This window comes from Moschus berezovskii, chromosome 3, assembly GCF_049115385.1.
Source record: "Moschus berezovskii isolate FMDL1 chromosome 3, NW_MosBer_1.0, whole genome shotgun sequence".
Lineage (NCBI taxonomy): Eukaryota > Metazoa > Chordata > Mammalia > Artiodactyla > Moschidae > Moschus > Moschus berezovskii.
Genome location: NC_142462.1, coordinates 108,208,000 through 108,268,947, shown reverse-complemented (window position 1 = coordinate 108,268,947; position 60,948 = coordinate 108,208,000). Strand labels below are relative to the sequence as shown.

Genomic DNA, 60,948 nt, shown 5'->3' with positions numbered 1-60,948 from the left:
GTGGGGTACAGTCCACGGGGTCACAAAGAGTCAGACACAACTGAGCAACTTTACTCACTGACTCACTCACTTATAATGGGACCCTCAAGTTTGATGGGGCAGTGTAATTAAACAAAAAATAGATCATAACAGAGGTCAGTCAGCAGGTGACAAGAAGAACTTGAGCTTCATATAACTGTAAACGAGCAAAGTGGCCAGACCTGAGCTATGATGGAGATGGCAGGGCTCTCCCAGGTTCATTGTCTGTAATCATTTCATGCCTATACACATGGGTAGTCTCCTCCTGCTTTGAGACATTCCCTGCCCGATGGCTCTGAAGCTGCTTCTAGTTAAGTTAGTTAATGCCAACAAGCCTCCAGAATTCTTTTTTCTTAACTGCCTTTCCAGTCCCCATTTCTAAGTGGAATCAACCCTCTTGTCTCTCTCCTTTTGGACGGCCAGATGCTCCTGCAGAAAGTTACAAAAGTCTACACATTGAATCAACACTAAATCCATGATACGTAACTTCAGGGGCAACCTCAAGGCTGCTTAAGTTTGCTTCTTTCATCATTTGAACTGCTTGGGGCATTGCTCATAGAAGCAATTGCAAACCTTGTCCACTCCCGGAAATCCTGTTCTGTGTTTCGGCTCCTCAACCACAGCAGGTGATCTCACATCCTCCCTTGTCTGGAGAACTGGGACCATCCATCCCATCCTCTTGTGCAGGCCCTCTCCACAGCAGGCTGAGCACAGGACCAACAGAGATCTCTGTGGTACATTTCTTGAGTTGAATGGGAAAGATGTCAGAAATTCCATCTTCTTCAAGGCAAAGTAAGAAAACAGACCACCTACATCTCATCCCAGAATTAACTTACTCCTCTGAATGGTATGTTACTCTCTTAGTCAGTTCAGGCCAACAGAACAACACATCTGGGTGGCTGAATCAACAGACAGTTATTCTCACAGTTTTGGAGGCTGGGAATTCCAAGATGTGGGTACATTTGCTTCTCGGGTGAGCACTTTCTTCCTGGCTTGCAGAGAGCCACCTTCTCCCTGCATCCTTATGTGGTCTTTCGTTTATTTATTTTTGGTCTTTGTTGCTGTGCTTGGGCTTTCTCTAGTTGCAGTGAGCTGGGGATACTCTTTGTCCACAGGCTTCTCATTGTGGTGGCTTCTCTTGTTGCATAGCACCGGCTCTAGAGCACAGGCTCAGTAGTTGCAATTCGTGAGCTTAGTTGCCCCGTAGCATGTAGACTTTTCCCAGACCAGGGATCGAACCTGTGTTCCCTACATTGGCAGGTGGATTCTTAACTGCTGACTATCAGTGAAGTCCCATGGTCTTTCCCTGAGTTCATACAGAGCACGAAAGGGATCTCTTTCTGCTTATAAAGCCACCAATCCCATTATTGCTTCAATGTCACAATCTAATCTGCTGGGGTTCCATCCCTGGGTCGAGAAGATCCTGTGGGATGAGATTTACAAATCTCATCTTCAAAGACAGTGTTTTTAAACTATTCATTGAAAAATTCATAAACAAACATAAAATATATTCTATTCTCTCCAATTTTAATTTACTTTGTTCTTCTTATTCAACGACTTTTGATCCCTTTATTCAATCATTCAATTAACAAGTATTGACTTAGCCAAGACTCCTATCTGCTTCATCCTGCCAAGTACAGACATGATGATAGAGCACATTTGAGGCAGATAAAGAATATTTAAAAGTAAGAGTCATCCAGCATTTGTCAGACTCTCCCTCCAGCAGTATGGAAAGAGGATCCACCCACTGGCCGGAAGGCATAGGTCAGTGTGCTCAGCTCCAGGCTCAGCTGAAAAGCGAGTGCTGGGCCAGTAGCTATGGCTCATGGGCTTAGCTGCCATGCATCACGTGGGATCTTCCTGGAGCAGGGATGGAACCCATGTTCCCTGCATTGGCAAGTGGATTCTTAACCACTGGACCACCAGGGAAGCCCCTTACCCAGGTTTGGATACTAGTTTCTTTTATAGATTATAGAGGGGGAGGCGAAGAAAGTAAAGTAAAAAATAAGGCAAAAACTATTTACAAATATTTCCTGGTTCTGGCCAGACTGCAAAAGGATTGCATTAATTTCTTCTTTCCTGTAGCCATTCATAAGTGGGCCTGGTCAGGATGTTTCCCATGAGCTAAACAACGGTATTTTAGCTTAACGCTCAGGACTGGAAGGCAGGTGTCCCAGAGATGAGCCATTGTGTATACGTTAAGATATAGGCAACATTCCTTTGTGATTAACTTGCAGCAAAAGCCATGCAAAGGTTAAAGTAAAAGAAACAGATTCAATATGGAGTCAGATTTGTTTTTCCCTATTACAAAAGGATCAGAATGCCGTGTGATCACAGTATACCGAACTGAGACCTATAAGTAGAAGATATATACTGTTAGTGTGTCCAACTCTTTGTGACCCCACGGACTGTAGCCCACTGACCGTGGAATTCTCTAGGCAAGAATACTGGAGTGGGTAGCCATTCCCTTCTCCATGGGAGGTCTTCTCGACCCAGAGATAGAACCTGGGTCTCCTGCATTGCAGGCAGATTCTTTACCATCTGAACCACCAGGGAAGCCCTCAGAAGACATAGGAAGGCATATTATGCCTCAATATAAGAAAGACCTCTCTTAACACAAGATTGTCCTGAATACTAGTTGTCAGAAGTGAATTCCTGGCCACCAGAGGAGGCTGGGCATTAGCCAAGACGTTGAAGACTTGGAAGATGTTCAGTGCTTCTAAAACCCCACCAGCCTCGATAGCCTGTGAGTCTAGTCTGGCTGGCACCAGGTGAATCTTTTAAATCAGTCTTATCTTTTCTGCCACAGCCCAAAACACACAGATGCATGTTAGCCTTGGGGCTCCCTTGGCAGGTGGCTCTGGCCTACCTCATACAAAGAAGCAGGGCATAATTCCAGGGAGACAACCCTATTTGTTCAGCAGAACTTGTAGAGCGTACAGCTGTGAATCAACTGCTTATCGCCTGGTAGATTTGCAAACAGAGGAAGAGCAAAGAGCATTTGGGTCACCAGGTCACCAGCCAGTTCTACAAAGATTAACCCACTGCAGTGGCTGACCAACAGTGCATCCTATACTTCAGACAGAAGAGATCAAGACGATAACAGCAGGACATACTCTGTGCTCCAGACGGAGGAAACAAAGATGATTATAGGATGTCCTGTGCCTCCAACAAATGGGCCCCTTAGAGAGTTAGATGTATATCTCAGGAAGAACTTTGATGAATCCGGCTTCTTGCATGTTCCCGTACATAGTAAAGCACTAAAATCACTGACTTGAGATATCTGTTGTTTGGATTAGTGTTGCTGCCAAAATCTTGGCTTTCTCTGCCCACTGGAGCAGAATAAGAAAATATGGAGACAGAGTCTGAAGGAAGTAGGAGATAGCCTCAATCCTCAAGCCAGCAGAGGAGAGAACACAGTAGCCTTCTGCCTCAAGAATTGTGTCTCCCCTCCTTGGGGAATCAAGGGGATCATATAGTTGGGTCTCACAGTCAGGGGTTGGCAATAAAGAGCCAAGGTGTAAGGATCCTGTGTTCTTAATTATTTTTGAATTGTATCAAAACAGTCAATAGGCTGGCATCAGATAGCCTGGTAATTTGGGTCTGGCAGTTGGTCCGTTGTCCTTTATGGCTTACACTGCAACTTTCTTTCTGTAACACCAAAAGAGGGGAAAAAAAACTACGGGATGGTGTGGGGGTGGCGGTTTGCAGAGAAAGCGCTGTAAAGTTGAGCATCAGGATGTGACTAGCATAAAGTTAGAAGATAATAGATGCAGAGTGTGGCTCATGCAGAGTTAGAGGGTGATGGGTGCATAAGTGCAGGATGTAGTTTACACAACAGGTTAGTCTTCTGGAAAGAAGGAAGCTTTGGTATCAATGCAGATAGTAGATCAGGAACAGTTAAAGTAGAGAAGGACTCAAAAGGCAAAAGAGAAAAAGAAAATTGTTTCCTTATTTCACTGCAACACTAGCTGCAGTCTTTTACCAAGATGCATACTTGAGGGCACGGATTCCCCAGTCAAAAAAAAAAAAAAACAAAACAGAAAACATATATGAACTATCATCCCTCCTACTTCTTAGAAGTAGTTTCTCAGAGCTATGAAGAGGCCACAGTCTCCTGGGCTATAGTCCTCAGTAAGATGCTGAATATAACTTAACCCACAACCCTCATGTTGCGCAGTTATCTTTCAGCTGACAGATTTGCAAGGTTGATAATTAGAATGAAGCAAAGGTGGTTCAGTGGTAAAAGAATTTGCCTGCCAATGCAGGAGTCCCAGGAGATACCAATTGGATCCCTGGGTTGGGAAGATCCCTTGGAGAAGGAAATGGCAACCCACTCTAGTATCTTTGCCTGGAGAATCCCATGGACAGAGAAACCTGGCTGGATACAGTCCATGATGTTGTAAAGAGCTGGACAAGAGTATGCACACAAAGCAAATATTTGGGCTTCCCAGGTGGTGCTAGCGGTAAAGAACCTGCCTACCAATGCAAGAGACATAAGAGACTTGAGTTTGATCCCTGGGTTGGGAAGATCCCCTAGAAAAGGGCATGGCAGCCTACTCCAGTATTCTTGCCTGGAGAAGCCCATGAACAGAGGAGCCTGGCAGGCTACAGTGCATAGGGTGGCAAAGAGTCAGACACTACTGAAGTGACTTGGCATACAGCACACAAAGCAAATATTTGAGTTCTTATCTGGGTGCTTAGCTTCTAGCTTATAGGTAGAAAAGAAATAAATTACAAAAAATTAGAAAACAGCAATTGCAGCAGTATTTTCCACTTTTAAATATCACCAGTTGGTTCAGAAATAAGTCAAGCAAATCTGAAAGAAGAGGCACATTTAAAGTTCTGGAATCAGAGAAGAAAGGAGTAGAGACATGTATTTTCCTGAGATAATTTTTTCCCTCTGAACTCTCAAGCAGAAATTAAGGAATTTGTTCAAGCGTTCAAGAGCCCTCAGGACTAACTGGTTTTCAAATTGTTGCCAGGAAGTGGAAAGAGTGGGTCTAGGAAAAGCCATGTCTTCTGAGAGGCAGGAGGAAGGGAAGGAGCTTTATTTTGGCACTTGTGCAATTATTAATACTTTCAGAAGAGCTGTAGGTTCTAACTTCAATCTACTAACCTGTTTCTGGACTTACAAGAATACCTGGTGTTTGATTTATTCTGCAGAATATATTTAGGTGATGTGTGTGTCACTTTATAATGAAAACTAACACCAGAAAAAAGAAAGGTTGTAAAGGGAGAGAAATGAACTGGGGTTTGTGGATATTTTTGATTTTCAGAAGCCTGCCCTCTCTGACTCCACTGCCCTTGCCTTGGTGAGAGAGAAAGAGACAGTGATATGTCTTTTGTCAACAGAAGGCCAAAGCCCAGATCCAAAGACAGGATGAGGAGGATGCATATGCAAAGTCACGGTGCAGGGAACTTGGCCAACCATGTAACAATTGATAAGATTATATTTGGACGTGGTAGTGCCAAGTGCATTGAAACAAACACATAGAAGGCAGTGGGGCTGCTCAAAGAGTAGAAACTGCTGACCTTGCTTCTGGTTGTGTCCAGAGACTGATGTTTGTTAAGTTTGTTAAGACAACTAAAAAAAAAAAAAAAAAAAAAATCCAGGGTGATTTTTTAAAAAAAAAACAGAAACCAAAATGTAGGCCCTCTGTATTTACTGCTTGCTCAATTCTAGGAGAAATATGTAAAAATAATCAGCAAATATTAATTCCTTTTAAAATTAAAAGAAAACTGTTAAAAACCCTGCTTATTGCTGTATAAAGAAGTGGCCTGGGGCCTTGACAAAGCCTTTGGTATTTCTGTGTGCTTTAAAAAACATTAATTACATTCTTGATACACTATCAAAAGGAACACTCTTTCTGTCCCTTTGAGCTTCAGCTTTACCATTTTTATACATGACCACTAATTTTGTCGAACAGCTCTTACGATGAGATTGTCTGATGTTTCCTCATACAAACAACAAATAAATAAAATATGTAATATGTTAGATAAATGCCACAGGATAAAAAGAAAACAGAGAAGAGAAAGAGGGAATACCAGAGAAGATGGACTAATTTTAAATAGTGTGGTGAAGGAAGGCCTTCAAAGAAGATGACAAATAAGCAAAGACCCAAAGAATCTGAGACAGACAATCGCTTGTACTGTCTGAGGGTAGATAAAACATCCCGGGCAATGAGAACCACCAGGACAAAGGCCCTGGCGCACATGTTCAGTGGTAATCTCAAACCACCCATCTTGTGTAATTTTTAAACAGTGGTCAAAGTCTTCTTCTTGGTCCTTTCTGCCTATGTGGGCCCTGGCTGTTTTGAACCAATAAAAGTGCTGAAAGCCAGCACTAAAAGGTGAAAGGTGAAAAACTTGCCCGGAATTGCTGGGAAAACATTTACCCTGATGACAACAAATGAGAAAATACAAACTGGATAGAATTTTAAACACTATGTAATCAAATTTATAAAGCTTTTGCATTCATTATGTCAGCAAATCTGGAAGACCCAGCAGTGGTCTCAGGACTGAAAAAGGTTAATTCTCATCCCAGTTCCCAAGAAGGGTAGTACCAAAGAATGCTAACCATTGGACAGTTGCACTCGTTTCCCCTGCTAGTAAGGTCATGCTTAAAATCTTGAATGCTAGGCTTCAGCATTATGAGAACCAAGAACTTCCAGATGTCCAAGCTGGGTTTAGAAAAGGAAGCGGAACTAGAGATCAAATTGCCAACATTTGCTGGATTACAGAGAAAGCAAGGGAATTCCAGAAAAACATCTATCTCTGTTTCATCAACTATGACTGTGTGGATCATGACAAACTGTGGAAAGCTCTTAGAGAGATGGGAATATCAGACCATCTTACCTGTCTCCCGAGAAACCTGTATGCGGGTCAAGAAGCAACACTTAGAACCCTGTATGGAACAACCGGTTGGTTCAAAGATCGAGAAAGGAGTATGACAGGGCTATTTTCTGTCACCCTGTTTAACCAATATGTTGGGCACGTCATGAGAAATGCCAGGCTGGATGAGTTACAAGCTGGAATCAAGATAGGCAGGAGAAATATCAACAACCTCAGACATAGGGATGATACCACTCTAAAAGCAGAAAATGAAGACAACTAAAGAGCCTCTTGATGAGGGTGAAGGAGTTGAGTGAAAGAGTTGGCTTAAAACTAAATATTAAAAAAAAATTAATATCATGGCATCTGGCCCAATTACTGCATGGCAAATAGAAGGGGGAAAGGTGGAAGGAGTGACAGATTTCCTCTTCTTGGGCTCCAAATCAATGCAGATGGTGACTGCAGCCATCAAATCAGATGATTGCTTTTGGCAGGAAAGTAATGACAAACCCAGACTGTCTGTTGAAAACCAGAGACATTGCTCTGTTGACAAAAGTCCATATAGTCAAGGCTGTGGTCTTCCTAGTGGTCAATATAGTTGTGAGAGCTGGACCACAAAGAAAGCAGAACACCAACGCATTGATGCCTTTGGACAGTGGTGCTGGAGAACGCTCTGAAAGTCCCTTGGACAGCAAGGATATCAAACCAGTCAATCTTAAGGGTGATCAACCCTGAATATTCACTGGAAGGACTGATGCTGAAGCTGAAGCTCCAGTATTTTGGCCATCTGATGTGCACAGATGACTCATTGGAAAAGTCCCTGATGCTTGGAAAGATTGAGGGCAGAAGGAGAAGAGGGCATCAGAGGATGAGATGGCTGGACAGCATCACCAATGCAATGAACATGAACTTGGGCAAACTCCGAGAGATGGTGAGGGACAGGGAGGCCTGGCCTGCTGCAGTCCATGGCATCACAAAGAGTACATTAAGTGTGTTTGTTTTCTAAAGTTGAAAGGCCAATTGAATGAAAATAATTAAAAGTATAAGTGTTTCTTTGATTTGACTTTCCCAATAAGTGTATGAAATAACTAATTGAGTTGGATGTTTGTTATTTTTTTAATACTTAATACATCTCTGATTATAAACATGAATTTTTTATTTTAGAAAATGTGAAAATTATGTAAGAGAATAACAAACATGAAATTCACTGGTTATCACCTAGGAAAAAATCTTATATTTATATTTTTCTAGATAGACTTTACTTTGAAAGTGAGATGAAAGTGTTAGTCTCTGAGTTGTGTTCAACTCCTCGCGACCGCACGGACTGTAGACCACCAGACTCCTGTGTCAGAACACAGGAGTGGGTTGCCGTCCCCTTCTCCAGGGGATCTTCCTGACCCACCGATCGAACCCACATCTTCTGCAGCTCCTGCATTGGCTGGCAAATTCTTGACCACTGAGCCACCTGGGAAGCCCTTACCAGACCCTACTTAAATACTAATGAGTCCAGTCTGGTTCTGAGAGTCCCTGGGACTTGTAGGACCTCAGCAGTGATTTTGCGGATCTCCACATTGGCTGGTACCCATCTTCCCAGCTCAATGTGGAAAACATGGGTGTAGAGACATACTTGGGACATGAGGACCACTTCTTGTTCACCTACTTCCTGTGACAAGCTTCCTTTCTTTTCCATATCCTGCCTCAGTATGCTCCCCTGCCATTACTCCTCATCCTCTCTCCCTGTAAGAAAAGGAAAATTCACTACATAATGACATAATTATAGAGTGGGCAGAGTTAACACACCTGTAATGTCTGCATTAGACTGGATGCAGCATGCTCAGTCATGTCTGACTCTATGCGACCCCATGGACTGTAGTCCTCCAGGCTTCTCTGTCCATGGCATTTTCCAGGCAAGAATACAGGAGTGAGTTGCCATTTCCTCCTCTGGGCAATCTTCCCGACCCAGGGATCAAACATGAGTCTCCTGCCTTGGTAGGCAGATTCTTTACCACTGAACCACCTAGTTGATGACTGTTGGTGCTGCTGCTGCTGCTGCTAAGCCGCTTCAGTCGTGTCCGACTCTGTGCGACCCCATAGACGGCAGCCAACTAGGCTCCTCTGTCCCTGGGATTCTCCAGGCAAGAGTACTGAAGTGGGTTGCCATTGCCTTCTCCAATAGTTGATGACTAGTGTGGCTTTATTCCCAGCAATCCAAAATCAGTGAAAAAATATTAAGATGGACTCTTTGTATTAGTTAGAATTGTGAAATTGAAGAATCCAAGGTCTGCGAAGTTCTCATTATTTGAGATATAAATATGAAAAATAAAATCAGAGAAAACTAGGAAGTTGCTTTTTAAAATATTTCTCCATATCCACATTTTAATTCACCTCTGGTTAAACTCAGGCTGCAGTCCGTGGGGTCGCTAAGGGTTGGACACGACTGAGCGACTTCACTTTCACTTTTCACTTTCCACTTTCACACATTGGAGAAGGAAATGGCAACCCACTGCAGTGTTCTTGCCTGGAGAATCCCAGGGACAGGGGAGCCTGGTGGGCTTCTGTCTATGGGGTCACACAGAGTCGGACACGACTGAAGTGACTTAGCAGCAGCAGCAGCAGCAAACTCAAGTGAAACAAAAAATGTCATATAACTTGCTAATAAGAATCTAATCTTTTTATCTCTTGAGAGTCCCTTGGACTGCAAGGATATCCAACCAGTCCATTCTAAAGGAGATCAGTCCTGGGTGTTCATTGGAAGGACTGATGCTAAAGCTGAAACTCCAATACTTTGGCCACCTCATGCGAAGAGTTGACTCACTGGAAAAGACTCTGATGCTGGGAGGGATTGGGGGCAGGAGGAGAAGGGGACGACAGAGAATGAGATGGCTGGATGGCATCACCGACTCAATGGACATGAGTTTGAGTGAACTCCGGGAGTTGGTGATGGACAGGGAGGCCTGGCGTGCTGTGATTCATGGGGTCGCAAAGAGTCAGACACGACTGAGCGACTGAATTGAACTGAACTGAACTGAAGATTTTAAATTAAGGAAATCATAATCACATGAAGGAAAAAAAATTTTTTTTATTTTTAAAAGCACTCAAAACAATCTCATAGATTATGAATGTATAATAGCAAGAATGTAAAAATATGGATGGGAAGTGTGATACCATACTTTTTAACTTACAAGCCTCGTGAGGTAAAAACAAGACCCCCAATCTCTCTAGCAGAGTGCCAGGGAAACCACAGATACAGAAACAGTAGGCTCATTCCTCCTTCCACAGATGCCCCAGATTGTGGGCAAGAATGATAGGGCCTAGGGGGCTCCCCTGGGAACCACTGGCTCCCCTGATATTTCACCTGGAGCCCTGGGTAAAAATGACTGGGGAAAACAGGCTTGTTGATTTTTTGATTGATACCAGAACTAACTTCTCTGTGCTAAAGTCTAAACTGGACACACCTCCTCAGTGTTAATGACTGTCTCCTTCAGTTCAGTTCAGTCGCTCAGTTGTGTCTGACTCTGTGACCCCATGAACCACAGCACGCCAGGCCTCCCTGTCCATCACCAACTCCCGGAGTCCACCCAAACCCATGTCCATTGAGTCAGTGATGCCATCCAACCATCTCATCCTCTGTCGTCCCCTTCTCCTCCTGCCCCCAATCCCTCCCAGCATCAGGGTCTTTTCAAATGAGTAAGCTCTTCACATCAGGTGGCCAAAGTATTGGAGTTTCCACTTTAGCATCAGTCCTTCCAATGAACACCCGGGACTGATCTCCTTTCGGATGGACTGGTTAGATCTCCTTGCAGTTCAAGGGACTCTCAAGAGTCTTCTCCAACACCACAGTTCAAAAGCATCAGTTCTTCCGCACTCAGCTTTCTTTACAGTCCAACTCTCACATTCATACATGACCGCTGGAAAACCATAGCCTTGACTAGACGGACCTTTGTTGACAAAGTAATGTCCCTGCTTTTTAATATGCTGTCTAGGTTGGTCATAACTTTCCTTCCAAGGAGTAAGTGTCTTTTAATTTCATGGCTGCAATCACCATCTGCAGTGATTTTGGAGCCCAAAAAAATAAAGTCAGTCATTGTTTCCACTGTTTCCCCAACTGTTTGCCAGGAAGTGATGGGACCAGATGCAGTGGCTGCGATGGCACAGGAGCGCAGCACCGCCTGAGAGGAGCTACCCCATGTCCAAGGTAATGAGCAGCGGCTGTGCTTTGCTGCAGCAGCCGTGAAGAGATGCCCCACATCCAAGGTAAGAGAAACCCAAGTAAGATTCTTCTAAACCTCTCCAAAAGCCCTTTTGGAAACCGCAGGAATGTCAGATGAGAAAGACTTATCAGAAGCAGTTTCCTGTACATGCCTGAGTGTCCAATACATCTGCTGGGATAAGAGACCTCTTGAGTAAACTAAATGCAAGAGGAACTTTTTCCCAAGAAAAGATGGACATGAAGGTGCTGCCAGGACAATCTTACTTGCTTCAAGCAGCATTACTATAGGTAGGAAAGGCTGAGTGCCTGAAATTACCTGAAGAGATCCTGCAGAAGGTAAGATGGGATGTTTGGGCAGATGGGAACCCACGAAGAGCAAAGTTAGCAGTACCCTGCACAGGCAGAACTCCATCCAAGGTCTAACATTCTGAACTTAAAACAATAGACCTTAAGGGAACATGCCAAAGAGGGAATCTAGCCAGTAATATGTGCCTTCATGGATATAACCTCATCTGTCCTTGCCAGTCACCACACAGCACTCCTATCCTACCAGTTCAAGAGCTGGAGACCCAAGAATATCACTTTATACAGGACCTGAGAGCAATAAATCAGGTAGTTGAGGACATTCATTTGGTGGCACCCAACGCCTATACCTTACTTTCTCTGGAGATTTCTGCTGGCTTACAGTTTTGGGCCTGGTGGTTCAGATGGTAGAATCCACCGGCAAGGGAGGAGACCTGGGTTCCATCCCTGGGTCAGGAAGATCCCCTGGAAAAGAGAATGGCTATGCACTCAAGTATTCTTGCCTGGAGAATCCCATGGAAGAAGAGACTGGCGGGCTACAATCCACGGGGTCACAAAGAGACCTTTTATTGCACATCCTGAAGTCCTGAATCACAGGCATTTTTTGCTTTTGAATAGGCTGACCCAGAGGCCAAATTGAAACAGCAGTTCTGCTGGATTGTGCCTCCCCAGAGATTCAAGAATGCTTCTCCCAGTTTTAGGGAAGCCCTAGCCAAAGATCTAAAGGACCTACAGTTATATGAGGGAGCCTTTCTTCAGTTTGTAGATTACATTTTGATTGCCAGTGAAACCAAAGATCTCCCAGAGCCTTTGAAACCTGGTTCATCCACTTATAACCTGAGTGGCCCTGACCAAGTGCCTTGGCCTCCCCATTCCTGCGTTTCATCTTCTGAGAAATGTAAGCTTATCTCCCTCTAAGGGGTGGTTGCAGGATTCAGTGAATCACACATACAAAAAGCACCCAAATAGTGCTGGCATATAGTAAACTCTCATTACATGTTGGTTATTATTATTCTTTATTATTTTCAGTCATTATATCCTCAAGTTTAGCGGAGTTCCTGTGATCAAATCCAAGAAGCGAGGGGAAAAAAAAATGTAATTGGCTTATCTAAGTCGAATCTCCCAGTTGTAATTTGTTCCTTTGGTTGAACAAACCAGTCCAGATACAGCAACTGCCTAACCCCTGGACTTCAGCAGGGCAGGCTCGGTGTGATTTCAGACAAGCTTGGCTGCAATAGGACACTGGTGGAGAGAATTTCACTTCAGTAAGATGAAGAAGGAGAATGTGCATCAAGAGATTCAGCTTCAATATTCTGCATAGAAATACTCCTCCAGACTTTTCAGCCTGCAGAGAAAACAGTCGTGAAGAATATGCCAATGTTAAACTCGGTTAAACAGCATTCTTCTTCATGGATCCTATGAGCTTTGTGCCCTCTCAGACTCTCCCCTTCCCGCAAGATTTTACAAGAACCCAAGTCTTCCTCCACCTTCCATCAAACAGATCTGAAGGGTGTGCTAGGAAGGAGAGTGGGGGGACGGTGACCAGGACACCAGAAAGCTTCATAATGGTAGCTAGTAATAACCCTGGAAGGGACAATAGAATAACTTGGGCTTGTTATGATCATTGAATGTGTGCATGCACTGGGCTTAGGGTGCCTGACACATTCTAAGCTAACACTCAAGAGATGTTAGTTGTATTTAATCCTATCATTACAATTTTGTAAATAAAGAAAGCAGCCTGGGAAATTTGCCCAAGGTCACAAGTCTAATACATTAAGTGTTAGAGCTGGGATTTGAACTGGGTGGATTCATTCCTGAGTCCCACCCCTCTAACGCCTCTGGAGGAGAAGCAGTTTCCTCTCCAGCAAGGTATTACTTTACTTTTAAATTTTTATTTTATTTAATTGTTCTGGTCTTAGTTGCGACACATAGGATCTTCAAACTTCATTTTGGGATGCAGAATCTTTCATTGTGGCACATGGGATTTATTAATAGTTGCCGGACCATGGATAGAACCCAGGCTTCCTGCATTGGGAACATGGAGTCTTAGCCACTGAACTAACAGGGAAGTCCCTCACTTTACTTTTTTTTTTTTTTTTTTTACTGTTTTTACTTTTTTTTTTTAATTGGAGGATGATTGCTTTACAATGTTGTGTTGGTTGCATACCAACACAAGGTGGTTTCATACAACAAGGTGAATCAGTCATAAGTATACATATATCCCCTTCCTCTTGAGCCTCCCTCCCACCTCCCTCATTTTACTTTTGACACTCCTTTTCATTCTAAGTAGCTGCTGCTTGTTTTTCTCCAACAAAAGTAAGGGCTTCCCAGGTGGCACAGTGGTAAAAAATCCACCTGCCAATGCAGGAGACTGGAGAGACTCGGGTCCAATCCTTGGGTCAAGAAGATCCCCTGGAGTAGAAAATGGCGACCCACTCCAGTATTCTTGCCCAGAGAATTCCATGGACAAAGGAGCCTGGCGGGCTACAGTCCATGGGGTTTCAAAGAGTCAGACACGACTGAGTGACTGACACTTTCACTTTTTACACACTCAGAACTTTACTGGGTATTGTAAACATTTCCCAAGGCAAACTCCTGATTTCTTTCCCCCAAATGGCGATTCCATCTTTTGTGTAATTCAACTAACACCAGAACCAAGAATTTGAAGCCTCCTTCCCTGGTGGCTCAGCGGTTAAAGTGTCTGCCTAATGCGGGAGATATGGGTTCTATCCCTGGGTCAGGAATGATGCCCCGGAGGAGGAAATGGCAACCCACTCCAGTATTCTTGCCTGGAGAATCCCATGGATGGAGGAGCGTGGTGGGCTAAAGAGTCAGAGATGACTGAGCGACTTCTCAATTTCTTCTTTCTTTCTTTCTTTCTATTGAATCCTAATGGCTCAGATCCGATTGGTTCTGCTTTCCCAATGTATTTAGAATAAGATGACTCTCTCTACTTACCAATACCCGGGTCCAGCCACTGTCGTCTTTTCCCCGGGTTATCCCAGCAGTCTCCCTGTATGTAGTCTCTCAATTCAGAAGTCAGAGTGGGGCTTTTAAAGCACAAGCCCCATCATGCCACTCCTCAGCTCAGAATCCTCAACTGGCTTCTCAGCACCCTCAGAGCCCGAAGCAAAGGCCCTCCTCACAGTGTCTACCTGGCTCTGCTTGCTCTGAGCCCCTGACACTTCTGACCTCCCCTCTTCTCCCTCTGCTGCTGACTCTCTTTGCTCCAGCCCCACTCACCCTCTTCCTCAAGTGCTCTAAACCCAATTCCACCTCAGGGCCTTTGCACTTGCTGTCCTCACTGCCTAGAATGCTCTTCCCCAGGTATCCACATGGCTCATCCCTCGCTTCCTTCAGGTTTCTGCTCAACTGTCACCAATCAGCAAAGCTTCCTCTGACTCCCCCTATTGTAAGGGATCACTCCCCCACCACCCTCCACTCCCTTTTCCCTTACTACCCTACTTGATTTTTCTGCAGAGCCTTTACTGCAGTCTGACATATATATATATATATATATATATATAGAGAGAGAGAGAGAGAGAGAGAGGTTATTTCTGTATTCTCTCAATAGAAAATAGAGAAGTTAGAATAGAATAGGGAATGGATTGGAGTAGAGAAGGTAGACAATGCCTTCCTACAATTCACGTTCTTTGTCAGTTGTAGGATTCACACTTACTCAACGTATTTATTTGTGAGTTTGTTTCTGTACTCCCTTACTAGAATGTAAGACTGTGAAGGCAGGAACTTTGTCTGGATGATATCCCAAGCACCTAGAGAGTGTCTGGCACATAGTAGATGCTCAGTAAATACTTAGTGGATGAATGACTGCCTCTGCCTTCTACCTACTGACAACATGTTCTCTCTTAAGATTCCAGCATTACATCCAGGAGTTCCCACAATATGCAGCAGTTAATTATATGTCTACCCTGGTGCCTCAGATAGCAAAGAATCTGCCTGCAATGCAGGAGACCCAGGTTCAATGCGTGGGTCGGAAAGATCCCCAGGAGGAGGACATGGCAACCCACTCCAGTATTCTTGCTTGGAGGATCCCCATGGGCAGAGGAGCCTGGTGGGCTGCAGCCCGTGGGGTCACAAAGGGTCAGATGACTGAGCACACACGCCCGCTCTTTCCTCATAATGAGTCTAGGTATTCCAGTTTTGATTTTCAACACCACCAGAAAATGGCATTTGAAATAAAAGTAGTTCCAGTTATCTTTCAATCCTTCTAGCTAAACTTCTACCAATTTAGACAAGCTCCTGGCAATCCTCCTAATTAACTCAGCCCAGCGCCACTTACCAGTTAAAGGTGTAGTACCGCCAGTTTCTGTTGAGGCTGAGTAGGGTCGCCATCTCCACATCGCTCAATTTAAAGTCAAAGACCTGGAAAAGTGAGAATTCCAGAACATCATCAGCAAGCCAGTTCCTGGTGCAATTTGAGATCTCCAGCCACACTAGGAGGGAGCAAGCTCACATCCACAGCAGTAACTAGCCAAGGGGGGTTCTCCCATTATGTCCGCCAGACACGAACGGCTCTAAATTGGGTGCTACACAGAGACTGCCGTGTTTCTGAGGTTTTGTGTTCCAAAGCCTATAAGCCTCCTTGCCTTACAGGCTCTGAGCTGCACAGTGTGCATGCCCCCTGATGGACACAGGGGCAGGTCTTCTAGTACGGTCTATCCCTCTCCTGCTGCCGGGAGGCAGAAGCTTAGGCAGCACAGTCTGCCGCTGTGTGTGGCCCACGACATAACTGCTTAGGGACAGCCAAGACCTCCTCACTCAGTGGTGAGAGGGACAGCTGTGCTCAGACCTGACAGGACATCACCGGCTGCTCCCCCAGCCCACCCTTGGTCGTGGGTCATTCATCGCAGCCCTGAGGTCAGCTCCCTGGCCTGAGAGATGGCAAGGTGGTGGGAAGGTGGCGGAAGCCCATAGAAAACACAGGGACAGCATGAGAGATCTGCTGAAGTTGTCTCTCCCATCCCCTCCTCCACGGAGAAAACCAGTTTGCTCCTTGGAAGAAAAACTATGACCAACATAGAGAGCATATTAAAAAGCAGAGACATTACTTTGCTGACAAAGATCCGTCTAGTCAAAGCTATGGTTTTTCCAGTAGTCATGTATGGATGTGAGAGTTGGACTATAAACAAAGCTGAGCACCGAAAAACTGATGCTTTTGAATGTGGTGTCAGAGAAGACTCTTGAGAGTCCCTTGAACTGCAAGGAAATCAAACCAGTCAATACTAAAGGAAATCAGTCCTGAATATTCACTGGAAGGACTGATGCTGAAGCTGAATACAATACTTTGGCCACCTGATGCGAAGAACTGACTCATTAGAAAAGACCCTGATGCTGGGAAAGATTGAAGGCAGGAAGAGAAGGGGACGACAGAGGATGAGATGGTTGGATGGCATCCACTGACTCGATGGACAGGAATCTGAGCAAGCCCCGGGAGTTGGTGAAGGACAGGGAAGCCTGGTGTGCTGCAGTCCATGGGGTTGCAAAGAGTCGGACACGACTGAACCACTGAACTGAACCAGCCAGAATCTTACCTGAAAGTTCTCGGCGATGCGTGCGAGCATCACAGACTTGGGAATTAACAATCATGTGCCTCTGGATATGGAACCGGATAAGAACCTGTGCAGAAGCGAACTTCTCATTACACTCATCTGCAACGACCACTCCCTCTACTTTTTCAGAAAATGAAATATCTCTGCCATTCACTGTCTTTATTAAGTTACAATAGCTAATATGCCCTGAGCACTTTATAGCTATCAGATAACTTCTCAGTCCTCTGCTCAATTCTCTCCCTTAATCCTCACAGCTACCCTATATTCTTCCTTTTTTAAAAATAAAGTGACCTGGGATAGTGTTTGGGATTGTGAGGTTGATAAGTAGTGGAGCTGGGATCTGAACCCAAGTGTTTTGGCTGCAAAGCCATGTTCTTGTTCTTGGTCTTCCAGTCTCAACAGAAGTTGTTAGAGGCCATCCTTCTTTCAGTGATAACCATGCTATTTCCTGGAGGTCCGAACAAACAGACTTTCAAGGAAAGGCCTTAGAGGGCTACCTCTCTTGTTCCCTTTCCCTTCAAGGAGTAAAATGGGTGCTTTCCCAATGGTCCAGTGGTTAAGAATCTTCCTTGCCATGCCAGGAATACTGGTTCGATCCCTGGTCCGGGAAGATCCCACATGCCTCAGAGCAACTAAGCCCATGCACGACAACTACCGAAGCCTGCAACAAGAGAATCCACAGCAATGAGAAGCCCATGCATCGCAACAAAGAGTAGACCCTAACTAGAGAACTCACCCTAACTAGAGAACTCCCTCTCACAGTAATGAAGACCCAGCATAGCCAAAAAATAAAATAAATACAGGAGTTAAATGAAGACAATGTTAAGAATTCAGTTCAGTTCAGTTCAGTCGCTCAGTCGTGTCCGACTCTCTGCAACCCCATGAATCACAGCACGCCAGGCCTCCCTGTCCATCACCAACTCCCGGGGTTCACTCAAACTCATGTCCATCGAGTCGGTGATGCCATCCAGACATCTCATTCTCTGTCATCCCCTTCTTCTCCCACACCCAACCTTTCCCAGCATCAGAGTCTTTTCCAGTGAGTCAACTCGTCGCATGAGATGGCCAAAGTATTGGAGTTTCAGCTTTAGCATCAGTCCTTCCAATGAACACCCAGGACTGATCTCCTTTAGAATGGACTGAATGGATCTCCTTGCAGTACAAGGGACTCTCAAGAGTCTTCTCCAGCACCACAGTTCAAAAGCATCAAAACTAATTTTTGGCAGGTAAAGAAACTATACACATTATACCTGGGCTGTGGATTTTTTGTGCTTTGCAGCAATCTCATTAATCTTGGGATCCTCCAGTAGAGAAGGGTCCTCTGGTTTGGCCCTAGGGGGAGAAAGATGGTTGGTGTGCATAATCACCATGGCTACCATATATAGATGAATATTACTCCAGTGATGCGCCCAAGGCAGATCGTCAGTCTTCCTCATGTGGCAGATAAGGCAAAAGGATTTGAAAGCTTCATGTCTTACCCATGGGTCCAGCCATGGGTTCTGAAGCCTCAGGAGTTTTTGCAAAGGCTGGTCCAGTGCCGGGTGGCTAAACTGGAGTATTCCCAAAGGGTTGCTGTTTTTTTTTTTTTTAAGTTTCCATATTTTGCCCACTGTTTGAGTATGCCAGGCACATTGCCTTACACACATTTTTCTTTCTGATGGCTTTCTTAAAAGAATGTCGAGAGAAAGATCAGATGCCTCACCCAGACCTATCTAGATAGCCTAGCGGGCTGTAAGCCGTGACACTGATGCCCTTGGACTGACAGTACTGGATCAATTTCTCCTGTGTGAGGTATGGGTGACACTCAATCTGTAAAAGCAAGCAATTCTCATCACTGGGAATATCCACCTGCTTTTTTGAGCTGCTCATAGGGAGTTCTACACACAGAAAAAGGCCTATCAGCAAAGGCCAAATCCTGCCCCCTGCTAGGCTGGCTAAACCAGATCCCAAGACTCGTTTCCCATGACCCACAAAGTACGTGATGCCTGACCTTCAAGATGACACTTGGTCCAAAGCACTGAACTTGCCTGCAGACATCTAAGAAATAATAGAGCAGAACACTTACCCTTTACTAAACAGTTTACCTGGTTAATCACTGGTTTGTATTTCAGTCCAGGTTTGTTCAAGAGTCTCTCGATCTGAAAGTGGTTGAAGTTGGAGATCCCAATGTTTTTCACCAGCCCCTCATCCACCAGCTCCTCCATGGCCTGTCATAGAAAGAGGCGACTTTGGCCACTGCTAGAGGAATCTCAAGTACCCTAGTTTGGTTTAGTCCTCTCTGGGACAGGAGTATGTGTGGATTAGCAGAATTAATAAAAAGAATTTGACTTCTAACATAAACCCACAGTGATAAGAGAACAGACTCTGAATGATTTCAATACATTTAGACCTTGAAATTTTTGTTCCTAGTTTTATGTCCCTGGATAAACCAGTGTCTCCTGGTTTATAGTCCATGGGAACTTGAATAGAATCTGTATCCTGCTGTTGTGTGAAAATTGTATAAATCTTAACTACAGTGAATTGGTTGATAGTGCTTTTCAGGTCTACTAGAGCCTTCTACCGACGAAGGCAATGGCAAGCCACTCCAGTACTCTTGCCTAGAAAATCCCATGGGTGGAGGAGCCTCTTAGGCTGCAGTCCGTGGGGTCGCTAAGGGTCAGACATGACTGAGCGACTTCACTTTCACTTTTCACTTTCACACATTGGAGAAGGAAATGGCAACCCACTCCAGTGTTCGTGCCTGGAGAATCCCAGGGATGGGGGAGCCTGGTGGGCTTCCGTCTATGGGGTCACACAGAGTCAGACACGACTAAAGTGAAAAAAGAAGAAGAAGAAGAGCCTTCTACTTTTCTGTCTATTCATTCTATTAATTTTTGAGAGCTTGATATTGAAATTCCAACTAAAAATCTTAATTTATCCACTAAAAAGATAATTGTAATATGTAGTGGCACTGTATGTAACATTGTTGTGTATTTTCCACGTCTCCCGTAAATGTGTTATCATACTTCCACAATTTAAAAAATAAGAAAGAAGGGGGGGAAAGGAATTTTCCACCCAGCCCATGAGTAGAGAGGAAAGCAGGAGCAAAGGCTTTGAGGTGAGGACAAGCATGCGGTGTTCGGGGGACAGTTGAGCCAGTGGTTCTCAAATGTGGCTGCAATTTGGAATCACCTGACAGCTTTAAAACATACTGATGCCTAGAGACTTCTCTGGTGGTCTAATGGTTGAGAATCCGCCTCCCAGTGCAGTGAGCACGGGTTGGATCCCTGGTCCAGGAAGATCCCACATGCTGCATGTGGAGAAACTAAGCCCGTGCGCCACAACTACTGAGCCGGTGCACCTGGAGCCTGTGTTCCACGAGAGAAGCCACCGCAGCGGGAAGCTGGTACAGTGCCACTGGAGAGGAACCTGTGCTCCCCGCAACAAGGGGGAGCCCGAGGGCGACTGTGAAGACCCAGGGTGGCCAAAACTAAACAGTCAAAAACACACACACATATATATACTGATGCCCAGATTCTACCCTCAGAGCTTCTTACCAAATTTGTGTAGCATGTGGTCTCAGCCCTCGGGGCGTTAAAACTCCCCAGGTGATTTTAATGCATAGAGAGAACCACTAGGGTAGATGACGATGTCGTCTTTAAACTGGGTGAAAAAAGTTTAGAACTGATGAGATTGCAAAGTCCCCAAACCACCTGAGTTGGGCCATGAGCCAATGTAACTGTTTCTGTGTACCATGGAGCAGGTACAGGTACATCTTGACATCGTTTCCCTCTTTTTCTCCCATCTGCTTCAGGGTGTTCAAGAAGGTTTCTGTTGAACTGCTTATTCAGTTCAGTCGCTCAGTCGTGTCCGACTCTTTGCAACCCCATGAATCACAGCACGCCAGGCCTCCCTGTTCATCACCAACTCCCGGGGTTCACTCAAACTCATGTCCATCGAGTCGGTGATGCCATCCAGACATCTCATTCTCTGTCGTCCCCTTCTCCTCCCACCCCCAATCCTTCCCAGCATCAGAGTCTTTTCAAGTGAGTCAACTCATCGCCTGAGGTGGCCAAAGTATTGGAGTTTCAGCTTTAGCATCAGTCCTTCCAATGAACACCCAGGATTGTTCTCCTCTAGAATGAACTGGTTGGATTTCCTTGCAGTCCAAGAGACTCTCAAGAGTCTTCTCCAACACCACAGTTCAAAAGCATCAATTCTTTAGCGATCAGCCTTCTTCACAGTCCAACTCACATCCATACATGACCACTGGAAAAACCATAGCCTTGACTAGACTGACCTTGGTTGGCAAAGTAATGTCTCTGCTTTTTAATATACTGTCTGTTGCTGCTGCTGCGTCATTTCAGTCGTGTCCGACTCTGTGTGACCCCATAGACAGCAGCCCACCAGGCTCCCCCATCCCTGGGATTCTCCAGGCAAGAACAATGGAGTGGGTTGCCATTTCCTTCTCCAATGTGTGAAAGTGAAAAGTGGAAGTGAAGTCGCTCAGTCGTGTCCGACAATTAGCGACCCCACAGACTGCAGCCTACCAGGCTCCTCCATTCATGGGATTTTCTAGGCAAGAGTACTGGAGTGGCTTGCCATTGCCTTCTCCGAATATACTGTCTAGGTTGGTCATAACTTTCCTTCCAAGGAGTAAGCGTCTTTTAATTTCATGGCTGCAGTCAACATCCGCAGTGATTTTGGAGCCCCAAAAAATAAAGTCTGACACTGTTTCCACTGTTTCCCCATCTATTTGCCATGAAGTGATGTGACCAGATGCCATGATCTTTGTTATCTGAACGTTGAGCTTCAAGCCAACCTTTTCACTCTCCTCTTTCACTTTCATCAAGAGGCTTTTGAGTTCCTTTTCACTTTCTGCCATAAGGGTGGTGTCATCTGCATATCTGAGATTATTGATATTTCTCCCAGCAATCTTGATTCCAGCTTGTGCTTCTTCCAGCCCAGCATTCCTCATGATGTACTCTGCATATAAGTTAAATAAGCAGGGTGACAATATACAACCTTGACGTACTCCTTTTCCTATGTGGAACCAGTCTGTTGTTCCATGTACAGTTCTGTCTGTTGCTTCCTGACCTGCATACAAGTTCCTCAAGAGGCAGGTCAGATGGTCTGGTATTCCCATCTCTTTCAGAATTTTCCACAGTTTATTGTGATCCACACAGTCAAAGGCTTTGGCATAGTCAATGAAGCAGAAATAGATGTTTTTCTGAAACTCTCTTGCTTTCTCCATGATCCAGTGGATGTTGGCAATTTGATCTCTGGTGCCTCTGCCTTTTCTAAAACCTGCTTGAACATCTGGGAGTTCACGGTTCCCATATTGCTGAAGCCTGGCTTGGAGAATTTTGAGCATGACTTTACTAGCATGTGAGATGAGTGCAATTGTGCGGTAGTTTGAGCATTCTTTGGCATTGCCTTTCTTTGGGATTGGAATGAAGACTGACCTTTTCCAGTCCTGTGGCCACTGCTGAGTTTTCCAAATTTGCTGGCATATTGAGTGCAGCACTTTCACAGCATCATCTTTCAAGATTTGAAATAGCTCAACTGGAATTCCATCACCTCCACTAGCTTTGTTCATAGTGATGCTTCCTAAGGCCCATTTGACTTCACATTCCAGGATTACTGGCTCTAGGTGAATGATCATTCCATCATGGTTATCTGGGTCATGAAGATCTTTTTTGTACAGTTCTTCTGTATATTCTTGCCACCTCTTCTTAATATCTTCTGCTTCTGTTAGGTCCATACCATTTCTGTCCTTTATTGAGCCCATCTTTGCATGAAATGTTCCCTCAGAATCTCTAATTTTCTTGAAGAGATCTCTTGTTTTTCCTATTCTGTTGTTTTCCTCTATTTCTTTGCATTGATCACTGAGGAAGGCTTTCTTATCTCTCCTTGCTATTCTTTGGAACTCTGCATTCAGATGCTTATATCTTTCCTTTTCTCCTTTGCTTTTCGCTTCTCTTCTTTTCACGGCTATTTGTAAGGCCTCCTCAGACAGCCATTTCGCTTTTTTGCATTTCTTTTCCATGGGGATGGTCTTGGTCCCTGTCTCCTGTACAATGTCACGAACCTCCGTCCAGAGTTCATCAGGCACTCTATCTATCAGATCTAGTCCCTTAAACCTATTTCTCACTTCCACTGTATAATCATAAGGGATTTGATTGAGGTCATATCTGAACGGTCTAGTGGTTTTCCCTACTTTCTTCAATTTAAGTCTGAATTTGATACCCCTCATCCAAGGTAAGGTGCAGCAGCTGCGTTTTGCTGGAGCAGCTGTGAAGAGATATCCCACAATCAAGGTAACAGAAACCCAAATAAGACAGTAGGTATTGCTAGGGGGCATCAGAGGGCAGATACACTGAAATCATAATCACAGAAAACTAGTCGATCTGATCACATGGACCACAGCCAAATGTGGTCCACTGGAGAAGGGAATGGCAAACCACTTCAGTGTACTTGCCTTGAGAACCCCATGAACAGTATCAAACAGAAAAATGATAGGATACTGAATGAGGAATTCCCCAGGTCGGTAGGTGCCCAGTATGCTACTGGAGATCAGTGGAGAAATAACTCCAGAACGAATGAAGGGATGGAGCCAAAGCGAAACAAATACCCAGTTGTGGTTGTGACTGGTGATAGAAGCAAGGTCCGATGCTGTAAAGAGCAATATTGCATAGGAACCTGGAATGTTAGGTCCATGAATCAAGGCAAATTGGAAGTGGTCAAACAGGAGATGGCAAGAGTGAACGTCGACATTCTAGGAATCAGTGAACTAAAATGGACTGGAATGGGTGAATTCAACTCAGATGACCATTGTATCTACTACTATGGGCAGGAATCCCTTAGAAGAAATGGAGTAGCCATCATGGTCAACAAAAGAGTCCGAAATGCAGTACTTGGATGCAATCTTAAAAATGACAGAACGATTTCTGTTCGTTTCCAAGGCAAACCATTCAATATTACAGTAATCCAGGCCTATGCCCCAACCAGTAACACTGAAGAAGCCGAAGTTGAATGGTTCTATAAAGACCTACAAGACATTTTAGAACTAACACCCAAAAAAGATGTTCTTTTCATTCTAGGGGACTGGAATGCAAAAGTAGGAAGTCAAGAAACACCTGGAGTAACAGGCAAATTTGGCCTTGGAGCACAGAATGAAGCAGGGCAAAGGCTAGTAGAGTTTTGTCAAGAGAACGCACTGGTCATAGCAAACACCCTCTTCCAACAACACAAGAGAAGACTCTACACATGGACATCACCAGATGGTCAACACCGAAATCAGACTGATTATATTCTTTGCAGCCAAAGATGGAGAAGCTGTATACAGTTAGCAAAAACAAGACCAGGAGCTGACTGTGGCTCAGATCATGAACTCCTTATTGCCAAATTGAACTGCTTATGGGTCCACATAAACGTTGATTGCTTCAGTCCTGCCTTTTCTTCCTAGATTCTTTGAACTTGCTCATCCAAATCTTTCATTTAGGAATCATTCTCAAATCCATTCTAAGGATACAGCAATGTGAAAATCGGGGTACTTTTTACAGAGAACAATGATATAGTTTTCACAATGAATACTATTAAGTATTTGTTAAGAATGAGGGCAACATCATTTAAAAGTGGACATTTAATTTCCAAATACATGGAGTTTTTAAAGTATCTTTGACATTAATTTCTCATTTAAATGCTTTCTTCCCTGCAACCCCCCTCTGTGTTCTTTCAGTCTTCTAACCTTATTGAGGCTTTCAATGGATAAGTCAAAGATCTCTCTTGGTAAACGTCACACTGCACTTGAAAATATGTGGGTTATTTTCATATATCTTGATTTCTAACATAAATCCACAGTGATAAAGAGAACAGACTCTGTATGATTTCAATACATTTAGACCATAAAACTTTCCCAACTTGTTTTATATCCCTGAATATGTTCCAGTGTCTCCCAGTTTATAGTCTATGAGAACTTGAATTTGTATCCTACTGTTGTGTGAAATAAATCTTAATTATGTTGAATTAAGATAGTAGACTTTTCAGGTCTACTATTTCCTTCTGCTTTTCTGTCTATTCATTCTATTAATTTTTGAGAGTTTGATGTTGAAACTCCAACTAAAAATCTCAATTTATCTACTTAAAAACATCATAACATACAGTGGAACTATATGTAACTTTGTCTTGTATTTTCCAAGTCTCATGTAAATGTGTTATCATAATTTCATAACTTAAAAAAAATAAAAAAGAAAGAGAAAATAAGAATAAGGTCAAAACTCTTGTGGAAACAACACTAGAGGTGTCTCAGTCTCTGCATAGCTCACAAAGGATAATCCCTAAGATATTTCAGAGGTCTTGTTTTACCAAGGTAATGTATATGACAGAGCCTTCTTGTCAAATTTAATGCAAACCTTAGTCTATTGAAATCTTAGGCTCTGTTGTAGGTCTTATCATAACTTTCATTCTCAGGAATAAAACATTCACTGAGTTGAGTCCATGCACATAAAACATTCAATTCAGTTCAGTCGCTCAGTCATGTCCGACTCTTTGCAGCCCCGTGGACTGCAGCACACCATGCTTCCCTGTCCATCACCAACTCCTGGAGCTTGCTCAAACTCATGTACATCGAGTTGGTGATGCCATCCAACCATCTCATCCTCTGTCATCCCCTTCTCCTCCTGCCTTCAATCTTTCCCAGCATCAGGGTCTTTTCTAATGAGTCAGTTCTTTGCAATAGGTGGCCAAAGTATTGGAGCATCAGCTTCAGCATCAGTCCTTCCAATGAATATTCAGGATTGATTTCCCACCGTTAGATGGTTCATTAAATCATCATCCTGAAATATTTTTCTCACAGGAGGTTGTTTGTGGTAGGAAAATAAATATGTTGACTTTTTAAAAAAACTAGTTAAGTACCAGAATTCATGTTTCTCTTTATGGCTACTCTTTTGGCACTAGCAGAAAGAAAGTAGTATATTTTCTTGAAAATTCACGTTTCATAAATTTGTTTTAGTGAATATATCAAATAAGTGTTTAAGATTATGTAGTTGGATAAAGACTTGTGTGGTCATTAGGTTAAAAAGGATATGTAAATCTAAGAAAAACAGCATTTTAAAACGAAGTTTGAACCCACCTTCATGTATGTGGGCTCAACCAGCTTTTGGCTTGTACAGCAGGGATGTTCTGTCACATTTACCATGGATTTATATTTAATTATATGCTCAAGATAGTAGAATGTTTGACAGAATGATGCCTTCATAAGATTTTCCCAAGAGAACTTGATTTACTGGCGTGCTGTGATTCATGGGGTCACAAAGAGTCGGACACGACTGAGCGACTAAACTGAACTGAACTGAACTGAATATATATATATATATATATATATGTATACATACACACACATATATCCCTGGAGGAAGGCATGGCAACCCACTCCAGTATCCTTGCCTGGAGAATCTCATGGACAGAGAAGCCTGGTGGGCTGCAGACCATAGGATCAAAAAGAGTCAGACACAACTGAAGTGATTGTGTATATGTGTGTGTGTGTATACGCTCTTGCTCATGAGATATTGCCAATGGCTTATTATTTAGAATGGCTCTTAATCACATAATCATCGCTCTTTTATTATTGCTAACTTTAAATGTCTTTCTGTTGCTTTTTGATGAATTTATTTTTCTCTTTGGTCGCACCGGGCTTCATTGCTGCACGGGGGTTTTCTCCAGTTGCGGTGAGCAGGGGCTGTTCTTTTTTGCAGAGCACCGGCTCCAGCGCACATGGGCTTCGGTAGCTGCTGCTCCCGGCTCTAGAGTACAGTCTTAGCAGTTGTGGAGCACCGGCTTAGTTCCTCCCAGGCATGAGGGATCTTCCTAGAGTAGGGATGAAGTCCGTGTCCCCTGCATTGGCAGGCAGATTCTTTACCACTGAGTCACCCGGGAAGCTTTATATTTTATTATCTATTGGAAGATTTTTTTTTTTTTAAGAAGCAGAAGAAACTGAGGTTTGGAGGAGTTAAATAACCTGCACTAAGTTACTTTAATCAATACCTGCAATCCCAGGGCAACACTGTTTCAAATCCCTCCCCCTGGTTTAAGAATAAACCAGGTATCCTCTGAAGTCAGGCATGTTGTATTCCCAGTCTCCTTTGAGGATTTGGTCTTAGTTTTAAAAAATATAAGAAGTATCAGGTGAACCCCGAAAGTCAAAGGTGATTAGGAAGGAGTTCAAAGAATTAGAAAATGATGATGAGATAAAACCTCATTGAGCACCTGGGCGCCTTCACACTGATGTAGACCCTTGTAGATGACTGAAGGCAAGTTTTAACTCCCAGCTCACTGTGAACAAGACGGAACCTACCTCCCAGGTGTCCAAGAATGTCGCTTTACCGATGATGGTATTGCCTTTATCATCTTTGGGAATAAAGTCCTCCCCAGGCTGTAAATGCGAAACAAGAAGCTTAGCGCAGTGTGCATCTGAACACTTGATTCTGTCAAGTGAGGTTTCAGGATCCTGACTCATCCTAAACACCCACATCTGCATACCATTTTTTTTTTCAAGCTCCACAGTATAAATTTCAAGAAGCTGAGTTGAAATAAAATCTCTAGATCAATCTGCTAGAGTATAAAACAAAAATTCTTGTATTTTAGAAATTACTGGACTTTTTTTTCTTTTGGCCATGCCATACAGCTTCTGAGATCTTCGTTTCCTACCCAGAGATTGAACCCATGCCCTTGGTAGTGAAAGCATGGAGTCCTGACCATTGGGCCTTCAGGGAATTCCCAGAAACTGCTGGACTGATTTTAAAATCTATCATAAGCACATCCCAAAAGCCACCGTTAGCCCTGTGGACATGGACTTCTCACAAGCACTTGGGGACAAAGTTCAATTTCATGAGGTAAGAGAGCTGGGAGTTCATGTCTTTCTGGCAAAGGCAGGAGCAGAGTCCTATTTTCTCACTGAGCACTGGCTACTTTTCAGCATGATCATACTTGGGCTCTTCTCCAAAATGGCATTCCCAGTGCATCAGTTAACGAGAGGATTGAGCCCTGAAACAGCATTATGTAAGAGCTTCCCTGGGAGGAGAGTCCTTGGCATAGAATCAGGATCAAAGCGGCGTGGCAGATGCAGCTTGTCTGGGCTGCTAGAAATCAAAGTTTTCTCAAACGTAACAGAGAAAGCCAAGGTGTGGGGCCACCTCCACATTGGTCCATGGACTTGGACTCCTTTTCAGGCCAGTATCTTTCTGCTCCACCATCTCATCCTGAAAACTTTCCTATGGAGTCCTGAAGTACAAGGCCTCTTGCTTCAGCTCCCCTTGGTCCCCAGCCTCCAGCCCCCAACCCTCCCCTACCCACTCCTGACACAGCTGCTATCTTCCAACACGTGCCCAGGAACCAGCGATTGGGACGGGGAGGAACTTCAACCTGTAATGCCTGCGGAAAGTGAATAAGGTAGAGGTCCAGCTAGTCCAGTCTCAGATCCTTGAGGGTCTTCTGACAGGATTCCCTCACTAGATGCTTCTCCATGCAGGTGGGCCACAACTGCAGAGCAGAGCAGGGAGAAGTCAGCAATGGACAGAGCAGGGGCCACCTTTCTCTGCTTTCCCTGCTTTTTGACCCTCAGCTTGAGCTAACCCCAGGGGCAGCCCATTTGCAGCACAGGTGGTTAAGATGCATCATCCAGGGATGCAAGGTCACCAGGTTGCTCTGGAAGTCACTGACATCACTTAAGTGTCAAGGGCAAGTTATCTTTGAGACTCACCTGGTATTCTATGTATTTGTTACATCAGGTACCATATTTGGGCACAGACTCAGCATTTGTTTACATGTGCCATTCTCTTCCTCAGCAGGACGGTTTCTGAAGTTCTGAATTGTGACCAGCATTTAAGTTCCTAAGCCTTTGGGAACAGGTGGTCCTCTACTGCTCGCCTATGTCTCCAAGCCCATGGGCCACAAATGATAACTCTACAAGGAATTTATCCAGATACAACCAGTGGGGTCTATTTGTCCCACAAGATACATGCACTTTCCAAGCATCTGTAACTAGTCCCTTTTAGCAAATTGGGTATAATGCATATTCAGTGATTCTCAACCCTCTCTCACTCCACCCCTCCCTGTTTTTATAACATTCTGTACTTGCTTTTACTAGACTGAACTGAAGTGAAATTCATATATGACAATAAGTATGTCCCACCATTTTCCAAAGTACCTGCCAGCTGAGAACCTCTGGGCTACAACCACTGAGACCACAGTGCTGAAAGGTGGAGCTTCAGGATCCAATTGCAGCCTTAGCTTTTGGCTGCCAGGAGGAAGATGGAACCCACCAATAGGGAACAGGGATGCTAAAGACACCACCCTGGCTCAATGGAGACTACTCCTCTAGGGGGAAACCCACTCAAGATAGGTGGGTAGCATCAGCATCAATGCACCAACACTGGATTATAATGTGGATGTTTGTGTCCAGGGACTTTATAAAGACAGTGATGAAGACAGCTGGGGGAAGTGACCTGAATTGTTATTGTTCAGTCACTCAGTGGTGTCCAACTCTTTGTGACCCCATGGACTACAGAATGCCAGGCTTCCCTGGCCTTCACTGTCTCCCTGAGTTTGCTCCATTGAGTCAGTGATGCCATCCAACCATCTCAGCCTCTGTCACCCTTTCTCCTCCTGCCCTCAATCTTTCCCAGCATCAGAGTCTTTTCCAATGAGTCTGCGCTTCGCATCTGGTGGCCAAAGTATTGGAGCTTCAGATTCAGCCTCAGTCCTTCCAATGATTATTCAGGGTTGATTTCCTTTAGCATTGAATAGTTCAATATTCTTGCTGTCCAAGGGACACTAAAACGTCTTCTCCAGCACCAAAATTTAGCATCAGTTCTTCAGTGCTCAGCCTTCTTTGTAGTCCAACTCTCACATCAACACATTACTACTGAAAAAAACCATAGCCTTGATTATATGAAACTTTGTTGGCAAAGTGATGTCCCTGCTTTTTAACATGCTGTCTAGGTTGGTCACAGCTTTCCTTCCAAAGAGCAAGTGTCTTCTAATTCCACGGCTGCAGTCACCGTCCGTAGTGATTGTGGAGCCCAAGAAAATAAAGTCTGCCACTGTTTCCATTTTTTTCTCCATCACTCCATCATGAAGTGATGGAACCAGATGCCATGATCTTTGTTTGTTGAATGTTGAGTTTTAAGCAAGCTTTTTCACTCTCCTCTTTCACCTTCATCAAGAGGCTCTTTAGTTTCTCTTCTCTTTCTGTCATTAGGGCTGTATCATCTACATATCTGAGATTGTTGATATTTCTCCTGGCAATCTTGATTCCAGTTTGTGATTCATCCAGTCCAGCATTTCACATGATGTACTCTGCATACAAGTTAAATAAGCAGGGTGACACTATGCAACCTTATCGTACTCCTTTCCCAATTTTGAAACAGTCCTTTGTTCTATGTCTGGTTTTAACTGTTGCTTCTTGACCTGCATACAGTTTTCTCAGGAGGCAGGTAAGGTGGTCTGGTATTCCCATCTCTTTAAGAATTTTCCACAGTTTGTTGTGGTCCACACAGTCAAAGGCTTTAGTGTAGTCAATGAAACAGAAGTATATATATATATATTTTTTTAATTCCCTTGCTTTTTCTATGCCAACAGTTGTTGGCATTTTATAAATCTAGCTTGCACATCTAGAAGTTCTCAGATCACATACTGTTGAAGACTAGCTTGAAGGATTTTGAGCATTGTCCTGCTAGCATGTGAAATGAGCACAATTACATGGTAGCTTGAGCAATCTTTAGCATTGCCTTTCTTTGCAATTGGAATGAAAAGTGACCTTTTCCAGTTTTGTGGCCACTGCTGAGTTTTCCAAATGTGCTGGCACATTGAGTGCAGCACTTTAAATAGTATTATCTTCTAGGATTTGAAATGGATAAGCTGCAATTCCATCACCCCCACTAGCTTGTTTGTAGTAATGCTTCCTAAGGCCCACTTGACTTCGCATTTCAGGATGTCTTTCTCTGGGTGAGTGGTCACACCATCATGGTTATCTGGGTCATTAAGATCATTTTTGTATAGTTCTTCTGTGTATTCTTGCCATTTCTTCTTCATCTCTTCTGCTTCTGTTAGTTCCTTGCCATTTCTGTCCTTTATTGTGCCCATCTTTGCATGAAGTGTTCCCTTGGTATCTCCTCCTTTTTGAAGGTCTCCAGTAGCCCTGCCTACAAAGGTTCATCTAGTCAAAGCTATAGTTTTTCCAGTAGTCATGTATGGACATGAGAGCTGGACTATAAAGAAAGCTGAGCACCGAAGAATTGATGCTTTTGGACTGTGGTGTTGGAGAAGACTCTTGAGAGTCTCTTGGACTGCAAGGAGATCCAACCAGTCCATCCTATAGGAAATCAGTCCTGAATATTCACTGGAAGGACTGATGCTGAAGCTGAAACTTTGGCCACCTGATGCGAAGAACTGACTCATTGGAAAAGACGCTGATGCTGGGAAAGATCGAAGGCAGGAGGAGAAGGGGACAACAGAGGCTGAGATGGCTGGATGGCATCACTGACTCAATAGACAGAAGTCTGAGCAAGCTCCGGGAGTTGGAGAAGGACAGGGAAACCTGGAGTGCTGTAGTTCCTGGTTTTGCAAAGAATTGCGACTAAGCTAAACTGAACTGAATAGCCCTACCAAAGAGCATGTAGACTCCAGGACTGGGTTGCCCCAGGCCAAACAACTAATAGGAAGGGATCACAGGCCACCCACCAGCAGACAACTGGATTAAAGATTAACTGAGCAAGTCCCTGCCCACCTGAACAAGACCCAGTTTTCCCCACAGCCAGTCCTTCCCATAAGGAAGCTTGCATAAGCCTCCTAACCTCATCCATCAGAGGGCAGACAGAAGCAAGAACTATAATCCCAAAGCCTCCAGAATGAAAAACACAATCACAGAAAGCGAACCAAAATGATCACATGGATCACAGCCTTGTGTAACAAAGCCATGCTGTGCAGGGCCACCCAAGATGGATGGGTCACAGTGGAGAGTTCTGGGATGCCCCATATAGTGAGATAAGCTGCATATATTTGTGCTAGGGTCACTGCAAATCTAGATAGTAAATGTGGTCCACTGGAGCAGGGAATGGCAAACCACTTCAGTATTCTTGCCTCCAGAACCCCCTGAACAGTATGAAAAGACAGAATTCTGGGTGCTGACTAGACCCAACACTTCTGCGTGCTTTAAGTGTAGTTTTCCCACCAGGTGAGCCCTTGGTACCTTGCTCACTATGAAGAGTTCCTCCTGCTCCACAGCCTTCTCTTGGATCTTCTCTTGGATGGCTTCCCCCACCTCATGTTCATTCTCATAGACATAAGCACAGTCCAAGTGGCGATATCCTATGTCAATGGCCCCCTTCACAGCCTCTCTGACTTTTCCTAGGCCAGACTGGAAGGAAAAAGAAAAAACCATCTCCCCAGACCACCTTCCACCGGCTGTCTTACTCAGCCCAGCGTCTCCAAACCAAGATTTCCCTGAGATCCCCTTTTCTAGGGGATTACCTGGGAAGAAAGCATGCTTTGGAAAACTTTTAGAAAGAGAAGGAAGAAAAGTGAATTAACTTTATGATTAATGTCCCATCCTAGCTCAAGTCTATTTCCGTCTGATCCAGGTTCACGTTCCAGCCCAAAAGTGTCTCCAGGTATGTAGACGTGAAGTGAAGTGAAGTGAAGTGAAGTGAAGTCACTCAGTCATGTCCGACTCTTTGCAACCCCATGGACTGTAGCCTACCAGGCTCCTCCATCCATGGGATTTTCCAGACAAGAGTACTGGAGTGGGTTGCCATTTCCTTCTCCAGGGAATCTTCCCAACCCAGGGATTGAACCCAGGTCTCCCACATTGCAGTCAGACACTTTACCGTCTGAGCCACCAGGGAAGTCAAGGTATGTAGAAGAGAATGCAAACTCTTTCTAATGACCAGGCTACACACTGGATTTTGAAATAAAGTAAAGGAATTTTCAGAGAGAAAATAGTTATTCCCTCATAAATTCAGGCTCATCTCATGCTAGGTGTGTGACCTGAGCAGATTGCTTAATTTCTCTAAACCTTGTCTGCAAAATGGGAATAATGACAACAGCATCTGCCTCCTGAAGCTATTGCTGCTTCCCAGGTGATGCTAATGGTGAAAAATCTGCCTGCCAATGCAGGGGATGTGAGAGATGAGAGTTCAGTTCCTGGATCAAGAAGATCCCCTGGAGAAGGGCGTGGCAACCCACTCCAGTGTTCTTGCCTGGAGAACCCCATGGACAGAGGAACCTGGTGGGCTACAGTCCATAGGGTCACAAAGAGTTGGACAAGACTGAAATGATTTAGCACGCACACGCACGAATGTACATGAGGTGATTGTGGTAAGTGCCACAGTGAGTGTCAAATTTGAAGCAGAGCAATAGGCATACACCTAAGAGTCAGTGGATAAAAGACATTATATAATTATTGTTTCGAAAAGGAGAAATAGAAAACCTTGTAAAAATGGAATGTCTCCCCTCACTCGAAGGCAGAAAGTTTTTCTTTCTTCGAAGAAAGGAGAGAAGGAAAGGGGAGCGGGGAGGAAGGGAGGAAGCAAAAAGAGAGAAGGGAGGAAGGACATTAAAAATACCACATTCTGTCTAATCTAGCCAAGCCAAACAATGAAAGAAAAATAAGTATTTGCTACTGATCTACCTATCCTTTCTTCTGGTGGGCTACAGTCCATGGAGTCACAAAGAGTCAGACACGACTGAGCGACTAACACTTTCACTTAAACTGCTTAAAACTTGGTACTTGCTAGGCAAGCTCTCACCACTGCTGGGAAAAGTCAGTCTTGGAGCACTACTGCTGAATCAGCCCTGAGAAAGCAACCTCAGTCCTGCCTCCAGCGCCCAATATTTACCTCCCCAAAACCCTTGCCTCCAGGCTTTCCCTCAGGACAGGAGGAAATGCCCAAAGCCGCTCAAGGGAAGAAGGTGTCCGAGTATTTGCACACTTACTTTCCAGGTGCCCACTCCCAAGATGGGCACCTTAGCCTTGGTACTGAGCTCCACAAAGGTGGCCATGGTGCATGCAGAAACAGCCCTGAGGGAGCAAATTAGATCTTCTGCCCCACTGAAATGCGCTGACTGCAGAGGAGTCAGCTTGCCCTGGCATGAACAGGAAAGTCCTTTCAGCCTTTTGTAAGAATCAAGTTAATGAACACCAAACACTGTTACCTCGAGAGAGTTCTCCCTCATAAAAAAATGCATGAATTATTTTATAAGAGTGAAATTTTATCAACAAAATGCATACACATGGAAAATTAAAACGTGCATCTATTTTAATTGTTCCTATCTTATTACTCAACTGTTGTAAATTTTTTTCCCCTCAGAGCATGGAAACTGTCGAAGTATAAGAATATGTTTGTCTGTTAACCACCTGGACAGGATCCTTGTATGCTAATATTCATCATATATTAGTGATTCTTGTCACTTTCTTAAAAAACAAACTTTGTGATTGAAAAAAAATGCTATGTACTCAAGTCCTAAGAAACCCTAAACTTTTAGGCTTCTTTTCCCTTAAGACAATGTTCATGTGAGATTCTTCTCTTTTTTCTTTTAATTTCAGTATTTTTATTCACATGAAAAAATTGGAAATAATGTAAGTGTGCTATATATATAGAAAACTGATCAAGAAATTAATTTGGGTTAGTGAAATTGTTAAAGTAATTTCTTATTAAGAAAAAATGATATATACTCATTATAGTAAAACTGAAAATGTAGATTATAAATAAGGAAATATTAATCACCTATATTCTCCTTGGAAGGAAAGTTATGACCAACCTAGACAGTATATTAAAAAGCAGAGACATTACTTTGCCAACCAAGGTCTGTCTAGTCAAGGCTATGGTTTTTCCCGTGGTCATGTATGGATGTGAGAGTTGGACTGTGAAGAAAGCTGATCGCCGAAGAATTGATGCTTTTGAACTGTGGTGCTGGAGAAGACTCTTGAGAGTCCCTTATACTGCAAGGAGATCCAACCAGTCCATTCTAAAGGAGATCAATCCTGGGTGTTCATTGGAAGGACTGATGCTAAAGCTGAAACTCCAATACTTTGGCCACCTCATGTGACCAGTTGACTCACTGGAAAAGACTCTGATGCTGGGAAATGTTGGGGGCGGGAGGAGAAGGGGACGACCGAGAATGAGATGTCTGGATGGCATCACCGACTCTATGGACATGAGTTTGAGTGAACTCCAGGAGTTGGTGATGGACAGGGAGGCCTGACGTGCTGTGATTCATGGGGTCTCAGAGAGTCAGACATGACTGAGCAACTGAACTGAACTGAACTGAACTGATATTCTCACCACTCATGATACCATTACAAGAGTACTGTTTCCTCCAGACTTTCATATATGTGTAAATGTGTGTGCATGTGTGTGAATACATATTCAAAATATATATTTAATACATTGCATATGTTACCAAACTCAGATTTAACTGCTAGTCACCTAAGTAACCAATACTGAGTAGTATTGGTTTGGTGGAAAGGAAAGATAGCTTTATTCCAGAAGCCCACAGTCCTGGGGAGAAGGTGGATTCATGTCCCAAAAGAACAGCTTCCAATTCCCCAGGTTTTGCTCTGAGATAACAGAGGGAAAAGAGGAAGAGATCACATGCTTAGGAGAGGGTTATGGGGTGTGTGCTCTCAGCTTATGGACAGTTTTCTGATTGGTTGGTTGTGAGGTAATCAGAAGTCAACATCATCAGCCTTCTGGTTCCAACTAACCTGAGGTCTCTGTGCTTTTCTCCAGAAAAGAGAGTATGGAGTTAAAGGAAATCTGTTTTTGTTTAGCATGTGAAATGTGGTTCAAACTGAATTTTTTAAATAGTGGTTTTTTAATTAATTAATTAATTTTTGACTATGCTGGGTCTTCATTGCTGTGGGTGGGCTTAATCTAGGTGCAGTGAGCAGGGACTCCTCTTGCTGGGGAGCATGAGCTCTAGGCACTCAGGCTTCAGTCGTCGTGGCACATGGACTCTATAGCACTTGGGCTTCAGTAGTTGTGGTGCAAGGGCTTAGTTGTTCTGCCGCATGCGGGATCTTCCTGGACCAGGGATCGAATTTATATCCCCCTGCACTGGCAGGCAGGTTCTTAACCACTGGACTGCCAGGAAAGTCCCAAAATTGAGGGATATTTTTGCAACACCATTTATACAATAACACACTCCACCATTTGTGATGTTTCAGTAATTATTGACAACTTTCATTTTTTTAATATTATATTCTTTATAAAATATAAAAATAAAAATCAGTAGAGAACACAGAATAGATTAAGAAAGTAAAACCCACACATAGTATTTAGAAATGATTATTGTTAATATTTTGGAGCATATCTATGGATACCCAGTTGAGTTCGGATGCCCCAAGTGGAGAACTGTGCCTCATTTCCCAGGGTGAGGCTGTGGAGAAGGCATCAAGTCTAGGATGGGATCTCTTGGTTCCCAAAACTGTAGGGTCTTCATGACCACAGGAGGTGTCCAGATGAGTGGCTAAATGTAGTCTCAGAGTGTCCCATGAGCCCCAGGGGCTGGGAGAGCAGCCCGATTACTCACGTCCACTGGCAAAGCTGGCTGAAAGGAAGTGAAACCAAACAAGTGAGACCGTTGCCCTGCACAAGACTGAAAGAGGGAAAGGTCTTTTGCAGAAGGAGAAAGGCTTTACTGCAGGGCAGCCAAGCAAGGAGACAGGAAGCAAAGCTCAGATCTGTCTCCCTGATGGGCTTTTGTGTGGAAGTAGGGAGCAAGATGGGGAGGCAGCTTTGAAATATCTGGTGGAAATGAAGGAGAAGTTTCAGGAATTCTGTGTACAGGGGTGACTGTCCCTCATGTCTCTTCACAGGTGGCACGTGCAATATCAGGATAGGTCCACATGTTATACATGGTAGGTTTATGGCGAACGATGTACAAAGTTCACGATCAATCATTTTAGTCCGTCAGTGTGCCAGTGAAAGATGCCGTTAGTCAGTGTTTCCATACCTAGTTTACCTGGTGCTCTGCAAGACAAGCTTAGCAGGAGGTCTCTGTTAATTGTCTTGTTTCTACCTTATGATCCTTGAGTGTGGACAATACAGGGTAAGGTTTCAGAAGGAATCAGTGAGCCCCTGAACGTCTCAAGTCAGAGACTGTGAAAGTTGTGATGAACAGAAGTTCGTCATGCATATGATATTCAGGGGAGCTGAATGGAGGTTGTAGTTCAGTTCAGTTCAGTTGCTCAGTCGTGTCCGACTCTCTGCGACCCCATGAATCACAGCACGCCAGGCCTCCCTGTCCATCACCAACTCACGGAGTTCACTCAAACTCATGTCCACAGAGTCGGTGATGCCATCCAGACATCTCATTCTCTGTCGTCCCCTTCCTCCCGCCCCCAACATTTCCCAGCATCAGAGTCTTTTCCAGTGAGTCAACTGGTCACATGAGGTGGCCAAAGTATTGCAGTTTCAGCTTTAGCATCAGTCCCTCCAATGAACACCCAGGATTGATCTCCTTTAGAATGGACTGGTTGGAACTCCTTGCAGTATAAGGGACTCTCAAGAGTCTTCTCCAACACCACAGTTCAAAAGCATCGATTCTTCAGCGATCAGCTTTCTTCACAGTCCAGCTCACACATCCATACATGACCACGGGAAAAACCATTGCCTTGACTAGATGGACCTTGGTTGGCAAAGTAATGTCTCTGCTTTTTAATATACTATCAAGGTTGGTCATAACTTTCCTTCCAAGGAGCAAGCGTCTTTTAATTTCATGGCTGCAATCAGCATCTGCAGTGATTTTGGAGCCCAAAAAAATAGTCTGACACTGTTTCCACTGTTTTTCCATCTATTTCCCATGAAGTGATGGGACCAGATGCCATGATCTTTGTTTTCTGAATGTTGAGCTTCAAGCCAACCTTTTCACTCTCCTCTTTCACTTTCATCAAGAGGCTTTTGAGTTCCTCTTCACTTTCTGCCATAAGGGTGGTGTCATCTACATATCTGAGATTATTGATACTTCTCCCAGCAATCTTGATTCCAGCTTGTGCTTCTTCCAGCCCAGCGTTCCTCATGATGTACTCTGCATATAAGTTAAATAAGCAAGGTGACAATATACAACCTTGACGTACACCTTTTCCTATTTGGAACCAGTCTGTTGTTTCATGTACAGTTCTGACTGTTGCTTCCTGACCTGTATACAGGTTTCTCAAGAGGCAGGTCAGGTGGTCTGGGATTCCCATCTCTTTCAGAATGTTCCACAGTTTATTGTGATCCACACAGTCAAAGGCTTTGGCATAGTCAATGAAGCAGAAATAGATGGTTGTAGAGTGGGCTGTATAACTAAGGATTCTATGGGAATAAGGACATCTCGGATAGCTACACAAAAGGATGGATGATCACACCTAAGGACCAGATATATGAATCCCATTTCAGGGAACGTCAATGTATAGATGGTGATTCACACCAGATACTTTTCCCACACTGCTGGATATCGGGGACCAGCCTCGATATGGCCCAGGGTATCCTCAGGATGAATGGCGTCGGCGTCAGAGAGAGAGAGAGAGAGAGACAGGGGCTGATGATTCTTTGGTTTACGCTGGAAACCAATAAAACCCCAGCATGGGGTTTGCTCTGTTTACGTAGGCCGCAGGCGCCCTCTCGAATCACTGGAGGTACCCCACCAGGGCACCCCCTCGAGTGGGTCTTAGAAGCCCAGGCAGATAAGTAAACTCAGAGGACCCAACGTTCCAAGGATCTCAACCAGAAAAAAGGAGAATAGAGAAAAGGACGGAAAAAGAGAAAGAACGACACGGGGAGACCAAGCTTCAGTGAGCAAGGCCCAAAACTTTATTTTCCAGTGCTGCTTTTATACCCTAAGTTGTGCACATAAAAAATAGAGAAAAAGAGGTATAGAGTCATGCCAAAATCACACGGGGTCAGCAGTCTTGACCCTTATCAGATCAGGGCTCATTTTTGTATGTCTCATGATATACAAAAGTTTTGGGTGGTTTACATCATCTTCTGGCCAGGGGGCCTGCTAACAGTTTATGGCCCTCTCTCCTAACAAAGGTTAGTTAGCTAGAAAAAGGCTTATATTCTTTTAAGATGATTTTCCTAAAGTCAGGTGCTAGACACATGACAAAGTTACATTCCTATAAGGCACAGGTGTAGTGAGCTACAAGAAAGGAATTTATTAACTTAAGATCTGATGTGGTTAAATCAAAGGCTACTACTTATATTCTCTATATGTGATTAATATATTTCCAAGGATACAATAGATAGAGGAAACTTTGCAGCAAGCATTGATTCAACAATGAAATCTTTTTTAGTACTATTCTAATGATTTTAACTTCTTCAACAGATTCCTGTATTTTAGAATATTAGGCTTTCTGTCCTTGCATGGCTGGGAGGCTATAAACAGTCACACTCATAGTTGTAAGAGCCCGGACAAACTTGTCATACAAGTTAGAAAGCTATCAGAGGGGCTTGGATTGGAACATTCCTATTAAGCTGAGGAGAACTTTTTAACTACAGCTCTGAATTAATGTTTTCAGAGAAAGGTGGTTGGGGGGAAGCCCCCGTAAGTATTAGAGGACTTGATAAGAGGCGTAAGATAGTAAGGCAGTCAGACTCCGGTTTTCTTTGGGGTAGATGCTCAGGTAAGTCCAGAGGGTTCCTTGAGTCCTGATTAGCCTTTGCCTGTCAGGCCTCTTCCCCAATTGACCTTTGCCATGGGTAGGATTTCCCTTGCTGGCTCCCGGCAGCTGGATTTTGCAAGTCTCTTCCAAACCCTGCTGATACCTACAGAGAAGAAATCCTAAATGTAGTGGATTTTAATCTTGAAATACAAGAAAGTCAAAACAAAGACTTCGGCAAAGAAGAAAGGCAGTATAAGCTGAAAGTGTAACACAGAACATTTTTAGGAGTGGATATCATAAGCCAGAAGCAGTTGCTTGCAGCCCATGCCATCAAAAATTAATTTCAATCTCACTTATAAATAAAAGCAAGCTTTAGTCCCATGATGAACTGAGGAATATCTGGTTCAGAATTTATCTCACAGGAAGAATGATCCAGTCACAAGTCTTACTCAGCTTAAAACAAACAAAAAGCCTTCATTGTCAGATGAGAAGAGAGGTAATTCCAATTCTGATTTACTATTATTATTACTATTAGTAGCCATGTGCAATACATAATAGTGCACGTATTAACACATTTTCTCATTTATTCTTCAAGTAGCCTCTTGAGGTAGATACTATTACCGTCCCCATTTCATAACAGAGAAACTGACACATTGAAATGTTCAGTAGTTTGTTCCGGGTAAATGCTAGAGCCAGGATTTGAATAGAGGTTATTGGGCTCTAAAGCCAAAGCCAGTGTGACAGGGGAGCCTGGCAGGCTACTGTCCATGGGGTTGCAAAAGAGTCAGATATGACTTAGCAGCTAAACATAAGCAAACACCAAAGCAGGAGAGAGGCTGTAGCATCTGGTAGAGGGTGGCAGTGGGGATTCCTGGAGACACTGACAACCAGCGGAGGTGCTGACATGTCCAGAAGTGATGCCAGTATCTGTAGGTCTTACACACTCATCGGAAGGGGTGGTGGTGCCAGCACATGGCAGACGATGGCCAACAGGGTGCTTCCACGAGCAGGAGAAGGCTGTTCTCCGGTGTATTGGTTCCCTACTGCGGCGTGATAAATTATTCCCAAAATGACAGTTTAAAACAACAAACACTTATTTTCTCATAGTTTGTGTGGATTGATGACTCACAGTGATCCATGACCAGCAAACCCAGCCGTGCAGACGGATCAAGCATGTATTCAGCTATGTAAATTAAGGAAATATGAGTCATCTAGAACATAAAAGAAAACATATTTTGAGGAAAGATTGCCAGAACAGGCAAAAGCTCTCAAGTTTCATTTCTGCTGCCCAGAAAACCATGTTCTCACGAGAAAGGATCCTCAGGTACAGGGGTCCCTGGAGTGTAGAAGGAAGTCAGATGGGGTTTTGTCTTTGTTTCCATAAAAATACATGTTTCTAGGTATCAATGTGTATGTTTTTTCATTCATGTACTTGGGGAGTGGTCAGGTGCATGAACTGACTCCATCCAAGGCATATGAACATCATTGCTTCACACAATGTTTGAGTATTAAAAAAGTGTAAAGTGTTAGTTGCTCGATTGTGTCTGACTCTTTACGACCCCATGGACTGTAGCCCACCAGGCTCCTCTGTCCATGGGATTCTTCAGGCAAAAATACTGGAGTGGGTTGCTATTCCCCTCTTCAGGGGATCTTCCTGACCCAGGGATCGAACCCAGGTCTCCCACATTGCAGGCGGATACTTTACCATCTGAGTCCCCTGGGAAACCCATGGATTTTTGTGTTCACCCTGTTTTATTTCTGTTCTTCATGCTGAGGCCATATGCTAACATTTTGGTGAACTGCTTTCATGATACCAATGTGAGATCTGCCTGCATTTGGAGTTTACATGAACAGTGCTGTGTTATGAGCATTTAGTCCATAGGCTCCACACAGTGCTTGGCACTGTGCATTCTGCTTACAATCTCCATCTTTATCCAGGTAAAGAGACCCTTCCTTCTCAAGGAGAAGGACCGCTCAGGAGTACAGGATTCTCTGAGACAGTCTGTCAGGCAAGGCAGAGATCAGGTAGAAGAGGAAACACCCTGGAGAAGGAGAGAGGGAAAGGAAGGATGCTGTCGCCGTGAGGCCAAGTGCCTGGGTGCTATTTTCCCATTTCTCATCCAAGGTAACTTTACTGAGTGGACATCATTATCATCCTCCTAAGGAAGAGGAAGCGCTTCAAAGAGGTTAGGTAAGCTATTCAGGTCAGTCAATTTATCTGAGGGAACATTGGTCACCTTAAAGGTCACACATAGACCCAGATTAGGCTTTTCCTTGAGGAGTGGTTCTAAACCTTTCCTATACACCAGCATCACCTGGGGAACTTATAACCACTGACACTCAGGACCACCCACCTATACACACCCACACTCACTAAAGTTCAGAGTTAGCTGGGCTCCAGGAGAACCCAGACACCAACTGAATGTAATTTTTAGTCTTAAGTATGGGGCTTCCCAGGTGGCGCTAGTGGTAAAGAACCTGCCTGTCAATGCAGCAGATGTAAGAAAATGGGGTTCGATCACTGGATCAGGAAGATCCCCTGGAGAAGGAAATGGTGACTCACTCCAGTATTCTGACCTGGAGAATCCCATGGACAGGGGAGCCTGGTGGGCTACGGTCCATACGGTCACCCAGAGTTGGACACGACTGAAGCGACTTAGCATGCAGCTATTTGGTTGCAGTTTAACACGACCCTCAAGACAAGCGCTCTGAACCTGAGCAGAGGCTGGTGAGTTTCACACAGTGAACACATCCATGTAAACACATCCAGAACAAGAAACAACATTACAAACACAGAAACTCCCTTACACCTTCTCCCAGTCACTCTCCAGATCCTCAAGGATGACCTTTCTCCTGACTTCTGACACCACAGGGCAGTTGTGCCTGGTTCTGAACTAATTGTGTGAGCTTCCCTGGTGGCTCAGATGGTGAAGAATCCGCCTGCAATACGGGAGACCCAGGTTTTGTCCCTGGGCTAGGAAGATCCCCTGGATAAGAGAATGGCTACCCACTCCAGTATTCTTGCCTGGAGAATCCCATGGACAGAGGAGCCTGGTGAGCTACAGTCCATGGGGTCACAAAGAGTCGGACACGACTGAAGCAACTTAGCAAGCATGCATACATTGCAGGCTAAAAGTCCACGGGGTCACAAAGAGTCAGACACAACTGAGCGACTTTCATTTTTCATACATTGCGTATTCTTTTGTGCCTCGTCCCTTTCACTGAAAAGTACGCTTGTAAAGTTCATCTGTGTTGCTGGATGAAGCTGTAGTCTGTTTATTCCTATTGTGGTGTAGTATTCCACTCTGTGACATTTTGTTCAACTATTGATAAACATTAGGGTCTTTCCAGTTTGGGGACATTATGAACTAATGATGATATAAACAGTCTTGTATGTATGTTTTGGTGAATATATGTTCACATTTCCGGTGGGTATTTACATGGGAGTGGAACTGCTAAGTCTGAGGGTAAAACAGTGGCATTGTAAAAAGTTCCCTACTGCTACTGCTGCTGCTAAGTCACTTCAGTCGTGTCCGACTCTGTGTGACCCCATAGACGGAAGCCCACCAGGCTCCCCCGTCCCTGGGATTCTCCAGGCAAGAACACTGGAGTGGGTTACCATTTCCTTCTCCAATGTGTGAAAGTGAAAAGTGAAAGTGAAGTCGCTTAGTCGCGTCCGACTCTTCGAGGCCCCATGGACTGCAGCCCACCAGGCTCCTCCGTCCATGAGATTTTCTAGGCAACAGTACTGGAGTGGCTTGCCATTGCCTTCTCCAAAAAGTTCCCTAGGGAGGTCCTTAAGGTGCTCTCAAGGTGGAGACACTCTTCTTTCCACTAGAGAATATACCTGGAGCACTATGAAGATGTTTCTCATAATACCATCTACCAATCGCTGGCATCTAAACCAACTCAGATATCTTTGTTAAAAAAGCAGATAGCTGCATCCAGTGAACTAAAATGAGGAGCGGGATGTGGTCCTTGGGAGTCTCCTGTTTTAACAACCACCATCCCAGTGGTTCTTACATACACCTAAGTTGAAGAACCACTGCATTATGCCATGTTGCAAAGACGTCAATCCAGACTCGGTGATATATTTCTCCATCCAAGATCTTTTGAAACTGATGAAAATGCAACAACTATAGGGAATGATGATTTTAATTGCCTTCAGGGAGGATTTGTAGATCAGACCTACTCCTCTCAGGCATCGTTAATTTTGAAAGCTTGCTACCAGAATGGAGATAGTTTGAAGACATTTATATACTTCTGTAACTCGTGAAAGCACTCTTTGGTTGGATTGCTTATCCCCAGGGCTGATAGAATGTTTCCTTTATTCACATCAAATGGGACTCATGAGATGAATCTAAGTCAAGGCCATGGCATTCTTATCTGTGACAGATGAAGACACACGGGTTTTCTGCCAGGAATAATAGGAGTGATTTCCTGTTTTTGTATTTTGGTAATTTTTGTGTGTGAAACCCAAGTAACAGAAGTGCTTTGCAGGCCTGTTTAGTCTCTGCCCAGCCAGAGTGGGGCCCGGCTATGGTGTCCCCACATCCTGAGAACAGGACTCTTCTGTCTCACCTCGGCCCTCTCTCCAGGAACACAGCTCCCATCCAGCAGTTCCCCATGTAATTGGTACCTAATGCCATAGTTCCAACCCACTCCAGTATTCTTGCCTGGAGAATCCCATGGATAGAGAAACCTGATAGGCTATAGTCCATAGGGTTGCAAAGAGTCAGACATGACTGAAGTGACTTAGCACGCACGTATGCCTTTGTTCCTCCAAACCTAGTTTCTTACCCCAAACACAAAATACTCTAGCTTCCCACCCCATACCCCACCACCAGCCTCATTCTGCTCCTGTTCATGCTGTTTCTAATTTGCTTTTTACTTTTTTTCCAGTAGACTGGTTGCCTAAGCTTCTTCTGAAACAACTTGCCCTAGGCCCCTTCTTTTCTTAACATCCCAGTTCTGTTTAAAGCTCTTAGTTCATGTCCAACTGAGCAGCAGCCATGGAACAGGCTCACAACCAAGTTCACTGGGTATTATGTTTCACCCCCACACAGCAAGGGCCTCATTATGTCATTTGTGAACCCATAAACCCCTGCTTCCATAAAAATATGTTAAAGTATATTTTATGAGTAAACTGATATAAAGGCTGAATTTATGATTATATATATTGCATTATATCATATATATTGTGCATGCATGCCAAGTCACCTCAGTGGTATCTGACTCTTTGCGAACATATGGATGTAGCCTGGCAGGTTCCTCTGTCCACGGGATTCCCCAGACAGTAATACTGGAGTGGGTTGCCACTTCCTCCTCCAGGGGATCTTCCCGACTCAGGGATTAAACCTGCATCTCTTCCATCTCCTGCATTGGCAGGTGGGTTCTTTACCACTACTACCACCTGGGAAGTCCACAAGAATACACAGAAGAACTATACAAAAAAGCTGTTCACGACCCAGATAATCACAAGGGTGTGATCACTCACCTAGAGCCAGACATCCTGGAATTAGAAGTCAAGTGGGCCTTAGGAAGTATCGCTATGAACAAAGCTAGTGGAGGTGATGGAATTCCAGTTGAGCTATTTCAAATCTTAAAAGATGATGCTGTGAAAGTGCTGCACTCCATACGACAGCAAATTTGGAGAACTCAGCAGTGGCCACAGGACTGGAAAAGGTCAGCTTTCATTCCAATCCCAAAAAACGGCAATGCCAAAATGCTCAAACTGCCACACAATTGCACTCATCTCACATGCTAGTACAGAGAAGGCAATGGCACCCCACTCCAGGACTCTTGACTGGAAAATCCCGTGGACGGAGGAACCTGGTAGGCTGTAGTCCATGGGGTCATGAAGAGTTGAACACAACTGAGCAACTTCACTTTCACTTTTCCTTTCATGCATTGGAGAAGGAAATGGCAACCCACTCCTGTGTTCTTGCCTGGAGAATCCCAGGGACAGCGGAGCCTGGTGGGCTGCTGTCTATGGGGTCGCACAGAGTCGGAGACGACTGAAGCGACTTGGCAGCAGCAGCAGCACATGCTAGTAAAGTAATGCTCAAAATTCTCCAACCAGGCTTCAGCAATACGTGAACTGTGAATTTCAAGATGTTCAAACTGGATTTAGAGAAGGCAGAGGAACCAGAGATAAAATTGCCAACATCCATAGGATCATCGAAAAACCAAGAGAGTTCCAGAAAAACATCTACTGCTTTATTGACTATGTCAAAAGCCTTTGACTGTGTGGATCACAACAAACTGTAGAAACTTCTTCAAGAGATGGGAAATACTAGACCACCCGACCTGCCTCTTGAGAAATCTGTATGCAGGTCAAGAAGCAACAGAACTAGACATGGAACTACAGACTGGTTCCAAGTTGGGAAAGGAGTACATCTGCTTATTTAACTTATATGTGGAGTACATCATGAGAAATGTTGAGCTGGATGAAGCACAAGCTGGAATCAAGGTTGCCGGGAGAAATACCAATAACCTCAGATATGCAGATGACACCACCTTTATGGCAGAAAGGAAAGAACTAAAGAGCCTCTTGATGAAAGTGAAAGAGGAGAGTGAAAAAGTTGGCTTAAAACTCAACATTCAGAAAACTAGGATCATGGAATCTGGTCCCATCACTTCATGGCAAATAGATGGGGAAACAGTGGAAACACTGACAGACTTTATTTTGGGGGGCTCCCAAATCACTGCAGATGCTGACTGCAGCCATGAAATTAAAAGACGCTTGCTCCTTGGAAGAAAAGTTATGACCAACTAGAGAGCATATTAAAAATCAGAGACATTATTTTGTCAACAAAGGTCTGTCTAGTCAAAGCTATGGTTTTTCCAGTAGTCATGTACGGATGTGAGAGTTGGACTATGAAGAAAGCTGAGCATCAGAGAATTGATGCTTTTGAACTGTGGTGCTGGAGAAGACTCTTGAGAGTCCCTTGGACTGCAAGGAGATCCAACCAGTCCATTCTAAAGGAAATCAGTCCTGGGTGTTCATTGGAAGGACTGATGTTGAAGCTGAAACTCCAGTACTTTGGCCACCTCATGCGGAGAGCTGACTCATTTGAAAAGACCCTGATGCTGGGAAAGATTGAGGGCAGGAGGAGAAGGGGACAACAGAGGATGAGATGACTGGATGGCATCACTGACTCGATGGACATGAGTTTGAGTGAACTCTGGGAGTTGGTGATGGACAGGGAGGACTGGTGTGCTGTGATTCATGGGGTCGCAAAAAGTTGGACACGACTGAGTGATTGAACTGAATTGAACTGAACTGATGTATTATTTTATGCAGTTTATTATACTAGGGGCTTCCCAGGTGGCGCAGTGGTAAAAAATCTGCCTGCCAATACAGGAGATGCAGGTTCCATCCCTGTGTCAGGAAGAACCCCTGGAGGAGGAAATGGCAGTCCACTCCAGTATTCTTTCCCAGAAAATTCCATGGACAGAGGAGCCTGGTGGACTACAGTCTGTGGGGTCGCAAAAAATCCAACAGGACTGAATGACTGAGCACACATGCACATTATTATATTACATATTTTCCTTCTGAGTTTTAAAGAAATGAAAATTAGAACATCTTTGCAGGTCCCTAAAAATATCATGGACCCTAGACTCTGTGCCTACTGGATTTCATGGACCTGTGGGCCCTGCACATAGCCCATTTCGAGATGAGACAGCCTCGTTCTTTTTTGTGACTTTTTTTCATTAATAGGGTTCATTTTGAGGGTAGCTTTAGGTCTATTAGCAGAAACTAAACTATTTGATCAAGTTTCTGCTAATAGACCCGAGTTAAGTTTCAGAGCCCTAGATCACAAGTGCAATAGAAGTTTCCATTTGTTCACAGTGAGGTAACAAAGTCTGCACATGTGAAAGGTGGAAAGGTGCACTTCTTTTGTGTAAAAGGATCTCAGCTAGAGGAGAGAGATGGGGATGGAGAGTGAGGGAGGAGGGAGGAAAGAAAGAAAGGAAGAGGATAAAGGGACTCTCTTAGCTTGTAATTGTTTCCACTGTGAAATGGGGTCTAGAAAAGGAGACGGGAGCAGCAGTGACTCAGTGAGGAGGGTTGCAATTCCAGGTTTAGTTGCAAGATGGCCAGATCCTGATCTGATTCAAGTCAGTTGTGACTAGCTGGGTAGTCTGCAATACAGAGGACATGACAGATACTCGTGGCATGGTGCAGCCTAGATTTCAGCCTTAGGTAGTGGGGTTTCTGTCTTTGTGGTCTCACTTGTTTGTGTGTTGGCTTTGATTGACTCTTTTAAAAAAAATTTCTTTTTATTTGGCTGTGCCAGGCTGTATTTGCGGCATGAGGGATCTTTGATCCTTGTTGTGGCGTGCAGAATCTTCACTTGCAGCATGGGGGATCTAGTTCCCATTGAAGCTGAGCCTGCTGCACTGGGAGTGAAAGTCTTAGCCACTCCCAGTGGACCACCAGGGAAATCCTCTGATTGACTCTTGAAGTGAACATTAACCTCTAGACTGTGGCTTATGATATAACTCATTAAGGTCAACTGACATGGCATTTGCACCTATGAACAGAAAATCTTCAGATTCCAGTAATGTTTGTTAAATGATCTACTTCAGTAACAGGTAATATATGCTGTCTCATAACTGTGGCCACTAGGTCACAGTAGAAAGTCTCGTGAATCACACAGGGCCATCTTATTGTCCCAGCACATATTGATGACATGGCAATGCAAGTATTGTTGAATTAGTAAGTTCTTTGTGACTCACAGAATATCGAAAGGTGTCTTACCTAGCCTTCACAATATTTCCTCTAGAACCACTTAACCGATGATCCAGTGAGAAGGAAAAAGGTCTTTATTGGATAACTGGGATGAGGAAGGTGTGTCAGCTGTTTCTGTGTGAATGAGCTTGTCATAACAACCACCATTTATTTGCTCATGAGTCTATGGGTTGGCAACTCGGGCTGCAATTCCTCAGCGAACTTGTTTCTGCTCCACATGGTGTCAACTGGGCTCAGTTACACCTCCAGCTTCATTTGACTGAGATGGCTGCCAGCCATGACAGCCGAGACCCCTCTCCACATGCCTGTCCGTCATCCTCGCCAGGTTTCCAGACCGAGGCATTTTACGACCTATTCTTAGAACGTCTGTAGAATTAATTCCACCACATTTTATTAGTCAAAGCAAGTCACAGGGCCAACACTGAGTCAAGATGTGGGAAAACAAACTCCACTTCTTGGTGGGAGTTGTTACGAAGAATTTATGGCTGTGTTTAATCAACCCCAGGAGGTTTAATAAGAGCTTTGATTAGGTACCTTCCCGCTTCATGGTTTTATACTTTAAGAAGCTGAATTTCTCTTTTATTTGGTCTGAGGAATATGTATTACGATGTTTTACTTTGTGTAAAATAAAAGTTAAGAGAAAATGATCGGGTTAGCCAAAAAACTTCGTTTGAGTTTTCAGTAACGTGAAAGTCCCAAATGAACTTTTTGGCCGACCCAATACTTTACAGAAGAATAAGTGACTGGCAAGGATCATTTTTCACCCTGTCCAATATTCCCATGTCAATATATCCAATAGGGAGAGCAAGCAGCAACTCATGTACCTGATGGGAACAAGGAGGAAGAGAACAATTCCAAAAATGGTGAGACACAGAACATTTTGGGCAGAATGGTATAAGTCAGGGCCCTGCAGTGAGACAGACTGAAAGTCACTGGAGGAAGCCAGTGTGGAGGAGCCAAGAACAGAGCTAAGGTTGAAGCCAGATAAGTATATGGAAAACAGATGGTCCAGAGCTACAAAGCCATGTCCACAAAGGTAGATTTGTCATGAAACTTAAGTTTCAGTTGCCCTAATCTTTTTTCTCAGTAGAAGGCTTCCCTGGTGGCTCAGATGGTAAAGAATCTGCCCGCAATGCAGGAAACCTGGGTTCGATCCCTGGGTTGGGAAGATCCCCTGGAGGAGAGCACAGCAATCCACTCCAGTATTCTCGCCTGGAGAATCTCCATGGACAGAGGAGCCGATTGGACTACAGTCCATGGGGTTGCAAAGAGTCGGACAAGACTGAGCTACTAAGCACAACACAGCCCAGTATGTTTTTACTTATTATATTTCAGCTTTATTGAGGTATAATGGACAAACACAATTATAAGATATTTAAAGTGCACAACATGATTTGATATATGTGCACATTGTGAAAGTGCCCCCCCCAAATTTGAGTTAGTGATCACATTCCTCATTTCACATATTTACCCTTTGTATGTGTACGTGTGTGTGTGTGAGAAAGAAAGAACATTTAGGTTCTATTCTCTTGGCAAATTTTAAGTATCAGTTCAGTTCAGTTGTTCAATCATGTCCGACTCTTTCTGACCCCATGAAGTGCAGTGCGCCAGGCCTCCCTGTCCCTCACCAACTCCAGGAGTTCACCCAAATTCATATGCATCGAGTCAAAGATGCCATCCAGCCACCTCATTCTCTGTCATTGCCTTCTCCTCCTGCCCCCAATCCCTCCCAGCATCAGAGTCTTTTCCAGTGAGTCAACTCTTTTGCATGAGGCGGCCAAAGTATTGGAGTTTCAGCTTTAGCATCAGTCCTTCCAATGAACACCCAGGACTGATCTCCTTTAGGACAGACTGGTTGGATCTCCTTGCAGTCCAAGGGACTCTCAAGAGTCTTCACTGACACCACAGTTCAAAAGCATCAATTCTTCGGTGATCAGCTTTCTTCACAGTCCAACTCTCACATCCATACATGACCACAGGAAAAACCATAGCCTTGACTAGACGGACCTTGGTTGGCAAAGTAATGTCTCTGCTTTTTAATATGCTATCTAGGTTGGTCATAACTTTCCTTCCAAGGAGTAAGTGTCTTTTAATTTCATGGCTGCAATCAGCATCTGCAGTGATTTTGGAGCCCCCCAAAATAAAGTCTAACATGGTTTCCACTGTTTCCCCATCTATTTCCCATGAAGTGATGGGACCGGATGCCATGATCTTAGTTTCCTGAATGTTGAGCTTTAAGCCAACTTTTCACTCTCCTCTTTCACTTTCATCAAGAGGCTTTTTAGTTCCTCTTCACTTTCTGCCATAAGGGTGGTGTCATCTGCATACAGTACAGTTAACTATAGTCGTCATAGTATACATTAGATCTTCAGACTTATGCACCTCATAACTGAAATTTTGTACGCTTTTAATAACTTCTCCCTATTTCCCTGGCAACCACTATTCTATTCTGTTTCTATGAGTCTGACTTTTCTTGTAGATTCCGTGTGTAAGTGATGCCATGAAGTATTTGTCTTTCTCTGTCTTTTCACTTAGCCTAATGCCCTCAAGGGCTTCCCTGGTGGCTCAGAGGTTAAAGCGTCTGCCTCCAATGTGGGAGACCCGGGTTCGATCCCTGGGTCGGGAAGATCCCCTGGAGAAGGAAACGGTAACCCACTCCAGTATTCTTTCCTGGAAAATCCCATGGACGGAGAAGCCTGGTAGGCTACAGTCCACGGGGTCGCAAAGAGTCGGACACGACTGAGCAACGGAACGGAACGGAATGACCTCAAGATCCACCCATGTTGTCACAAATGGCAGGATTTCCTTCTTTTAAAAGCTGAATAATACTCCATTGCATGTACACAGCACATCTTTATTCATCATCTGTTGACATATATTCTTGAGATCCTGTTTCCATTTTCTTTGGCTATGTACCTAGAAGTGAGATTCCTGAATCATATGATAGTTCTATTTTTAATTTTTGAGACATCTTCATACCATTTTCTATTTGGATAACCAATTTACATTCCCATCAACAGTGTGTAAGAGTTCTCTTTCCTCCACATCCTTGCCTTGTGTCCTGGCTTCTTGATGACAGCCATGGTGTCTTTATCTTTTATTTTTGATAGGTTTATTATAATATGTCTTGAGTGAGTGAGTGCTCAGTTGCTCAGTCATGTCCGACTCTCTGCAACCCCATGGACTGTAGCCCACGAGGCTCCTTTGTCCATGGGATTTTTCCCTGCACGAATACTGGAGTGGGTTGCCATTTCCTTCTCCAGGGGATCTTCCTGACCCAGGGATTGAATTTGAGTTTTCTGTGTCTCCTGCACTGCAGGCAGATTCTTTACTGCTGACCACTAGGGTATGTCTGAGAGAAGGTCATTTTGCATTGAGATAAGGGGTAATAGCATTATGAATACAGATGTCCAAATCTCTCCTCAGGGTCAGGAAGGTCTCAGCTATTATTTCTTTTTTTCCTCCCTTTTAAAGAGTCTTATGCTAGGAGGGATTGTGGGCAGGAGGAGAAGGGGACGACAGAGAATGAGATGGCTGGATGGCATCACCGACTCGATGGACATGAGTTTGAGTGAACTCAGGGAGTTGGTGATGGACAGGGAGGCCTGGCGTGCTGTGATTCATGAGGTCGCAAAGAGTCGGACACGACTGAGGGACTGAACTAAACTGAACTGACTGAAAGTGTATAGTGTTTAATCACTAAGTAATTGCAAACATCACCACTAATTCCAGAGCATTTTCATCATCTGAGGTCTTATTTCTTGATACAATCTTCCTGCCTTCTTTTTCTCTTCTTCTCCTGGAAACCTGTTTTGCTGCGAACGAAATCGACAAAACAGAAAACACAAAGAACAGACACACAAAACTCCGGCCGGAGGAGAAAAAGATCTGCGCAACACAGGTTGTGGTTTATTTTATATTTTCCTTTGCTCTTGAGAAACCTGTATGCAGGTCAGGAAGCAACAGTCAGAACTGGACATGGAACAACAGACTGGTTCCAAATAGGAAAAGGTGTACGTCAAGGTTGTATATTGTCACCTTGCTTATTTAACTTATATGCAGAGTACATCATGAGGAACGCTGGGCTGGAAGAAGCACAAGCTGGAATCAAGATTGCTGGGAGAAATATCAATAACCTCAGATATGCAGATGACACTACCCTTATGGCAGAAAGTGAAGAGGAACTCAAAAGCCTCTTGATGAAAGTGAAAGAGGAGAGTGAAAAGGTTGGCTTGAAGCTCAACATTCAGAAAACAAAGATCATGGCATCTGGTCCCATCACTTCATGGGAAATAGATGGAAAAACAGTGGAAACAGTGTCAGACTTTATTTTTTTGGGCTCCAAAATCACTGCAGATGCTGATTGCAGCCATGAAATTAAAAGACGCTTGCTCCTTGGAAGGAAAGTTATGATCAACCTTGATAGTATATTAAAAAGCAGAGACATTACTTTGCCAACCAAGGTCCGTCTATTCAAGGCTATGGCTTTTCCCGTGGTCATGTATGGATGTGAGAGTTGGACTGTGAAGAAAGCTGATCGCCGAAGAATCGATGCTTTTGAACTGTGGTGTTGGAGAAGACTCTTGAGAGTCCCTTATACTGCAAGGAGATCCAACCAGTCCATTCTAAGGGAGATCAATCCTGGATGTTCATTGGAGGGACTGATGCTGAAGCTGAAACTGCAATACTTTGGCCACCTCATGCGGCGAGTTGACTCACTGGAAAAGACTCTGATGCTGGGAAAGGTTGGGGGCGGGAGGAGAAGGGGACGACAGAGAATGAGATGGCTGGATGGCATCACCGACTCTGTGGATATGAGTTTGAGTGTACTCCGGGGGTTGGTGAGGGACAGGGAGGCCTGGCGTGCTGTGATTCATGGGGTCGCGGAGAGTCGGACACGACTGAGCGACTGAACTGAACTGAACTGAACTGAAGGCAGGGAGAGAGCGTTACCATACATGGATACAATTTGCATTTCAAGCAAGCAGATTGGTTACACGAGGAGCTAGCAAGCTGCTGCATTATCTATCTAAGGAGCCTGCCCAGAAGCCCTCCCTCATCCAGCTATGCGGAAGGGCGTATTTCCCTGTTTTCAGGAGAAACACATAACAGAGAGCTTTATGTTCAGGCTCCTTGGTAGAACATCTTGTTTTCAAGCATGCTCTACCCAGGCATAGTGTTCTGTTTTCAGAGACATCATGCATCCCTAATCTGATTTTCCAAATATCATCGCAGCAGCTCCTTCATGTTTATTCTAGTATTTGTATGTTTCATTGCATCCCATAGATCATGTACGATTTCTTTGCTCTTTTTCATTCACCCTTCTTTGCTCCCCTCTGATTGGGTTATTTCAAAGTTCCTGTCCTCTAGGTCACTTATTCTGTTCTCCCTTTGATCTACTCTGGTACAGATTTTCTCTATTGCATTTTTCATTTCACTCACTGAATTCTTCAGCTCCAGAATTTCTGTTTGGTTCTTTTTTATGCTCTTAGTTAAATTTCTCACTTTGTTTATTTTTTCCCTGATATCTTTGAATTGTCTGTCTGTTTCTTGTAGCTCATTGACTTTGTCAGAACAGCCATTTTTAATTCTTCAGCAGCTATATCAGAAGGGCTTATGCCTCTGAGCTCGGTTATTGGAGGATTATTGTTAATTTTTGGTGCCATTTCCTTGATTCTCTGTGTTCCTTATAGCTTTGCATTGAAGTAGCAGACTTCTCAAAAGATTACTAGTTGCCTTCAGTTTGGGTGTATTTTTTTTTATTGGTCCTATTTTATCTGGGCTTTTCCCTCTGCCTTTGTATGGATCTACCTGCTCCACACGTCTTTCTTTTATTGCCGGATTCTTAAGCTTTTAGGTCATCTCTGGTTCTTTCAACTCACTCAGCTGACCGCTGAAATCTTTCTTGTTTTCCAGAAGGTGGAGCTATAGCTCAAGTTTGTGACTTCTCCCTCGGCCACAGATTTTGGTCTGTTTTTCTGATCGCACTGATTTTACCAGACTCTCTTGCCACTGCCCTCAGAGGCAAGCCAGCTAAAGAGTGCGGGGTGGTGTGTCTTTAGTCCTGGGGCACTTGGGGTGCCTGCAGGCTGGCGGGGAGACCCTCAGGTGAGGTCCTCCCAGTGGCTTGTGGGCGAGCTTCCTGTTGGAGTCCTGAGTTCAGTTCACAAGAACTGCATCCCTTTACTGTCCTTTGGTATTTTTAATCTGCCTCTTTCCTGATCTCCTCCCACCCACCCATCACGGAAGTCCTGTCTGAGTGCTTGGGACACTGCTGGAGAGAAATGGGTTTCTCCAGCCAGAGACTCGCTTCCCTTTCCCCTTGGGGAAGGTGTCGGTGGAATAGCTCAGCCCCTCACTGTGTCAGCGTGGAGAAGGAGCAGCACTGGCAGAGTTCCTCTTACTTTCTCCACTGTGTGCAAACTCATGTTTTGTTTTGTTTTTCTAACAGCTTTCTGAATCTTTTTTTTCGGAAGGCCAGAATTCTCTACCATCATTGGGTATTTGCCCAAGTTAGCACTCTCCACAACTTCCCTGGCCGCAGCCAAGAGGGCTGCGGGCAGGTTTGCTGGCTCCTCTGGTCCCACAGCCTTTTCTGAAGTCTGTCTGCCTATTAACAGATGCACAGGTAGGCAAGAGTCCTCTTGGGTCCCTTGGTGTATAGTGCTGGATCCCACAAGTTCCATAAGGCATTTTTATTCATGGATGAAGGCCTAATTAGGTGTTTATAAGAGGGACAAAAAGGAGGGACATCCTATGCTGCCATGATGCTGACATGAGGATTATCAGTTCAGTTCAGTTGCTCAGTCATGTCTGACTCTTTGTGACCCCATGGACTGCAGCACACCAGGCTTCCCTGTCCATCACCAACTCCCAGAGTTTACTCATACTCATGTCCACTGAGCTGGTGATGCCATCCAACCATCTCATCCTCTGTCGTCCCCTTCTCCTTCTGCCTTCAAACTTTCCCAGCATCAGGGTCTTTTCCAATGAATCAGTTCTTCTCATCAGGTGGCCAAAGTATTGGAGTTTCAGATTCCTCATCAGTCCTTCCAATGAATATTCAGGACTGATTTCCTTTAGGATGGACTGATTGGATCTCCTTGCAGTCCAAGGGACTCTCAAGAGTCTTCTCCAACACCACAGTGGGATTATACATTTTTCTAAGTTGCCTGTATATGTGTGTGTGTGTGTGTGTGTGTGTGTGTGTGTGTGTGCTGTCACTTCGGTCGTGTGCAACTCTTTGCAACACTATTGACCATAGCCTGCCAGGCTCCTCTGTCCATGGGATTCTCTAAGCAAGAATACTGGAATGGATTGCCATGCCCTCCTCCAGGGTATCTTCTTGAGCCAGGGATCAACCCTACTTTTCTTATGATTTTTGCATTGGCAGGCAGGTTCTTTACCACCAGCACCACCTGGGAAGCCCTAACGATGCCCATACATGACCTAAGTCAGAGAAAACATTCAGTTCTCAGTTTCACCACTGTGTGTGGGTATGCTCAGTCACTCATTCCTGTCCGACTCTCTGCTGAACATTTTTATCTGTGATTTTAAAATACTTAAAAATAGAATAAAGTTGAAACAAGTTTGAGAGAATTTCTTTGCAATCTTTAGAAAAAAATTTGGTTGAGATCTACATTAACTCTTCTTGTTTATATGACGGTAAATGCTTTTCATAGATCAGTTGACCGATTCCCTCTCACTTTCCTTTCCACTGAAGCCGTACCATGTGTCCATGTTCACCCAGATCCCTGAAATAACTCCTAACTTGTCTCCATAGACCTATTCTTGTCTGTCTCCAAGCAGCAGTTCCCTGCCAAGTGGCCCCAGCCCAGTATCAGCATCATCTAATATCTTAACTTGGCTGCCATAACAAAGTACCACAGCCTGGGTGGCTCAAATGACAGAAACTTACTTCTCATAATTCAAGAGGCTAGAAGCCCAACATCAAGGTGCCAGCATGGTTGGGTTCTGATAAGGGCTTGCTTACTGGTTTGTAGACAGTTGCCTCCTACCTGTGTCCTTACATGGCACAGAAAGTGAAAGTGAAGTCTCTCCTTATAAGGGCACTAATCCCCTCATGGGGACCCCCACCCTCATGACCTCACTGAAACCTATTTACCTCCATAAAACTCCTCATTCAGATATCACCACATTGGGGATTATGACTTCAATAGGTGAATTTGCCAGGGACACAATTCAGCCCATGGTGCTGCTACCAAAATCTTGGCTTTCTCTGCCTACCAGCATTGAATAAGAGAATACAGAGATAAGGGTTTGGAGGAAGTAGGAAGATAGCCTTAATCCTCAAGCCAGCAGAGGAGAGCATGCAGTAGCCTCCTGCCTCAAGAATTGTGTCTCCCCCCTTGGGGAATCAAGGGAATCATATAGTCGGGGCTCACAGTCAGGGGTTGGAGATAAAGAGCCAAGGTGTAAGGATCCTGTATTCTTCTTTCTTTTTGCATTGTTTCAAAACATTCAATAGGCTGGCGTCAGTTAGCCCAGTAATTTGTGTCTGGCAGTCTGGTAGTTGGATCCATTGTCCTTTGTGGTTGCACTGCGACTTTCTTTCTGTAATGCAAAAAAAAGGAAAAACAAACTACAAAGGGAGGTTTGAGGAGAGAGCACTGTAAAGTGAAGCATCAGGATGTGACTTGAATAAAGTTAGAAGATAATAGATGCAGAGTGTGGCTTATGCAGAGTTAGAGGGTGAGGGGTGCATAGGTGTGGGATGTAGTTTACAGAAAAGTTCAGTTAGTCAGTTCAGTCTCTTGGTCATGTCCAACTCTTTGCAACCCCATGGACTGCAGCATGCCAGGCTTCCCTGTCCATCACCAACTCCCAGAGCTTGCTCAGACTCCTGTCCATTGAGTCAGGGATGCCATCCAACCATCTCATCCTCTGTTGTCCCCCTTTCCTCCTGCCTTCAATCTTTCCCAGCATCAGGGTCTTTTCCAGTGAGTCAGTTCTTCGCTTCAGGTTGCCAAAATATTGGAGTTTCAGCTTCAGCATCAGTCCTTGCAGTGAATATTCAGGATTGATTTCCTTTAGGATGGACTGGTTGGATCTCCTTGCAGTCCAACGGACTTTCAAGAGTCTTCTCCAACACCACAGTTAAAAAGCATCGATTCTTCAGTGCTCAGCTTTCTTTATAGTCCAGCTCTCACATCTATATATGACTACTAGAAAAAACATAGCTTTGACCAGATGGACCTTTGTTGGCTAAGTAATGTCTCTGCTTTTTAATATGCTGTCTAGGTTGGTCATAACTTTCCTTCCAAGGAGCAAGTGTCTTTTAATTTCATGGCTGCAGTCACCATCTGCAGTGGTTTTGGAGCCCCAAAAAATAAAGTCTGTCAGTGTTTCCACTGTTTTCCCATCTATTTCCCATGAAGTGATGGGACCAGATGCCATGATCCTAGTTTTCTGAATGTTGAGTTTTAAGCCAACTTTTTCACTCTCCTCTTTCACTTTCATCAAGAGGTTCTTTAGTTCTTCGCTTTCTGCCATAAAGGTGGTGCCATCTGCGTATCTGAATTTATCGATATTTCTCCCAGCAATCTTGATTCCAGCTTATTTGCTTCACCCAGCCCACCATTTCACATGATGTACTCTGCATATAAGTTAAATAAGCAGGGTAACAATATACAGCCTTGATGTACTCCTTTCCCGATTTGGAACCAATCCATTGTTCTATGTCCAGTTCTAACTATTGCTTCTTGACCTGCATACAGATTTCTCAGGAGGCAGGTCAGGTGGTCTGGTATTCCCTTCTCTTGAAGAAATTTTCCACAGTTTGTTGTGATCCACACAAATACTTCCGCATAGTCAATAAAGCAGAGGCAGATGTTTTTCTGGAACTCCCTTTTTTGATGATCCAACAGATGTTGGCAGTGTGATCTCTGGTTCCTCTCCCTTTTTTAAATCCAGCTTGAACATCTGGAAGTTCTCTAGTCTTTCAGAAGACTAACAGAAAAGAAGGAAACTTAGTTACCAATGTAGACTGTAGATCAGGAACAGTTAAAGTACAGAAGGACTCAAAAGGTAAAAGAGAAACAGAAAATTTTTTCTCATTTCACTGCAACAAATCACTGTTATCCAACCCACATCTGGAAGCTCACCATTCAAAAGCCAACACAGAGGCCAGGTTGGTGGAAAGAAAAGTTTGCTTTATTTTGAATGACAGCAACCAGGGTTGGGGGAGAGTGAGGGGGCAGGTGTCTGTCCAAAGGCTGACTCTCCCAGTGGCAATGGGAGAGCTTTTATAGGCTGAAGGAGGAACTGCACGCAGGAACAGCACAAATGACTCTGACAATCATCTTGAAACTGGTCGTCAGTGGTCTAACCAGCATCACGTCACCTTGATCGCTTTAAGTACAGTTAATCTGCAGAAGGCGACAGCAGAGGACGAGATGGTTGGATGGCATCACTGACTCGATGGACTTGAGTCTGAGCAAACTCTGGGAGACAGTGAAGGACAGGGAAGTCTAACATGCTGCAGTCCATGGGGTCACAAAGAGTTGGACACGACTGAGTGACTAAACAACAGCAGTTAATCTTCAGGTGATATTTGTTTTTCATTTCTTGAAGCCAGTTCTCAGAATTGTGGCAGCTTATGTCTTGGCTGCAGTCTGGTCATCATGTAGTTAACTTCTCAACCTGGTAGGGGTTTCAGTCTCTATAACACAGCTCACAGGACATGGCTCAGAATACTATCGCTAGCCCTTGGAAAAGGAACAAAAGGTCCTTGATTGTGCTTAATGACCGGACTGTTATTATTTAGTCTCCTTTGACTATCTCCCTTTGTTTCTTCATGTTCTCACTTATCTGATTAAACTTATCCTTTGGCCGAAGCTTTCCATAGACAAACGGAAGGCCAAGGACATGCGGGGGCAAGGACCTTAGAGTCCTGCTCCATTTCAGCACCTAGAATTAGTTTCAACACACAATCTCAAGCCTTGCCCCAAACCTACTGATTCAGACACACTGGAGGTGGGGCCCAGCGATTTATATTTTACCTCGGTGGACTGATGCATGTTAAAGTATGAGAACGCTGCTGCAAACCGTAATGAAAATGGATCATATCATGGAGTTCCCACCGCACTCACAGTGAAACACAGGCTTGCATCATCATGGAGTTCCCACTGCACTCACAGTGAAACACAGGCTTGCATGAGAACCTTCAAGGCCTCTGTACTTTGTCCTTTTTCTACCTTTTTCCCCTTCATCTTGTGACTCCCTTGCCTTATCATGTGTCACACTTGCAGGCTTCCTTGCCATTTCTCAAAGATTTTAAGTTCTTTCCTGTCCCAGGGGTAAAGAAAAAAATGTTGCCTGCCATTCCAGTGCCTTAAAGATGAAACCATTAGCCCCTGCAGTCGCCTTCAGGGAATTCAGGATGGCTCCTAGATAGTTAAGATACATATCTAAGGAAAAATGTCAAATGACCCCAGAGTCTTGCATTTCCCCATGCAGAGAAAGGCACTAAAATCATTAACTTGACATGTTTGCTCCTTATGATTAGCAGTAATCTCCTGATGCTTGACTACATTTTTTTCAAGCAAAAAAAGTTCAGAGACATCCCGGCTCCTCTTTTACCTCTTGGAGCAGTTTCTCAGAGGTATCTGACATTGTTTCCCAGGCCAGAGTCTTCAGTAAGGTCTGTGGATAAAGTTTAACTCACAACTTTTACATGATGCATTTTGCTTTTCAGTCAACACAGGACATAGGCAGTTGATTTTTTTTTTAATTTTTAAGATATTTAATTTAAAATTGATATATATTAATACCATTAATATGAATTTTTATCTAGTTCATTATGGATGCTGAGTTTTGTGCTCAGCATTTTAAGAAAAACATTTTAAGGTGTCTGTTCTCAGGAGATTAGAATATAGGATAATGGTTGTTGTTGTTTTTTAACTGGCATAATAGTTTTTAATTTTATTAAAAATTAGCATACAGACTCTTTTGATGTACAAGTTTCTGTTTACTAACATATGCATAAGTTCATGTGCCCTCTGCCTGAAATCTTTTTGTTTGGCTGTTATCAGAGCTGACTTCTCTCTGCATGTCTCAGCAAATTGTCTCCTCTGAACTGAAACTTCCTTTCTTGACCAACTTGTGTAAAGTGGTATGATTACCCACTCTCTCCCCACCAGCTGCTCTCTACCATCCAATTTATTTCTCATGCCAACTCATCACAGGCTGAATTAGTGTTTGTTTATTTGTTGCTTCTTTCTCCCATTTCAAGAATGTAAACTCCACATGGAAGAAATCTTACCTGTCTTGTTCACCACCATCACTGCCTGGAGAGTACCTGGTACATGGCAGGTATTCAGCACAACTTTGTGTATGAATGAACGATTGTGGCTGGTGAATGTCTTCATCTTTAAGGGAGTGAGCTACACAGCCTGTTACATTCCTTCAAAGTCTGAGTCAGTGCAAATTAAAAAAAAATTAGCCAACAGCTCTATCTTCCTGCTGTTTTACTCTGCATCTGTCATTTATCATTTTTTCCACAATCAGAGGGAACTGTTTACCTCCTGGAGCTGGTGCTCCCATTTCTTCTCTGAGTTCGTGGCTGATAGTGGAAAGATCCCAGAGGAAATTTTGGGATAAAAGGTGAAGG

At 44.0% G+C, this 60,948-nt stretch overlaps 1 protein-coding gene across 1 annotated transcript; it reads right to left on the bottom strand.

Annotated features, from left to right (window-relative positions):
• Positions 1-12,670: 12,670 nt before the first annotated feature.
• Positions 12,671-33,972, bottom strand: LOC129552114 (aldo-keto reductase family 1 member B10-like). The gene is given in 11 exon segments (XM_055420280.2): positions 12,671-12,710; positions 15,684-15,748; positions 16,918-16,962; positions 16,964-17,002; positions 18,186-18,267; positions 18,638-18,744; positions 19,020-19,142; positions 27,269-27,346; positions 28,336-28,452; positions 32,162-32,329; positions 33,907-33,972. Coding segments are annotated over 11 exon segments (930 nt in total).
• Positions 33,973-60,948: the final 26,976 nt, after the last annotated feature.